This window comes from Vicia villosa, linkage group LG6 (assembly GCF_029867415.1).
Source record: "Vicia villosa cultivar HV-30 ecotype Madison, WI linkage group LG6, Vvil1.0, whole genome shotgun sequence".
Taxonomy (NCBI): Eukaryota; Viridiplantae; Streptophyta; class Magnoliopsida; order Fabales; family Fabaceae; genus Vicia; species Vicia villosa.
The window spans coordinates 162,770,362-162,842,450 of NC_081185.1; the positions used below are offsets into that span (position 1 = coordinate 162,770,362).

Genomic DNA, 72,089 nt, shown 5'->3' on the forward strand with positions numbered 1-72,089 from the left:
TAACATTAATTATTAAATATTTTCCCAATAATAATTAATTTTTTTCCAATATACAGTAAATATAATTAATTATTTAAGAGTGATAGTGATAGTGTTAATAATAACAGTAATAGTGATAATGTTATTTAACAGTAATAGTGATAGTGTTATTTAACAGTAAAATATGAATAGCAAAATTTAACACATTTTATTTAATAAAAAAATTCATTTAAACAAAATTAACACAAGTATGTAATATATACTTATGTATTGCAATTTTAAAACAAGAAATACAAGTGACCTAGTGGATATACAAGGTTGTGGTAAGTAGGAGGTACAAGGTTCAAACTTTGATGGAGACAAAAGTTTTAAATCTTTGCATCTTAATATTTCAAGGATCAAAATGAAAAAAACACGCTCCCGGGACCATATATCGGACATCTGTGATTGAATCATCATTTCATTTTCTACTTTGATCACTTTCAACTCACCGATTAATGGTGACATGGTGAAATATTAATTAAATCTATAATAACACACCGATTAATCTAGAGAATTAAAGAAAATAATTGTTTATTTCATAGAAACGTATGATCCTGATATACATACATCCAAAGAATAAATAAAATAAATAACAAATATCACACAGAAAAAAGAAGAAAAAAACTTAAACAAATAAAATCCGAATTTTAACTTATGTGCCAAGAAACCAATCAAAAGCGCAGATCAGTAGAAATCAACATCGCACTTGGTGGGTACAAACGTTGCAGCAGCGGTCTTGTTAGAATTCAAAGGGACTTTGAAATCACATTTCACCTTGGGCTTGTAATCACCAGATATCAAATCTCCAAGTCTGAATCTAATCCTGAAGTAGAGTTTCACATATATATCATAAACCTCAACACTCTTATCTTCGTTGAACTCAGAGACTTGATCATTGTCGAGCACCAACAGTTTCTGTCCTGAGAAAACAACGCTCATGGGATCACTGCTCTTCTTATATTGGCGAAACGAATTCTTGAATGTGATCACATCAACATTATTAGTAAGCCTTGAGCCTTCATAGAACGCGAGAGCCTCAACTTTATCGTAGTAGATGCTGAGTTTTTTGTTAGGGTTGCGTGCTGTGAAGTTGAGAGCCATATTGTAGTGTAGCGTGTTGTTTTTGTAGTCGAATTCAGTTAGATTGGCTTCCGTGACATAGAATTTGAAGGAGCGGGGCTGAACAACCAGATAGAAGATAAGGACTGCGAGACCAGCGAGAACGATCAGCGTGAGAAGAACCTTCCAGAAGAAACTGAAGAGACAGCAACAACAGCTCCTGCTTCGTTGGTGGTATGGATGGGGTTGTGCTGGTGGTGGAATGGCGGGGCCGTAGTATGCACCGTTCAATTGTGGCTGCTTGTTATCTGCCATGTTATGTGACGAGGAAATGAACTCAGAAATTGAGATTTTAATGTGATAGAGATTAATGGGAGAAGGAAAGTTGTAGTGAAATGCCAATAGAAAGAATGAATTGTGATGTTAAAGGAGGAAAGAGTAATGCCAATATATGTAGAAAAAAAGAGATTGGAGATTTTATGTGATAACGCGTTTATATAAATACGTGAGCGTGTTGAATATTTGCTATTATTATGATTCATTTTTCACTTAGTTAAGGAACCTATAACAATATGGTATCGCGTTGCAGATAGTTTTGACTGCTGCAGTTTTATTTGAAGTTACCTTTTCAGTTGGTCCGAAACATCCACGAAGAAACAAGAATATTCATGCGAAAGTTATCCAAGACTTTTTATTTTATTTTTTTAAATAAGACAATCTTATATGATTCTAGTTGGACATGATTCCTTAAAACAAAATACCCATCTTAAAAGTAGACACACTAAAACTAACATGGTATAAAATACCCATCTTTAAACTTTATTTTGACTAGAGGAAAAAGATGATTACAATAAAATGATTAAATATATATTTATCGTGTCTTACATACATGTCTAAATAACTTTCTTTTTATAATTAATATAATAATTAGTATTTTAAAAATTAGATTATTAAACTGGTGAGTGTATTGAATTATTGGTTTATTGGTCAAATCACTGGAGCACTGTTAGAACCACATGACTAAATCGAATTAAATAGACAACTCAGTTGTATAGATCGGTCGTTATAACAAAACTATATAAATATAAAACATGTCGAACCGAATGATTCAGTCTCTACAAAATATAACTAGCAACTTAAATTTTTTCAAAAATATCATATCATAAATAAAGTTCATAATTTAAATTCAAATTTTAAATTCAAATTTTAAACATAGGTATCACATAACAAAATAATACAAAATTACAAAATATAATTGTAAACAAAATTTAATCGCAACATAATCTAATTGAATAATTTATAATAAAATAATTTTATTGTCTACTAAATTTAATTTTAAGAAAAAATTATTTTAATGTTGGGATCTCCTTCAATATCAAAATCATCTGCAATAAAATCAACTGCATCTGCAACATCTTTATATTTATTTTTTATTTTATTTATTTTATTTTTATTTTAATTTTTTAATAATTTATTTTTTAATTTTTCAACAAGACAACTTTTGTGCTACACTTTTTATTTTGTTGTTTTTTATTTGAATTGTATATCTACTCTTATTTATTTTTTGTTTGGTGCAATGCTACTAGAGTGTTTTTTTTTTTATTGGTTATGTGAGGTTCAATCTCGAAGTTGATACCATTTGATTCGGAAATCGAGAAGACAACTAGAGTGGCATAGTTAGTTAAAGAGAAAACACATATTTCTTATGATAATGAAAGAAATCAAGAGAAACATGACATGGAAATTCCACTAAGACAAATGATGGGAGATTACTGTACAAGAATTGATGTTGGACAGGATTCCTTAGGATTTCAACCTACTAACCTTATTACTTTTGATATTAAGAATTATGTGCTTTTAGGTGTGAGAGATAACATGTATGACAGACAAGCTATCAAACCTGATGGAGTAATCGATGATTACATTAGATTAAGGTTGTTCGAATTTTCTCTAATATGCATAGCTAAAGATTGGTTGTGGTGTTTACCCAATGAGGCCATTCAGACATGGAATGAGCTATAAGACCAGTTTACGGAAAGAAAAAAAAAAGGTCCCAGATTTCAAACTTTAAACAAGGTGATGTTAAATCCTTATTTGGTACTTGAGAGAGATTTAAACTGTTACTCAGAAGATTTCTGAATCACAACATAAGCAACATGAAAAAGATATAACATTCAACTAGAAGTCTAAAAGCTCAATCAATAATGCTTCTAGATGCCTAAATTATATGTACCATCAAAATAAAGAAGTGAAGGTGAAGTGAAATGGTTGATAGAAAAAATGTGTCATAATGACTATCGCTCACAAAGTGAAAGAGGATTCAGACCAAAGGGTGCACTCAAACTATATGTAAATAATGCAGTGTTAGCTCAACTATAAGTAATTACTACATAACTATTTGGGTACACAATTGTTCCAGCTCGGGGTGGAAATAGGCAGGGCTGAGCTAGATTTTTCCAAACCTAAGTCTGACCTGTAGCCTGTCGTAGGCTAACTTTTAGGCATGAGTCTGGCCTTTTCGAAGGCCTATTTTTTTAGACATATGTAAATAAGCAATTAAAATAATGTTTAAATAGACTAACTAACACTACTACATTGATTATTTCGTGGCCAAACCGTGGCCTCAGCGTTACACCACGGTTATTTTGCATATAGCCTCTGTTTCGTGGCCGTGGCAGGAGACCTTTTTTTTGTAGTGTAACTAAAAGACTAAGAGACTAAAAATTTGTTTGCATTGACTTATTTTAACTTACCTATTAGCATAAGTTCTGTGAGACTATTTGTTTAAGAAAATTTATGGGGGGAAAATGTTCATCAGGTGTTTTCATCTTATTTTCATAAGTTTTTCAAGATAACAAAGTTTTATTTATGTATTTTAATTTCAAAGTACAAAACATAACATAATGATAATAAAAGAATATTCATATTTATTTAAATAGGCTGCGCTGATAGGCTTAAAAGGATTTTTAGCTTTTTTAACTAAATAGCCTTATAAAAATTCCTAGGTCTTTTCTATTTAAAAAATGTGTGGTCTGACCTGAGCCTATGTAGGCTAGCTTGTAGGCCCATGTTATCGACCTGTCATATTTTCACCCCTAGTTCCAGCCATGTTAGTCATGTTCATTCATTACGGTGTAAATTTGTGGAGAAGGACTTGCTCGTGGAAAATGTGTACCATAAAGATTTAGTGAAGACACTCAATTTGCAAATCTCCAGAGAAATAATCCTTACTCCAAAATTTCCAATTCTTGTTTGAAAGATCATCCTAACTTCAAGTGGAGCCACAATCAAAGTTTGAGTGCAAATAAAGGTGTTCAACAAGCTCCACAAGCACCGCCACAACGGAAGTCATCTTAGCTTGAAGAAGCCATGGCTTAATTTATGAAAATGGCTCAAATTAATTTCGAGAAAGGTAAAAAAATCAAGAAGCAATGACTAAGAATCAGTATATTATGTGTAAGAACATTAAAGTGTCCATAAAAAATCTAAAGATGTAGATCAGTCAGTTGTCTAGACAATTAGATACACAACCTGGTTCAAGTGGGGGTTTTGTGGAAATATAATACATAACTCGGAGAATGAGAGTTGTAAGGCCATCGAGTTGAGGAATATAGTGATACCTTCAACCACTAATGCTAGTGGTGATAAAAAAGAAGTGAGTTAAAGTGACAAGAAAAGTCAAGATGAGGAAGAAGTGGATGAAGAATGGGTAGTAATTGAAGAAGGAGTAGTTGAAAAAGAGAGAAAAATCATAGGAAGTAAAAATGAGAAATGGAGTGAGGACTCTGTGAGGGGGATATTCTTGATACCCTCATAGATAGGAATTCACCCTTGAGAAGAACTAAAAAAATCCTCAATGAACCTAATCCAGAGCTATCCAATTATGTTTAGCCACCCTACCATATCTTGAAAAAGAAATCAAATAAAGAAATGGAAGTAGGGGTAATTTAAGAGTATATGCAGATGCTTACAAAGATTCATGTCAACATTCCGTTCTTGAAGCTCTTGAGCATATGCCAATATACACAAAATATATGTTCTGAATGTAAAATGTTGTGTTGAGTGCTTCTGCCTAGAAATGTTTTGCAACATTTGTCTCATTGATTATGGTTCTAACTATTTCTTACAAAGTACATTTTTTTTTCCTTTCTACAACTCCATCAACTACATTCTGTTGACGAGTTCTAGAACAAGAGAAATCACGAGAAATTCCATTTTCATAAAAGAGCTTTTCAAAATCTTTATTTTTAAATTCCCCACCATGATCACTTCTGACTTTAACAATTTTGAAATCCTTTTCATTTTGCACTTGGGAGCATAATCTGTTTCATCCTTATGTTTTAAGAATTTTACCCTTGTCCATATGTTGTACACATCAATGATTACTAGTCCATACTTCTTGCCATTGACAGAGGCTGTTTTCATTGGACCAAACAAGTCAATGTGCAAGAGCTCCAGAGGCTTAGAGGGTGAAGCAACATTTTTAGCTCTGAAAGAAATTTTTAAAAACTTGCCTTTCTGACATGCTTCACAAAGAGCATTTGAAGAAAACTTCAGATTTGGAAGGCCTCTAACAAGGTTTAGCTTATTTAGCTTTGAGATTCTTCTCATGCTAACTTGGCCTCACCTTATGTGCCAAGTCCGTTCGTCTTCATTCACAAACATGTGGCATTTAACATTTTGAGTTTCTAAATTTGAAAGTTTAATTTTATAAATATTGTTTTTCCTCTTGCCTCTGAAAAGAACAGAGCCATCCCTTTTACTAACAACTTTGCAGGACTCTTGTTTAAAGATAATAGCACAACCATTGTCACTTAATTGAATTATGGACAAAAGGTTATGCATTAATCCTTCAACTAACAAAACATTAGAGATAAAGGGTAGAGAACTATTACTAATTATTCAGGAGCCAATTATTTTTCCTTTCTGACCTCCTTCAAAACCAATAGATTTGTCATGCTTAAGTTCTAGATCTTGGAACATATGTCTTCTTTTTGTCATATGTCGAGAGTTTAACTTAGCTTCTATAGATGTTTACAACATAGATTATTTTTATATTTATGTACCCATATATTTTTTGGACCTTTATGGATAGTTTTCCCATAGGTTTTATCAACTCAGGGTCTTTGTGCATAATTAGTATCATGTGTGTGACCATGAGTGTAGTGAGAGTATAAAGCTTTTGGATCAATCCCAATTTCTTCTTTAGGTTAAGGATCAAGCATTTCGTCCCTTGTTCTTATATAGCTCATGCCTTTTCTCCCATTTCTAATAAATCCTTAGATTATGGAATCCATTTTCCTTATATCTATGTTTGAAGCTGGAAATTTTTTAAAAGAAGTTTCATAGTTCCTGGAAGCACATTCATAGTTCATAGGAGCATTTATGAGAATTTCCTTTTCTAAAATATTACTCTTACTTTTGAGAGCAGGGTTTTCATTTTCAAAACAAATAATTTTCTCTTTCAAAATAATTTTTTTCTCTCATTAACTCATTATGAGCTCAAGAATGAGTTACAAGAACTTTTTTCAGAGTCTTGCATCTTCTTTAAAGTTTTTGATTCTTTTCAATAATCTTAGCTAAAGATATTTCAAGTTCAAAACGAGATAGACGAGAAAATACCCCCTTTTGTGTCTGATTATAATTCTGATTCAAAGCTACCTACTTCTACTTTTGCCACCAGTGCCATATTTGCTTGCTCTTCTTCATATTCATTTTCTAAAGAGTTTGAGTCTCCCCATGTTGACATTCGAACCTTCTTCTTATCTTTAAAGAACTTCTTATTTGGATTTTCTTTGGTGACTCTGGGACACTCATTCTTATAACATCCAGGCTCTCTGCATTCAAAGCAGATGCCTTCTTTTCAACTCTAGACTTCTTCTGCTCATAGGTTGACTTAGAACGTCCAGCTCTTATTATGTAGCCTCTTAGCTTTTATTTTCTTTGCTTCTAGAGTAGGTTAACTCTTCTAGACAGTAAATACATTTAATCTTCTTTAGATTTTTCTTCTTCTACTTGAAAGGCTCTAGTCTTTTTAGACTTACATTTGGAATTTTAAGGCCACAAACTTTCCTTTCTTATGAGGCTCATCCTCTTCTAGCTCAATTTCATGACTCCTTAGAGAGCTAACAAGCTCTTCTAAAATAATAGTATTTATATTATTTGACACCTTAAGTGCAATCACCATTGACCTCCATTTCTTTGGAAGGCTTATGATGATCTTTTTCATATGATCTGCAGTAGTGTAGCCTTTGTTCAAGACTTTCAAACCAGCAACAAGACTCTGAAACCTTGAGAACATATTCTCAATGGTTTCTTCTTCCATTATGAAGGATTCACACTTTTGAATCAAGGCAAGAGCCTTGGTTTCTTTTACTTGTTCCTTTCCTAAGAGAATTAAATATAGACTTTGCAGAGTCTATATTTGTTATCTTTTCATATTCAATGTATGAAATAGCGTTCAACAGAATAGTTCTTGACCTATGATGATTTTTGTTGTCCTTTTTCTATTGATCATTCATGGGACTTACTTCCATTTTAACACCATTTGGATTTAAAGGATGTGTGTAACCACCTGTAACCATATCCCACAAATCAGCATCAAAACCAAGGAAGAAACTTTCGATTCTATCCTTTCAATAATCAAACTTATCAACATAAAAAACTGAAGGTTTAGCAGAGTAGTGATCTTTATTATTGTTTGTAGCATGTGAAGGAACTCTTGCCATTTTGTTTTAATAAGTGGATCTTTATCTAACACGGTTAAGTGTTTGATATAACAATCAATACCATAACCAGAGCGTTGATGTCAATTGAAGGTTCAAAGAAACATAAGAAAGGGGAGTTTGAATTGAATTTCAAGATTAAAACTTTTTCGTTCACCCAAAACACAAACAACACAAATGTAACAATGATAAAGGAAATCGAGTAATTTTATCCTGGTTCACCGTTAACAAGGTTACTTCAAGTCCACCCGCCAAGGTGATTTCATCTTCTCAACAAGGACTTAATCCACAAATCAAAAACTTTGATTACAAACCACAATGACCACAACCAATATCTTCTCAAGGATTCTGACTATACCCTAGTCCCTCAGGAAAATCAACCAATAGGTTAAGATTTACAAGATTTTGTATTTACAATGTGCTTCTAAGAAAGATGATACACACAGTTTCAATGCAACAAATTTTTCTAACAAAGAATGAAAAAGTATTAAGCTTTACACGCAAATGTTTTCTTCTTTGTGTAGTTTCTTAGAATTTTGTTCTTGGTGCTTCTCACTTGATTTCTCTTACATCGTTGTTTTTCCCCACTTCAAAGACTCCTTTATATAGATGATAAATAGATCTGTTGTAGGGTGAAGTTGGAATTTCTTAATAATATAGCTTGCATGAAGACTTTTTTATAGCACAGTAGTAGAGTGGCGTTTGCAGTATAGTGCGAGGAGGGATGAGGTGTGTTGAAAAAGTTGGTACAATAGTACAGTCCTTTGTCATGTTTGCAAGGTAGGGAGAGGATATTTGATTTTGTATTATTTTAATATTTCCTTACTAACTCTTTTCAGAGTTAACTTCTTGAGTCAGATACTTCTAATAAGAGATGATGAAGCTTGATCAAAGTTTACAAATAGTCTTCAGATCTTGAGAACATGAAACATCAAAGTCTTGGATATATTAGAGTAGTTCTGGACAAGATTCTTCCATAAGAGTTGACTTGATAATTCAGATGCAATTTTTTGTTGTAAACACATTTTTGTTTTCTTCAAAAGTTCAGAGTGTGTTTGATGTTTGAGATCAGAGTTGCTTGTTCAGAATCTAAAACTTCAGTGGTCTAAAGTCCAAAGTTTGTCGATCAAAATATGTGCACTTAACAAACTATTGGAGTACAAAAATTATTTTCTATATATTATATACTTTGTTATCATCAAAACTCAAGGATTAATTGTAGAACCAAACTTTGTTCCACCAGTTAATTCTAATAAAATATATGTTTCCTCTTCCCTGTGCACTATGACATAATCTTTCCCCAAATCCCACATATCTCTTACAATTTGTTTTGCATCCTCTTGTAACAAGATCCAACTACTCTGTTCTAACTTATTATCTGGTAAAATTAAATTAGGATGCTGGTTTACCCAGCTTTGAGGCTGCTTATGCTGACTACAACTGTTTTTAGTAATCGTGTTACTCCCTTTCCTCCATCCTTTCTTATTTTCCTTCAGGATTTCTCCTTCGTCATCTTCTTTTGCTGTAAGCTTGAAATTTTTCTACCCCCTCTCCGCTTGTCATTTGTTTCTATTCTATAAGTGATTCTTCATTATTTTTTTGTTTTTTTTCCAACGTGATTCTTCATTAAAATGCTGAGAGTGTTGTTATATACATAAACCATTAGTTATTTTACCATTTAAAAAATAATAAGATTGATATTAAAAAGACCAAAAAAAGGTAATATATTGCAAATATAAAACTTTAAAAATTACATTCATAATAAATTACTTTTTCACGTTATTCAAAAATAAATTATGTTGTCATATCACTCAAATGTTACAAAGACATTTTGAAATTGATGATGTGAAGTGCAAAAATAGCAGTCTATTAAATTGAATATGTTAATGTAAAACTAGCTTACGTAGGTATCCATTAAACTAAATGTATCTTTAAATTTGATAATTTTATTTATTCTTAAAACACTTGAAAAGTCAAGGTATATTAAATCGAGAAAAATAAAAAAAGAAAGCATACAAAAGTCGATGACTTAGAAAGCTAGAAACTTAATATGAAAAGGGAAGCATAAAATAGTCAAGTCAATAGCTTAAGGAGGTTGAAACTTGGAAGTTTCCACGAACGTTCCTTCCCCGAGTACATTTAAATTTCACGCGTTTCATTTGTGCAAAATTTCTCCTTAATTTCTAGTACTACCTCCAATTTTGGTTATTATAAGGGGGAAAAATATGAACACTACTACGGTACTACCTAATTCACAATAAAGTCTTACTATATTTTGAGGAGAAAAAAGTTTTAATGGAGTAAAGGAGAGAAAAAGAGAGTAAACAAGAAAGAGAAACAAAGAAGATAAATTTAAAATATGTATAGTGTTTTGTTGAACCAATCTAAAGGTGTGGGAAAAATATTTTGACAGAAAAATAATTAAAAAAAAAAATAGATTATTATAATATTTAACGTCACATTAAATACCTGTCCAAAAAGTCACATTAAATACAATAATAGTAGTTAACTCTAATTTTTAACTAACTACTCTATTTCAAAAAAAAATATTATGTTTTACTTTATAAGAAGTTCTTTTAAGCTAAAGTTTGCTCAGGAGAAACTTTCTTCTCTTCTTTTTAAATTTATGAATTTAATCTCTTAATTTTTAAATTTTTAGAAACCTTTTTTGTTAGAAAATTAAATCAAATTAAATAGGCTAAAACCGTGAATGAATCATTTTTTTTTATAGTATTTCAAGCACTCTTAAAATGTTTTAGAATTTTTACACTGGAATATTTAGGATAATTCAATCTTTATCGAGTTTGTACAAGAGCGACGAAAAACTCGAATATAGCGAAGAGTGTCTGGAATTTTCGGTAAAGAAGATGTATATTTTGTGATGTTTTTCTAAATCTAGAATGCTTAATTTATAGGCCAAACTGGTTTTGTTTCATAAGGTTAGGACTCTTGATGAGACACACACTTTCAACAACACTTTTACTAAATGTTGCACTATTTCGCCCATATCAGCACTTTTCGAACGTTGCATTGTTTTTACAACAACAATTTTCAAAGATTGTACTATTTCGCATAGCCTATTTTTGTATTCAAAATACAAACAGCATATTGCAACACTTCACAAAGAGTTTTCTATTTTTCAAATTTTTCACTTTAAAATTTTCTTGTCGTTTTGGAACACACATACGGTCATTAATTAATATTAATTATAACAATCCCCCACTTGCTCTAATAAAGACAAAATCAATTCCAGAGAAAGGAAACAAATAATGTTAATACAGTTAAGTATCTTTCGATTTGAACCTAACCTTAGTAAAGATAACGTAAAGTCTAATCGAAATGTTAGGTAGCAACGCTTTGAACCGATATCCCTTGTGATTAGACCGACATTACCTTACACACATTCTTTAATGGTTATTCGCCTACATCTCTTGCCTAGCACTATTTATGGCCATGTGCGTTTCCTGTTTTACATGAGAGAAACTCCAACTCTCACTTTGAGACGACACCATCTCAAAATTCATATAGGTGAAGTTCAATTTGTATCTATTTCTTGAGATACATATCCTCGATATAAAACTTCATTAAGAGTTTAAAAACCTCAACCCTCATTATGTAATAGTCAACATTGTCACAGAATGTTGCACAAACATCCAAATCAACGACTTGTTGTTACCCATTGAATATTAGGTTAAGATTTGTTAACTTCATATTGGGTTACTATCATTATCGGAACCCTCATTCAAGGAGTTTCAATCTCATACCTCTCGAGATAGTCTTTACTAAATCTCTGACCAGTGGCTTAGTAAATGGACCAAGTAAATTATATCTCGATTGTATATATGTGAATGAAATGATTTCATCTTCAATCAATTTTTTCATGCAAGAATGTGTAAGTCCTAACTTGCCTAGACTTTCTGTTATACACATTTTTTGTATGGTCTAGCTAAATTGGATTGACTACCACAATGTCTCAACACCCTTGAAACATTGTCTTTAGCCAATGGAACTTCTAACAAAAGGTCCCTCAACCATTCAACTTCTTTGACCAGTGGAAGCGAGATCCACACACTCTGACCCCATCGTCAAGAGAGTGATACATGTTTGTTTCTTGCTCTTCCAAAAAATCTCATCCTAACTAGTGTAAATATCCAGTCAGTTGTAAATTTATAATCTCTAACTCTCAATATCCAACTCATATTGGTATATCCTTCTAATATGGTAGGAAACCTACCATGATGGAGGTCAATATTTTGGTTTTAAAAAGATGATCGAAAATCCATGTGATGACCTTCTAATGCTCATCATTTGAATTGCTAATAAATCTACTCATTTACTAACTGCAGATGCTTTGCTGGATCAAATACTTAAGACAACCAATTACAATTGTATATTTCAATTGAGTTACGACTCTTCCATCATTCTTTGAATTTTGACACTTGGATCAAATGGAGTATGATCACTTCCTTAAAGCGTAATGTGTTTGAATTTATCAAACATTTTCTAAATTTAATGTGTTTGACTAAGTGCATAACCCCCACTATTTTTCTTTACTTTGATCTCTAAAATTATGTCAACTAGTCCAAGATCTTTCTTCTTGAATGTGGAAGTTAGAAACCTCTTTGTTTCTAAATTTCCATTCACCTTGTTGCTAATGATCAATCATATAATCAATATGGAGACAAAGGAATATCACAACATTCTCACACAACTTTTTGCACAAACAATTGTCACAAGAATTAGATAAAGAAAGATTTTAGAGGGTCATGTATGATGATGCGAGAATGTTTTAGATGAAGTGACAGATGAAATTCTAAGCAATTTAAAGTTGTATAGTATGAATTGAAATGAGTACCTTAGTTATGTTCAGCTCTCTCAAATATTCAATTGAATTTCTATGCTCAAACCTCTTGATCATCTTCATCTTTGATGTGCATGACACTTTTGATCCTTTTCTTCTTTGATTATATTTGTCTTCATCAAAACTGAACTAGATATAAGACATATTCTTCACACTTTTAAATTTAAAGGTTTATGATTTTTTTTTAATGAGTGTTCTTGGTTCACTTATATAGTGTTTATAGCATGAGTTCATTATACTAAGAAGGTATTACACTGATAAAGTAGATTTGTGATTCATGGTAGTTCACTAACATAATCAACTCAAGATGTCGTCAAATCCACCACGGGTGATAGTGATATACATCTAGTCCTGGCATATATTTTGTGGAATTATCGAATAGAGGTAGAAAATCTTTCACTAGGGTTTTGAATCGGGTAGTTCTCAATTGGTGTTTGAATTCATATAGGATAAAGGTGTTTCCTTTGACGTAAAATATTTTTGTTTGTTTGCACAACACTACTGATACTCGTAACATACTAATTTTACTTAATGTCTCATTGGTCTTCTTTCTATATGCACTTGTTCAAATTGATGATTAGTATGATTATAAGTAGCATACATCACTAGGTTCCCTCTAAGGTAGGATTTGGAAAAGTTACTATGGTTAAAATTAAGGCAAAAATGGTATGTGTTATACAGGACTCGATTGGACCTGAAAAGACCCTACCACTTATATAGGTCGGGTAGCTTTAATAAGTAACAATGTTTGTTAGATCTTGGATTCCTTGAACTCCTTGAGTAGCTAACGCGGCAGAATTATCACCTGAATTGGTTTATTTGGTCTTTACCTCCCCGACTTCTTGGAACTCATTATGAATCATAAGTTGTTCAATATCACGATTTACTGAGTGATTAGATACATGATGTCATGTATCCTTAGAACTTACTGTTGATTGATGAAATAAATAGTAAATACCATTGGATTTGAACTACTAGGAAAAAGAACAAATGTTTGTGTTCCCAGTGATTGTGAAAATTCATCCAATCATTTTGGGCCTGACCACCTCGTAGATCATGGTTATGGCTAATTCATGCTTCTGAGATTTTTCTAGACCGCATGTGCATATACTAAGTATAGTCGTGACCTAGTGATTGGAAATTTTTAGTGGTATTGGATGTGGTGTCTCACTGAGCATGCCAAATTTGTTATCAAACTAGTATAGTTTAGCCAAGATAAAGTAAAGAGTTCTTAATAGTGATTTCTCTTTTCTTCAAACGACTCCACTAAGGGAAGAACTCTACCTTGTGATCATTAGCTCTTTAACTAATCTAAAGAGTGTTAAGTACAAATGTAGAAAAATGTGTGGATCTATATGCTTGCATATATGAAGCTGATGATCCTGTCGACAATCTTCCTAAGTGTTTTGATGATGACTATACTAATGATTTCTAAAGTCAGTGGTAATATTTCCAACTCTTTGATGATGATGATAAGCTTGAAGACACCTCATGCATCATCAATTAGGAGACTCAAGATTCAATTTGAAGTGCTTATATAATTGGTGTATCTGGAAAAGGAACTTGAAATCCTTGAGTTGTGAAAGAGAGGTGATCGGAAAAATAGCAAGTGTACTATTTTTACCGATGTAGTAATAATGGGTTTTACCCAAAGTATCGATCACGAGGATTGCGTAGGAAACACAAGTGATTAGACTCAGTCAATTAAACAAAAGTTCATATGGTGTGTTGCTTCGAAAGAGATTAAACTACTAAGAAATAACGGAAGTTAAAAACTGAATTTGAGAATATGATAAAATAATGCTAAGGTAGGGTGTGTGATTCTTTCTCTAATTTTCTCTGGATGTAGATTTCATTAACCGGATCATGTGGTTCAAGTATTCATTCTCAAGAATGATAATCCTAAGTCCTTAGTGACAATCGTATTTGATTTGAACTCCGATTACTTAAGTCCTTAGAGAAAACGGGTAAACCAAATCATTTATTTATCAAGAATTTCCGAATAACCAAATTATATCCCTAGTCCTAGGTGATGATGATGAGGTTCAATTGCATACAAACCCTAACAATTGTAGACCTACGAATTGTTAACCACAGAACAATCCTTATCGTCCGATAAAGAAAGCATTATGAACATTATACAATTGACAGGAACAAAATATAATTTCAATTAACGAAATACCAAATCCAGAGTTATTACAGATCGAATCAGGGACACCCCCTAGCATTGGGGGGTTTAGCCTCTCATAGTATTCAAAAAACACAAATGAAAAAGTTTAGACATTACAATCAATTGGGAGTACTAAGATCTTCAATGGTGTCCACCGTTGAATCTCTTCGCCTTCCAAATTCTCGCTTCCGTCTCTTTCTCCTCTGCAATTCTCTATTCCGATCTGTCAAAAAGTGTCTTCTCCTTTTGCCCTAGGTTGTACTTACCATTCCCTCCCCTTCAGGTTGCAACTGGAATACCAAAAATACCCTTACTGGTCCCCTTCAAGTGAGGAAAAACAAGAGAATAAAATCAGCACGCCTCAACAACACGGGCCGTGTTGCTGCACACGGGTGCCCGTGTTGTTCCTCTGCCTTGACTTCAAGAAAATCACTTTCCACGCACTTTTCCACACGGTCCGTGTGCCTGAACACGGGTGCCCGTGTGAAACCTCTGCCTTGCCCTCAGGAATTGCTTTTCCAGCCACTTTTCCACACGGCCGTGTGCCTGAACACGGGTGCCCGTGTTGTCCACAGCTTTGGCTCTTTCGGCTTCTTTTTTCGCTCGTGCGCGCCATAAGTTTCTATCTCTCCCATGCATCAACCTGGCCAACAACAAACTAACAACCAGCGCATAAAACGACACTTTTATAATACTCCAAACACATTAAAATGCAAAAAAAAACATAAAACCGAAAAACAAGAAACTTACTTTAAAAACACATGCCAATGCCACTTAGTATTACCAAGATTACGAATTTCGGTCGTAAAAAGATGCGGAAACTTACTAGAAATGGTGACCGATCAAGAGGAAATGTGAAAACTCGTCAGGTCATGCCTGTCTAAGTGACCAGGGTCTTGTAAAAATGAGAGAGTAACTCCTAAGATACTAAGGCAACTCACACCCACACTCAAAACTTATTTTAAACCTCATTTTTATATCTATTGCATAGCTAGGTAGTGAATAATTGGATACTTGCTGTTGAATGAATTATAGGGCAAGCAACAAAAAAAGATTCGGAAATATTGATCCGGGAATTATCGTCCACAGAGATGGAGAGATGCCATTCAACAATTTCTACGGTTTTGAACTTTGGATTGAATGAGAAAAAAGTAAACAAAGATATAGACAGGTAAGAATAAACACATTCTTAGAAGAGAAATAACTTATCAGGAATGTAAATATATTCACTCTTCACAAACATACACTTACCAACCCGTTATACTCAACCTACGATACTCATCTATGTCATCACGTATCTCTCACATAAGCGCCCATCTCTGGAGCACAAACGAGATCATCTCATAACTAAGGTTATCTCTAACGCGAAGTCGCGAGAACATCCGTATTCTCGCGTCGGCGATCTCTCGCGCGCCGCTCAAACACGAAAGCATTACGTATAGATACCCACAGTGAATGCTAGCTCTAAATCTATCTCTAGAGTTCAGAACCAACAGATTATCATCCTAGATAAGGATTCAAGAAGTTTATCTCTAAAACACCCCAAATCCCCAGCATAGAGCAAAAATCCAGGATAACATCAACACAGATTTGTAAAGCAAGTTAAACATAACATTATAATCGGTAAATATACATAAGATTCAAGTAAATATACAAACAAAACCCAACCAAAGAGAAATACACAAAGAAGAAGAGAAATGAACCGAAAATCTCCCGGTTTGTCAGCTCCGTTCGACGCTCAATCCACCCCCGATCATCCTTATGCAACCTCCGAAGTTGTTTTCTAAGCTAATTTTGATCTAAGAATGAAGTTGATGGTGTTGGGACTCAAAAATACCCAACCCATGACCTAAAAATGTGATTTTGGCCCCTTTTAACGAACTGCTGTCTTAGCAAGTCCGCTTAGCGGACCCCCTCCGCTCAGGGGACTCAAAATTGCATCCAGACGCTGATTTGCTCCGCTGGAGCTCCGCTCAGCGGACCCCCTCCGCTTAGCGGAGTCTGCTAAAAATCAGATTTTGTTTTCGCCATAACTCGAGAACCGTAACTCCGAATTGCGCCCGGTTCGAAGCGTTGGAAAGCTTATTCAATGCTCTATCCAATAATGAATGAATGGAAACCAAAATGATGATTTTGGTCATCCTTATTTTGAGTCTTTGGAAGTCCGCTTGACGATGGCTAAGCGGGCTTGCACCAAAACTGCGAAATCGAAGCCGTGCCTTTGACACTTTATTCCTCAAGGCTCCAATAATCATGAATACCTATAAAAACAAAGGAAAAACTATCAAATGGTATAAAAGTATATGAAAATACAACTATTCACAAAGTATACGTATTTATACACAAAACGGGGAATTATTCAAGCGGTACTAACAAAAGTATCGATAAGTGCCACTATTTACATACACAAAATAAGTACATTTTGGCACTTATCAAACTCTCCCCAACTTGAAACTTTGTTTGTCCTCAAACAATGTCAAATAAATCAAATAATCAAAAGTAATAAACCAAAGAATTGTGAATCAACAAGTTTTGAAAACCAAAAACTAATGTATGGCCCAATACAAAAACGTATAAACAAAGTAAATACTTACCACTATACTACAACGACAACATGTAAATGAAACGAATCCTAAGCACAAAAAGCATACAAAACAATCTAACACAATACATGCTCACTCATGAATCACACCTAGAAAAAATTTCATCAATGGATGAAGAACACACAAAGGTGAAGGACTTTTAACACTCATCCAACAATCTTGCAAACAAAAGATTAAATTATGCATTCATCCAAAAATCACATTGAAGATACAAAAGCAAGATCACAAGGGCTTTTCAAGGTTGTAATGTGGCTTGGTTAACAAACAAGGGATATATCCTAAGGCTAATCGAAACAAAAACTTGCCTAAACCTAAGGGAGTGATCAATCCACCAAAGATTCAAACAACACAATTCCGAGTAAACTTCTTCCATAATCACAAGTTTCTCAAACCAATCACAATACTTATTAGCACAATTATTCACTTCTCTTTTCTTTTTCTTTTTCAAAACTTTTTCTCTTTTTTTTCTTCTTTTCTTTTCTTTTCACATTTTTTTCTTTTCTTTTTTTTTTCTTTCTTTTCAACCTCATAGAAACAACAAAATAAGTAGCAACCATTTATCTCCCCAACTTGAATTCAACCACACCATCATATGAATACTCCCTACTTTCTAGGCAAGGTAAAAATTCATACCAAAAATCATGGTTGAGGGTTCAAGAAAACAAAGAATCAATCATCCATGCAAAAATGACAACTAAACACTCAAAGATAAGCATTTAGCAAAAACAACATGGACATTGACAAAAAGGCTCAAAAGGGTTAACAAATGATCACACACTCACAAGGTGAATTGACTATTTGGTTATGGTGGTTGTGCTCAAAATGAAACAAAATGCCTTGATCCTTTTCATGCTTTCATAAAATCAACATAAACAAAAGATTAAGCATAATAAAATCCAGTTAAAACAAAGATTGTGGCCTCCAGCATATATGAATAATGGAAAGCTTCCTCACATTTATGGTTTGGGAACTAAAGTGATTCAATCAATAAGCAAGTAATGCAAAAAGAATGAATGGCATGGTAATTGTACAAATGAAAAGTTTCCTAAACATGTTATGCTATAGAAAGCGATAAATGAGTACCTTGAATGATATAACTTCAAAAACAATATCCTACCATACATCCGCAAGTTGAAACACTCACGCTTTGGAAAATCACCTCAAAAATCTTCGAATTACCGAACCAAAATTTGAGTACAAACAACCAATAAAAGAATTAGAAAAATAAAACTAGTATCTATTATTAATTAGCCTTGGTGAAAGTGGGAAAATGAGTGAACCAAGTGGAATGGGAACCCCAGTGGTACAGAGCAGAAAAACAAAATTCTGCTATGCTCGCTTAGTGGAGCTGAGCTCGCTTAGCGGGCACATCAGAACTCAGAAAAATAAGAATTGCACCAGTTGTTTCAATCACTCGCCACTTCACCTAAATACCTCATAAACAGAAATATAAACAACATTTACAACCGTTGGGGTGCCTCCCAACAAGCGCTTGTTTTACGTCGTTAGCTCGACGCCTTTATTGGATCGGTGTTTGGAAAGTAGCTTCCTTCCGTCATGCCATGGTGATGTCTCACCGCACAAGCCTAAAGAAAGTGTCCTAACCAAAACACTCAACAAACGTTACGAGTACAAATATATACAACGATTATACGAACATAAAAACAAAAATATACAACTATATACACAATCAAACACATATGCACAAGTATGGAACAAATACAATTATTATCATACAAAAATAGAAAATTGGTGAATGTTGAATTCACAAGTTGAAAAGTGAAGATTTGTTATTAAAGAGCTCATCCGATATCAACATGTTTCACCAACATTCACCAATAAAAGTATACTTATATGTAACATATACAAGTAACTATATGGTGAACATAAACAAGTAAACATGTACAAGTAAGTATATACACTTGAAACTATACAATATATACGTTATATACAAAGCTCAAAACCACAAAAACTATTGCGATGCAATCCACAACCATCCCCGGCAACGGCGCCATTTTGTTGAATGAAGTATAGGGCAAGCAACAAAAAAAGATTCGGAAATATTGATCCGGGAATTATCGTCCACAGAGATGGAGAGATGCCATTCAACAATTTCTACGGTTTTGAACTTTGGATTGAATGAGAAAAAAGTAAACAAAGATATAGACAGGTAAGAATAAACACATTCTTAGAAGAGAAATAACTTATCAGGAATGTAAATATATTCACTCTTCACAAACATACACTTACCAACCCGTTATACTCAACCTACGATACTCATCTATGTCATCACGTATCTCTCACATAAGCGCCCATCTCTGGAGCACAAACGAGATCATCTCATAACTAAGGTTATCTCTAACGCGAAGTCGCGAAAACATCCGTATTCTCGCGTCGGCGATCTCTCGCGCGCCGCTCAAACACGAAAGCATTACGTATAGATACCCACAGTGAATGCTAGCTCTAAATCTATCTCTAGAGTTCAGAACCAACAGATTATCATCCTAGATAAGGATTCAAGAAGTTTATCTCTAAAACACCCCAAATCCCCAGCATAGAGCAAAAATCCAGGATAACATCAACACAGATTTGTAAAGCAAGTTAAACATAACATTATAATCGGTAAATATACATAAGATTCAAGTAAATATACAAACAAAACCCAACCAAAGAGAAATACACAAAGAAGAAGAGAAATGAACCGAAAATCTCCCGGTTTGTCAGCTCCGTTCGACGCTCAATCCACCCCCGATCATCCTTATGCAACCTCCGAAGTTGTTTTCTAAGCTAATTTTGATCTAAGAATGAAGTTGATGGTGTTGGGACTCAAAAATACCCAACCCATGACCTAAAAATGTGATTTTGGCCCCTTTTAACGAACTGCTGTCTTAGCAGGTCCGCTTAGCGGACCCCCTCCGCTCAGCGGACTCAAAATTGCATCCAGACGCTGATTTGCTCCGCTGGAGCTCCGCTCAGCGGACCCCCTCCGCTTAGCGGAGTCTGCTAAAAATCAGATTTTGTTTTCGCCATAACTCGAGAACCGTAACTCCGAATTGCGCCCGGTTCGAAGCGTTGGAAAGCTTATTCAATGCTCTATCCAATAATGAATGAATGGAAACCAAAATGATGATTTTGGTCATCCTTATTTTGAGTCTTTGGAAGTCCGCTTGACGATGGCTAAGCGGGCTTGCACCAAAACTGCGAAATCGAAGCCGTGCCTTTGACACTTTATTCCTCAAGGCTCCAATAAGCATGAATACCTATAAAAACAAAGGAAAAACTATCAAATGGTATAAAAGTATATGAAAATACAACTATTCACAAAGTATACGTATTTATACACAAAACGGAGAATTATTCAAGCGGTACTAACAAAAGTATCGATAAGTGCCACTATTTACATACACAAAATAAGTACATTTTGGCACTTATCACTTGCATGATTTAATTAGTGGTTACTATAGACAAGTTTAGTAGCAGCATATTATTATCAGTAAAACGCCTATGAATGCAAAATAAGATTTCACTTGCTTCGTTAAACGCTTATGTCTATATTATAAAGAAAAATGAAAAGAATGTTTATGAAAATAACAATAGAGGACCCAATATGACATGGGCACTTAAAGTTAAGACATAAGTTTTTATTACCCCAATGCTTTGTAGTCTCGAACGCTAAATGTTATCTTGATAGCGGTTGTTCAAAGCATATGACCATTGAAAAACCTTATTCTTCCTTCTTTCTCAAGAAAGGAGGTTTGTCTCTTGTAGAGAGAATAACAAGGGAAATATTTTGGGTTTTAGAGCCGTTGGTAAGTCCCCTAGTCCAACGATTGGGGAAGTTCTCTTGGTTAAAGGGATAAAGCGTAATTTACTTGGCATAAGTCAATTGTGTGACAAATGTAACAATGTAACTTTTGATTCTTCTGGTTGTAGGGTTATAAAATCTAAATCAAATGAAACTTTGTTTACGAGCACAAGAAGTGAAAATAAATACACAGTGAATTTAAATAAAATACCTTGAAATGATGTATATCTCCCGAGTGGCAACAATGAATCATGGCTATGACATAGGAGAATAACTCACATCCACATGTACCACTTAAACAAGTTGGTCCGCAAGGATCTTGTATACGATATGCAAAACTTATATTTTGAAAAGAACAAATTATACGATGCATACCAAAAAGGCAAGCAAGTATGAGCCTCTTTTAAAGAAAAAAATATTGTTTGTATAAGTCGACCCTTACAACTTCCTCACATGAATCTTTTTGGCCTATCTAGAACTGTAAGTCTTGGTGGAAATGTATGCGTCCCTGTAATTATGGACGTCTATTCTTGCTACATCTAGACATTATTCTTATCTCAGAAAATAGTTGTGCTTACTGCCTTTCGAAAACTAGTCAAAGTTATCCAAAACGAAAAAAGGAGTAAACATTGCATCCATTAGTGTGACCATGGTGGAGAATTTCAAAATGAGGAATTCAAAAAATTCTGTAACGAGAATGGTATTCAACACACCTTTTCCACCCCATGTACTCCCGAACAAAACAGGATAGTGGAGACGAAGATATATATCTAGATGAGATTAAAAGGACGATACTCAATGAGACCAATCTTCCTAAATATTAATGGGCCGATGCATAGCATTACTTGCTAGTCATGACTCTTGTCTTGATAAGACTAATTCTTGAGAGGACGCCATCTAAATTATATAAAGGAAGAAAGCCGACACTTATATATTTTTTAATGCAAATGCTTTATCCTTAATAATAGGAAAGATAATCTCGAAAAATTTGACGCAAAGGATGATGAAGTCATATTCATAGGATATTTCATTTAAAGTAAAAACTTTGGAGTATTTAACAAAAAAAATCCTAACAATGGATGAGTCACTTCATATTACTTTTGATGAATCTAACTCTAAATCATTAGAAGTATAAGTGATTATTTGTGCAAATATTTTGGAGAAGACAAATCTGGAGGAAAATAATCAAGAAACAGATCAATGTCATGAAGGTGAGAAAAACACAAGAAGGGGGATTGAATTGTGTTAACTTTTTCTTCCTTTACTCTTAAAAATCCCTTATCAGATTCTGAAAACAAGATTAAAATGTGAGTCAGAGTCTAAAGTATGTAGCGGAATAAAGATCCAGAGGTAAAGAAAAAAGACACAAGCAATTATCCTGGTTCCTTTCACAAAACAGAAGTAGTCCAGTCCCCTTGCGATTCTAAGAAATTTTTACTAGAACACAAGTAAGAGACTTCAGATACTCAAGCAACAAGCAAGAGGCTTCTAACAATCTATCTTACTGATTAAGGATTGTTTAAGCTTATACTTGATATACAATTAGAGGTGTAAACAAAATACAACACAAAAATACTTGAATACTTAACAATTTCTAAGAATATACAATTGATAAGAAGTTCTAAGTTTAAGCTTGTGCAATAGTTTTGACGGAGTAACAACTCTATATTTAACAAGGAGTTAAGAAATGCTATAATAATTTTTATATCCATTAATAAAATAATTTAATTTGTTCCTCTTATAAGTTGTTATTATAAAAGACTATTTTATTTTTTTAATATATCTTAAACCATAATTGTATAATGTTTCAAACCTCTCATAAATACAAGATTTTATATTTAAAGACTAATGTATTATAAAACTGTAAAACGAAAAAAAGACTATTCAAGATGTATGACTTTAGTTTGCAAACTAAGACGTTTGCAAAAGCAACCGCATCTAGAAAACGAACCACTCTGCAAGACTGCAACTAACTCCACCAGCATCTTAGTTAAGGCGATACCTACGTTATCTATCACTAATTAAAACCAACATGTATATTATTCTAATAATGTCCACAAAAAGTAATAATTATTTTCCACACAGTTGATTCTAATGTTTTTTGTGAATAAACTTATTTACAATTTTTCAAAAGCAACCTAAAGTTATTTCTTGCCGTGATTATTCTTCCATTGCCGTAATTATTTTCCCAACTATGAGTATAATCTAATAAAGACTATTAAACGCGCTTTTTGCCTTTTTCCCTGTTTTTCCGTCCACAAAATACACTTGTTCCTTTCACCTCTCTTCCTATCTACTCCATATGGATCATTTCTATTCATACCTCAAACCTCACCTTCCTTAAACTATTCTTCTCTCTATATAAATATTACACTTTCCTCACACTTTTTCATATCTCATTTTTTCCATTCTTTTATTTCCACAACATATTTTCTTCCTTTTTTAACCATCTAGCCGCCATGTACGAGAAACAACAACTCAACGGAGCCTACTACGGCCCTTCAATCCCCCCACAAAGAACCCTCCACCGCCCCTCCCGCGGCGGCGGTCTCGGCTGCTGCTGCGGCTGTCTCTTCAACCTCATCTTCAAACTAATCCTCACCGTCATAATCATCATCGGAATCGCCATCTTCCTCTTCTGGCTCATCGTTCGTCCCAACGTAGTCAAAGTCCACGTCACCCAAGCTTCCCTCACGCAATTCAACTACACAAACAACAACCTCAACTACGATCTCTCTCTCAACATGACAATCCGCAACCCCAACAAACGACTTGGTATCTACTACGATTACATCGAAGCTAGAGCCTTGTACCATGATGCTAGGGTTGACTCGGTTTTTCTTGATCCTTTTTATCAAGGACATAAAACAACTAACACGTTGAACCCTACGTTTAAGGGTTCGAAGGTGGTGGTTCTTAACAGTGATCAGAGTTCGGATTTGAGTAAAGAGAAGGATTCTAAGGTTTATGAGATTGATGTGAAGATTTATCTTAGGATTAGGTTTAAGCTGGGAGTGCTGAAGACGAGGAGGATTAAGCCTAAGGTTACTTGTGAGTTGCGTGTTCCTTTGAATTCTGACGGTGGTACAACGACGGTGGACGGTGGTTTTCAGACCACCAAGTGTGATTGGGATCGTTGATCGTTGATGGATATGTTGACCTGATTCGATGACTTTGTATGATATTCTTATTTGTTTGTTGTTTATTGGTTACATAGTTTTGGTCTTTTGACATAGTCATACATATTCTAGAGGGTTATTTCGGGGAATTTATTATACAGTGTATGGCATTTTATATTTTTATTATCATGTATATTGGTTAGATATTCTCCTATATTGCAACTAGCTTGCATTAGGTGGAGGGTATTTTAGGCCCATTGTTTATATCATAAATAAACTTGTTATTTTGTTACATAAATAAACTTGTTATTTTGTTACATAAATAAATAAATAAAATTTCTTATTGGTCAACTAATAGTTTCCTAAGTTAAAAAAAATAGTTTCCAAGTTTTTGAACTGCGATGTGAATATTGAAATTTTGACCATTATTAAACAATTTTAAAAAAATCATTATTTTGAAAGAGATTGTTTCGGGTCGACCAACATTTTCAATAGACGGTTCCAATTCTCTTAAAAAAATTGCCACATTGTTGTACAAGTCAACTTACATCTTATGACGATACACAGAGCACATCTCTCCTTCAATTATAATTCCTCATCTTCATTCAAAGGTCACTCATATTCTACATCAAATAATTCAAAGACATTTACACGACCTCTCCTATTTAAGTGTGGTGTTAAGTCACATTCTAGTACAATTTAAAACAAACACTTGCAAAGTTTCACCTCATTTTCTTACTAACACTACGCCAAAATTGATATTTTGTATCGCCTAATTTAATAGCACTTTTAAATAAAGTGCTATTAAAAAGGAAAAAACACATCTATAATAGCACTTTATAGTAAGACGCTATTACTCTTATTTTTGTCCATGTTAAAAATCTTACAAGTTTTCATTCATGTGTCTTCATGTAGCAACTCAAATTTTTGGAGAAGTTCGTTCATGTAATCATGTCATTTTATATGTGATTGTATTTGTTGCTTCATGTAACAACTAAATTAAGATTTCCTTTTTATTTTATTTTTCTATGGTCTTTCTTTGTGTTGTAGGGAACAAATGCCATTGAAGGATTAGTTATGAAGTTGCAGGGGACCAGTGGCGTTTGTTATGATACTATTGCTTTTGAAAAAATGAAGAGATTGAGATTGTTGCAACTTGATCATGTACAATTCATAGGAGATTATGGGTGTTTTCCAAGGAACATGAAATGGCCTTCTTGGCAAGGATTTCCTTTAAAATACATGCCAGAAAACTTTTATCAGAATAATCTAGTTGCTATGGACTTAAAACACAATAATCTTACACAAGTTTGGAAGAAGCCTCAGGTACATATATGATATATCACTAGATATTTTCCTTTTATACTCATGGTTAATGGAAAATTTGAAAAATAGAGACATGAGTTATGCATTAGTAGATTCATGTGATTCTGTTGTTTTCTTTCAGAAGCAAGAACAGGAAGCATGTAATTTCATCCCTAATGAGAATGGAAGTAGTTTAGATTGCGCTATTCGCATTAAGAAGATGCCGGCTTCCAACAATGTTTGTCCAGTGTTTGAGGAAGAATCATTTATGCATTTTGATTAACATTTTTTACAGTTGAATATATTATTTGAGTTAATGATGTTGAATTGCTGATCATTTTATATTCTTATTTTTTAGATTTTGAAAAACACAAATGATTTAAAAGAGGAGTTAAAGAAATGCATGAGAGGTAAAAGGGATTTATTTACGAGTGGAGATTTCTTGAATGACAAGGTATACACTTTTTTTCCTCGATAAGGTCGTTATAATTTTATACTTTTTGATTTTGTTCTCAAATAAATGGAGATGAAGTTAGATTAAGTTAAAATTCAATATATGGTTGATTTGTAAGTGTTTTTAAAATTCATTTTAGATAAAACTAGGAACAGGTGGCTTTAAAGAAAGATATTATAAAGAGAAAAGAAGTAGTAAGTTTTTCCCTGCAGCTACTTATTTTGTTTTGTTCTTTTTCTTAATTTCTATGAAGCAATGACGTCACATACATCGATAGTTGTGTCCTTCGCTTAAGTATATTGAATCGTGGTGGCAATTAAATTGTAGGTGCAGAAGTACACTGACGGATTATTGTGGGTTCTTGAGTACTATTTTTCAGGAGTTGCTTCATGGACATTGTACTCTTAGATGGAATGCATGCATCTTTAAATTTGGCTTTGTAAATGCTCTTTTTTTTTTAAGTACACCAAATACCCTCTATATATGTTATGATATTTGTAAACAAGGGGATTTGGTTTAAAATGTTATTTGGTATTGATGGATCATAATATGTATGCAATGAGTAACTTAAAGCATTATTTAGTATTGAATTGAATGTAGCTTTTAGATATTTGCACACCAATAGAATGACTTTATGCACGGCAAAAAAAAAAAAAAGAAGTGTACCATATATTAGCGCTTTCTTTGAAAGTGCTATCAAACATGAGTCATATATATTAGCGCTTTCTTTGAAAGTGCTATCAAACATGAGTCATATATTAGCCCTTTCTGTAAAAGTGCTATCAAACATAAGTCATATAGTAGCGTTTTGTTTGAAAGCGCTATCAAACATGTGTTCTTTAATAGCACTTAATTTGAGAGTGCTGTCAAAATTAAATCAGAACACACCAAAAATGCATACTTCAATAGCGCTTTAGAAAAAACACTATTAAAAACTGGTATTTTAATAGCGTTTTTAAAGTGCTATTAAAAAAAAATGTTTACAATAGCGGCGCGGTTAATAGCGCTTTTAAGCGCTATCAAAAATTAAAAAAGTGCTATTAAATACCTTATTTGGCGTAGTGTAACTTGAGCGTCAAAAAACTAACGTTTTTTACAAGTACCTTCTCCGTCACATAAGAACCATCTGAGTCGCATCAAAAGTGTCTTCACTGTGGTCTTCATCGACATAACAATTATTTTTTAATTATTTTTTATTCCAGTAAAATAGTGACGTTGTATATGAGAATCGTTTTTTGATCCTCTGGAATCTCCTCAATTTCATCACCACATCTGCTTTCAGTTGCCAACTTCGAGTAAACGTAACTACTTTATGTTATTTTGCCGAGGATTGATTCAAAATAAACTAGTGTTGTTCACTGATTACAAATCCAGATCATTCAAACCAATATGTCAATAGTTCTTGACGATCTTCCTCAAGAATATACCACCACTATAAAACGCGCATACAATAACGTCAAAGTCACCACGATTCTTCTCAAAACCACGGTGACACTTCTAAACTCATGCGCTAACATTTTTTTATTGTTTAATTAAAAAATTTCGGGGTATATTTATAGTTACTTCCATAACCGTGGTGATACAAACAAGTTTTTCTGGGTTCGAACTTCATCTCCCTCAAATAGTTTATTCCTTTTAAGTTAATAAGCGTCTTTTAATTTTTATTTATATTTCAATAAAAAATAATAGGGATATCTCAGCGGTTCTTTTGTAAAACTGTTGTTACACACTCTCCACTGATAAAAGAAACAACCTTAACACCAACGTCGTAGTCATCGTCAAAAAGAAGACAATAACACCTACAAAATGTTCTACTTTAAGGTACGTCAAATTTTTCGACATTGTTGTTGTTCAGTTTCGTTTCAATGTCGCATTTGAAGACAAATTCATCCAAAGGTGTTTATATGTTTTCTTCCACTATAAAATCTTGATCTGGAAATTTTTATGGTTGTGATGGTCAAATGGTTCTGTACCAATGCAAGAAGGGATAAAACAGAGAGATTCAAAAATGAAGATGAAGTCAGAGTTGGAAGCTTTGGGCTATTTGAAGGTTATGTGTGAAAATTCAAAAAAGAAGGACAAGAATTAAAAGAACAAACTAAAATCAGAGAGATTTTCTGGAAATCTGAAGACATTATGTTTTGTTATCTCCTTTATGTTTAATATTTACTTTGTTATGAAATGTAATAGTTGAAGATGTTATGTTTAGGGTTTAAGGTTTGAATTGCATTATTGATGTTGAAACTGCGGGTGCAGTGAACATGACCGGAATGCAACTAACAGACAATTTCTTACGAGTAAGTTCATTGTAAACTGTTGAATTTTCAATTACAATTATTGTTCAAGTTATTTATTAATATATTAGTTTATAATTTAAGTTGTTAGTTTAAGTTGATAGCTTAAGAGTGTGATAAAACCCTAAATTTAAGAAGAATGAATAAAATTTCATTATATAAACTTTCATTACAGAAGGCCTTAATAATCAAATCTAAATCCTCTGGCTGAGAGGAAGTTTGACCAATCATAGTCTGCCTCATCCTCATCCTCGTCATCAGAGTCGAAGAAAATTATATGCCTTCTCAACCTTGTTCTTCGTATCCTCACCCTGAGAGCTCTCTTGTGTCTCAAGTATTAGATTATTTCCTCGTCTTGATTCTGAGGATGGTTTTGCAGCACAACACCCTCTACATCAGCAACATCTTCATTCTCCGCATTGTTGGTAGCTTGAGCAGGAGAACTCATTTTAATTTCTTTGGACGAAGTTGTTTTTGTGTTTTGGTTCTTTCGCTTTTATATTATTCCTTTAGATTCTTCATCTTCTTGTCTTAGAAGTTTAAAACCCAAAAGAAGCACGCATGTCAAGATAGTTTGCTCATTAATGGTTCTTTAATTCCATACATTTTCTTTTCTCTTAGAAGTTGGAAAGATCAATTGCCTACCTCTAGCAGTTCAAATTTATTCTTCCATTCTTAGATATTCATTCTACGTATATTTTGACGTACTTAATGAAATTACGTACTTATTACAACTAATTTTGATATCAATTCAAAAATGGTGTATTGTTGATTCAGGTTTGATACAATTGACATTTATTCATAAATAGTATCACAACAGTTATTAGGCTTAACCATTGTTATAAGGTGCGCGCTTTCCAGTTTACTACAACGGTCACAGGAAAGTGATTGAAAGTACCGCATAAACAACAACACGCTACATAACAACACCCAGACATGTGTGATTATATACCTATTCCAACCGTAGTTAAATGCCTTTTTCGTAGTTATGTACACATGCTTTAGCAACGAATTATCAATGTCAGGCACTAGTTCGTCCATCTTTGGTCGCATCAAGATTTGTTAACCAGAACCCCTAGCTCCAAGAGACTCGTCTCCCTCCACAACATGCTTAGCTAACTACACTATATCCACAAGCTTTTTTCCATCATGTTCCAGTTCCTCCACCAATTTATTTCTTCCAACATTCATAAGTCCTAAGTCTTTGGAGAACCCTAAAAACTAGATACATTTGAAGACATTGAGGACCCTGACGAGCACATTAAGTACGTGGACACTATTCTAGACTACCTTCTAGATAGAAGCATTTTCAGAGAGAAACTAGTTTTAGTAAAGCAGCAAAGCATAAGCAAATTACTCTTCCGAGCTCAACAGTACATCATTAACAAGGATAAGCTACTAGCCAAAGAGAGCGAGACAAATAAAAGAATTTGTTGTGATAAGATCAAGAACAACAAATGATGCAAAGACAAGTACAAAGAGAGGAACATGGGACCCTAGTCCCGTTTATTCGATTACGCCCTTTGAACACATTCGAAGAAAAAATCTTACAAAAGTGTGCCCGCGTGGAGTTTAAATAATTCAAGGTCAAGTATCAGCAAGCCTTGAAGAAGTCTCAATAAATCAGCAAGACAAAGTATTTTCAGCTGCCCAGAAGTGTCGCGAGCATTAGACCAATGAATTAATGCACCTCAAGGATAATTGAGGAGTTGATCAAGAAGGGAAATCTTATGAGGTACAAAAAATAGATGGTTAGAGGAAGATCCATAAGGGACATAAATATTCCCATGAAAGCTACATGTAGGACTGAATCCTCATGCCAACAAAGGTCCCTTGCCAATAAGATATACTACTAAGGAAGATAATCTAAGAAGTCGAAGACACCGACAAAGGGAGGGAAATAGTGAAACAGAAGACCACGTGAAAGGTAAATAGCCTTTCATTGCCTCAATGATAGTAGGTTTCCCACTCCCAAAGAAATTGTACAAAGGAATCCTGAAAAGGATGATTGCAAAGATGTTATATGTCAATCAGAACAACAAATTAGTGTCAAGCAAGGTCTCTAAACGACTTATCCTAGGTTTTTGGAAAGAGAAAAACGTATGAGTAATACCCAACAAACTTTTCACATTAATCGTCATGGTTTTATGGCCAACTACAAAGTCTTTCAAATTCTCGTCGATAAAGGGAGTTGATGTGATGTCATGTACATGGATTTTCACCAAATTGGCTTTGAGAAAAGGAAGGTGAAGAGAGGGTTGTAGACTTCCAGTTCTAAGTCGTTTAATGTGAATTTATCTACAACTGTGTTCTAGGGATATTCATCTTAGCATCCTTGAGGGTAATACCTTCTACTATCCATCTCAAAATGAAATACCACAACGCCAAAGATGAAATGATGACAATATGCATAAACTTGTAGGGAGGCATGCACTACCACAAAGCTCTGCATAGCATCTTGGACGCGGCCTCTGTCCAAGAGTAATTGAAGGTGAATAAGACTGTATCTTTTGAAAAGTACCCCTAGATGTTAATGTTGTGGACGTCTAAGCCCATCAACAAGAGGTTAATTAAAGTGATTGAAAAAATAATTAGAATCTCTTAACGAATCTCATATATCACTTCAATCAAACCATCACCAACTTTAAGAGTTAAAATATTATTTCTCCTACTCCTACTTTTGACACAAGCATGAAAAAGGACAATGTTAGCATTTTTCTCCTTAAACCATTGAACTTCGCTCGCTGGAACAACGAATAATCTTTAATCTTTAACGAGGACCAAAGTTCGCAATGGTCCTAGTCCTAGCCCCAATCTCATCCTCATAAAGACTCCCTTTGATCGAGTTTTAAATCTAAATTACAAACATTTTCTCTCAAGAACACAAATTGAAGGTCGAGAGTACTAACACTTGCATATTCTAAACTTTGAGAACTCTTTTGTGAGATTTCAGATTCTCTTTAAGAACAAAAACTTTTCTATAGAATAGAAAAGAAGACCTTATAGAATGAACCATCTCCTTTATATTACAATGAATTGAAATAGTTATTGACTCTAAATGACTCAAGACCCTACATTTAAATTGAATATTTAAGAATGATTAGACAATAATAACAAATATCTCTAGTCAGAGCCCATGAGAAGCCACCCCATGATCCCACCAACCATCATAAACATAATAATTTTATCAACAAAAAAATTATTTTCAAGAGGGACAAAACTTCACAAGGCAAATTTCTTTAGACATTTTTAAAACTTCAAGAGGGACAAAAATATGATAATTGTCACAAATTATTTGCTAAAAAAAATTCGTAAACTTTAGCATTTTCCTTATTATATATAGTAGTAAAATCATGTCATCCAAATGCATGTACCTTCCCCACGTCTGTCTCCCCAAATTCATGTTTATAATCAAACACGTGTTTCCAATCCATTGTTTTAAGTCCAAGGTTGTGAGTAGATACCATAAACCAGAAGTATCAACATGTGCAAATGGTGAAAGAAAGAAAAAATAGATGAGACTTGTAGTACATAAGTGGTTATGCAACACATTAGGTAGGGAACCCTCGTCCCTTTGATGTCCGACCCCAATGAATGACCAACAATGCTATTTGCACTCTTACCACCCCCACACTTTTTTTTTTTTTAGTCATTGCCTATTTATTAATTTGGAAATGGTTATGTTGACTTTTATCTTCAAAATACAATACTAAAAAAAAATAAATTGTAAAATCTTTAAAAGAACAAAATATTTAGTATTACACAACTCCAACAATGAGAATTAAGTACGTTTAAACCATCTTTTTGATATTTTTAAATCCATAAAATGAAGTGTACATTATATCGCTAGGAAAAAATGAATTTAAATTATATTGTCATATCCAAATTATCACCTATAATATACAACAATTGAATCAATAAATTGTTAAACAATAGAAAACATGATATTAACTTGAGAAATAGGGAAAAACTTAGACAAATATGGATTGAGATTCCCTATAGTTAAAGCCTCTATATTCATGCATTTGAGCGTTGGTAGCCATCCGATTAAACTTGGGTGGTTTTGATTTAAAAGAGGCAATTTTAAAATTCATATATAAAATATTTAAATGCATTTTTTATCCCTTTATTTACTAGTTTTTAACTTTTATATTTCTATATTTTAAAATACAGTTTTTTTTCCCTCAACTTTATTTTCTTTGAAATTTTGTTAATCCCCCTCCCTCCACTTTTGTACATGTGCCATGATTAATAGGATAAAAAATTTATGTACTCAAAAACCAGCAATCTTTCAGATCCACCCTTATAAAATCCAAGTAAACGAACCAAGTGAAAGATGAAATATGATTAGAAACATGGTGTCACTTTAAGTACGAATATCTCTTCAAGTACTCTCTTCATTCTTTCTTGATGAAGCAACCAAACCAAACCAAAGTTACCATTGTAATGCTGGTAATAAGGGTGTTCGCGGTGCGGTTTTGACGTTAAAAGTCATCTGAACTGCAAGAGAAAAAAGTGTATGGTTTGGTTTAGTTCGGTTGACTTTTAAAATAAAACTGAATTGAATCAAACCAAACCAATGCGGTTTTGTTGGTTCAATTTTTTACAAAAAAATTATTGAGCCATACATACACATATAGATGACATCATAAATTTGTATTTGATCATTCATGCACTACCAATAATAACAAAAATCATCATATTTGAACAAAAACCTCCCATTTAATATGTAAAAATCAAATTAGAAATAAGTGGAATAATAAGCATAAAAAAATATCAAAAATATTAAAATGAAACAAAAAACAGAGGAGATGATAGATTAGTGAAGATGAAAAGGAATGAACAAAAGCGTTGAGAGATTAGAGAAGAGGTGCGATAAAAACGAAATTTGAAGAGAGTACCATAGCATAAAAATGAGAAGGTGAAAAAGAAAGAATATAAGAGAGTGGAGATTAAAGAAGAAGAAGAAGAGGCAAGATGTATCTGGTGAAGAAGACGTGATACTATTATGAAAGATTTGAGAAGGTTGAAACTGAAACCCTAAGTGTGAGGAAGCAAAACCGTTCGTAATCGTAAGACTAAGGCATAATAAGTTTAGGTTTGGGCTGGACGTGCATTAAGTGAAATTTGGGTTGTAATATAATGCAGTTTGATTCGATTTGTTAAAATAAAACCCAAACACAAATGAACCAAATGCATTTTTTGCGGTTTTCGGTTTGGTTTGGTTTGATTTACGATTTTCTATTGGGATTGTTCGGTTTTGAACACCCCTAGCTAGTAATTCCTAACTGCAACACGAGACAATACTAACCGAATTTAGTTGTTAGCTTATGCTTTGGTGCATAGTAGTCAGGATTCAATTATTAGAAAAATGTACATGAATTCAATAAAAAACCGAAAATAGTAATTTCAACGGGAATAAAATACAAGCCAAATTTTTATTTCATCGTCATTTTAATTCATTTTATTTTTTCTTTTAATCATACACCATTCATTTCAAAAAGTCAATAAAAAGTAAAGATTTTGGGCATAAAAGACAAAAAAAATTATCACATTTCTCATTCACGCTTCATTTTATCACACAATATATCAGAATTTGAAATTAGAATTGTGATATTATCATGCTAAATTCAAATTCATCCAAATTTACTCACACTTTTTGCATTTTTTCGTAATTCCTAAACCACCCTTTAACCTAATTCTAAAGCCTATAAATCAACACCATTTCATTCAAAAATCACATCAACAAACACAAAAAAAAAAAAAAAAAGTCAAAGCCTTGCACAAATTACTCTCTAAATTTCAAGTTTCTTCATCTTTACGAAACTTTGAAAACAACTTGAAATTCTATATTAGTTTGTGAATCTCTTCTTGTTAATGAAGAAATTTCAAATCTAATATTAAGAGTCCTATCCTTGCATCATACAAACCATCCCATTCAAATTCGATCGGAATAAAGTTGATCACGTTCTTGAGCAAATTCATCTAGGCAGCTTTTAATGTTTGTTATTTATTGAATTTTTGTGTATTGTTATGTTTTGCACTTCATTAAAATCATAATCATCACTGGATTGCATGGAAACTTCACTAATTTACATTTTTGAAAATAAAGTGTTTCAGTGTTCTTGAACCTCCATGAGCAAAAATGGTAAAATATGAATTTATGCTTGCTTCACATAAATAATATATTTAGTAGCTTCACAACATCACCCTTAGCACAAAATCATGGTTTATTTGTCACGAGAGTGGCTAGAATGACTGAATCGGGCAAATATATGTCACTGCATTTTTGTTGGTTTTCAATAATTTTTGTTATTTATTTGTTAATTCTAAGTAAGTCATGTTGTTCGTGAGATCAGGTGAATAAATTTTCTTCATTCGTTTTCTTAAATCCATGTATTTTTAGAAAATTATGGTGAAAATTGTGGAAGAATATAAGTTGGTTTAAGGAAGAAGATGAATGAATAATGCACTTCCAGATTTAATCACATTCCTTCGTTCAACTTTGACCTTTTTGACCGTATGTGCCGCTCAGATCCGTCACGTGGTGCCTGAATTATGCTCACTTTTTTGTTTGATTTGGCTAGCATGTGGGTCATCTGCTTGGGTCTAGGTGCATTTCTTAGTTTTGCATGTTTTTTCTTTTGTTTATTTTTTTTATTTTTTATTTTTTTATTTATTGTTTTTTCTTTTATTTTTAGAATAAAGGCCTTAAGCTCATTTAACTTTTTGTTCTTTTGACACTCTTGTATTGATAGTGCATCCCCATCTCTTTTTTATTTTCTTGCTTTATTTTTTTAGTTTATTTTTATTTATTGTTTTCCTTATAGAATATGGGCCTTAAGCCTTTAATTTTTTATTCTTTCACCTCTTGTATTGATAGTATGCCCTCATCCCTTTTATTATTTCTTTTATTTTTTTTATGGTTTTATTTTTTTTTTTGTATTTTAGTTAATGCATATTTGTTAATTCAAAGAGATAAATTGACCATTAAAATAAATACTTTAAAAATAATAAAATCAAATATGCTTCATCAACATCAAGTAATTTTTATAATATTTTGTCGCTCCTTCATCAAACACTTGATCAACATCAAATGTATTTTCTAAAATATTTTGCTATCAAATTAAAACTTTTTAAATCAATTCTAAATGAATGCAAATCAAACACTTGGTCAACACCAAATTCTTTTCCTACGTTATCAAATCAAAAGAGAGTCTAAAATCTTTTCATAATAAATAGGAAGAAAAAGGATTGATTGGGCGTAGGCATCTTCCTTCCATGAGTACTTGAATACTAGTTGTAGAGCTTACTGTTAGAATACACCTCTTCCAAACCAAAACATAATAATTAATCGAGTTTAGTTCGTTCTTTCGCAAATGAAAAATGATTGATTGGGCGTAGGCCTCTTCCTTCCCGAGTACTTGGATACTAGTTGTAGAGCTTATTGTTCGAATACCCATCTTCTATTAAGGAATCGTGACTCTATTGGCTTCACATATTTTACAATAAAATTGGATGAAAAAGGACTAATAGGGAGTAGGAATCTTTCTTCCTCAAATATTTGGATACTAGTTGTAGAGCTTACTGTTCGAATTCTTTCCATCCACCTATAATTAATCCAACCAATCAAACTATCATTTTCTGGCTTAGCGCGATGTCAAACCTTTTTATAAACGAATGATTCTCTATCCATTCCGATGAAAAACTCGAACTAACGCTTCATTTCTCCCACGTACGAGTAGCAAGCAACGATGTATGCCCAAATGTGATGAAAACATAATCTGCAAGAATTTGAGTTATGTTGTCCATTCTAAAATGAAGCACAAAGAGCGTTCCCTACTCCCATGTCTAGGTGGCAAGTGATGTTTTTTGCTCGAATGTGATATGAGAATCTTTTGCTAAAATCAACCAGCAAATTAACATTTGCTACACAGAACTACGTAGCCTTGAGTTTCCCATCATACTAGGAATTAAGTAGGAGCAAATTCAACGTCTCGTCAGACACCCTAATAAAAAACCTAAAGATTTCCCCTTTCTTTATCTTGTAAATAACTTGTAATAAGTAGAAGAAAACAAATAACATACCCTAACACTCTTTTGCAAAATTAACTAAATGGTTCATGTTGAGTACAACAGATGTGAGGGGTGCTAATATCTTTCCCTTGCATAACCGACTCCCGAACCCAAATTTGATTGTGACGACCATATTTTTGTATTATAGGGTTTTATCAATACTTTCCCTTCCTTTTGGAATAAACAATCTTCGGTGGCGACTCTGTTGTATTTTGAGCGTTCGTTACGCTCTGCTTTTTTGTGCCGCGATAACGTGTATGGTAAGGTATTCAAAAATCTGTGGCATAAATGAAACAAGATGGGAAGGCATGGTATGGGCCGAATTTCAAACAAAAAACATGCAGTTTATTCAAAGGCCCACGATAAAGCCGAGGGGTCTTAGAGGATTTTATTCAATCTTTCTCTTTTGTCTCCTTGCATAAAGTGACAATATCCAAATCAAGAAAAAAGAAGTTTTTAAACACCAACTCTTTGCATAGAATGGAGAAGATGATGGAGAATACTTTAGCTCAACTGGCAAAGAGGCTTATTGCAATAGCTACCCCTAAAGTGAAGCAGTCCATCTCCACGACATCTAAGGATTCTGTTAGGTTCTCAATGGGATCTTTGTTATGCTACGAATCTTTGTCTGACTCTGATGTCAATTGTGGTAACATGAGGTTTTGTGAGTAATTGAAAAGGGATATCATTAAAAAGGTATGGTTGGCGGTGTCTTCTTTGGGGGTATTAGAAGTGGAGAAAGATTTAGTATATCAAGAGGCGATTTGAGTTATGGAATTATGAGATTTCAAAGGAATGGAGAGAAATGAGGTGAATTCAACATATCATCAATGAATATATGTTTCAATATTAAAGGGGGGATTCTATTAAAAGAGAGAGAGAACTCAAATTTTATTCCAAAAAGGTAAGTTTAATTTTTAATTTATTCAAGAATCAAATATTAAGACAATGGGTAAGTTTAATTTTTAATTTTTAAGTGATAGCTTGGTTGAAAGATGGAGTATAGTAGGTCAGGAAATAAGAGACATTGATATTTCGAATCACTGCTCGATTTGGTTGAAAGCTAACAACTTTAATTAGGGCCCTAAACCGTTTAGAACTCTAAATGGTTGGTTCAATCATCTGGATTTCTTGTCAATCACTTTGAAGGAATGATAGTCCTTAGAGGTGGGAGGGTACTAAAGCTTACATTCTCAAAGAAAAATTTAGAATAATAAAAGACAAGTTGAGATGGTGGAATAGGGAAGTGTTCGGGTGGGTCGATTTGAAGATAAATAGTGCAGTTAAGTACCTAAACCAAGCGAATTTGATTCTTGAAAATCTTAATTGGAAGAATTTTGAGGAGGTTATAAGTAAGAAGATAATTTCTTCAAATGCGTTTTGGTGTAACTTGCAGTTCAACAATGTCTATTGAGGCAAAAGTCGATGCAAGCTTGGATTAAAGAATGCGACCTTAATACAAGATTCTTCCATACTATGATTAAATCTAGACTGAAAAGAAACATGGTCTTAGGTATTAATCAGCCAAAGGGCATAATTGAAAGCGTTGAAGGGGTCAAAGAGGAGGTGAGTAATTTTTTGCGAAATCAAATTTGTAGAGGTTTCTTGGAGTATACCAACTCTAGAAGGTGTCTCTTTCTAAGAGTTATTAGAAGCAGAGAGGGAATTATTGGAATAAGACTTCACTATGGAGAATTTAAATGATACGGTGCGGGAATATGATGGGGGAAAATGTATAAGTACGGACGGTTTCAACTTTAACTTCATAAAAAAACTATAGAGTGTGTTAAAAAAGGACGTTCTCAAGTTTTTGGTTGAATTCCATAGGAAATCTAAACTTCCTAAGGCTATCTCGGCTTCTTTTTTCGCCTTAGTCCCTATGTTAGATAATCCTTAAGACTTAGGTGATTATAGACCAATTTTCTTAGTGAGTAAGATTCTTGTGAAAGTCTTAGTTGCTAGATTAAAAAAGGTTTGGGAAAGGTCATTTCTTCTTTCCAAACAGTTTTTTTTCTTGACAGACAAATTTTGGACGGAGTTTTGGTGGCGAACGAGATCATAGACTTGGCAATAAGGAAGAGGAAGGAATGCCTCTTGTTCAAGATTTATTTTGAGAAGGCGTACGACAATATAAACTGGAACTTTCTTTATTTTATGATGAGAAAGTTAGATTTTGGTGAGCTTTGGATAAAATGGATGACTGGTTGTGTTAGCTCAAGTAATTTCTCTATGCTAGTAAATGCGACCCCGACCAAGGATTTCAAGGTGGGATAAGTATTGAGACAAGGGGATCCACTTTCCCCTTTTCTCTTCTCAATAGTAGCTGAAGGATTGGTCAATATGATGGGAGTTGCAGTAGAGAGTAGTCTCTTTGATGGCTTCAAAATTTAAAACTTGGTGGAGTATAACATTCTTCCATTTGCAAATGATACTATTTTTTATCAGATTGGGGTCTTTGTGTAACTTGGGGGGCATCAAATGTATACTTAGAGGTTTCACATTGGTGTCGGGTTTAAGCATCAATTTCTTCAAGAGCAAGTTGTACGGTATCAATATCAATGAGCATTTCATGCAATTAACATTATCTTTTCAATTTTGCATTTTTTCCTTTTTAAAATTGCATTCATGTTATCGTATGGTATCGTTTACTTGTTTTGATGTTTTTGCCAATTTTAGTGTATATGTTATAGTTTTTCGTGTATTTTTAAGTTGCGTATCATTCAATATTCGCATGTTTGTACTTATTCGCATTTGAGATGTATTAGTAATCGCTTAAGATATTTTAGTGATGTACCATTAAGACCATTCATTACTCAATAAAATTAGAGTGTTTGATCCATTATAGTGTTCCTTTTTAGCCTAGCAAATTGCTCTTCTTTTTTTGTTTCATCAGGTGTGGCTTGAATCGCAAATTAGAGCTCTTAGATCAATATGTTGACTAACTTAATTCGAATTAAGTGTTAAATGTGATTCAAATAAGGAACCTTGTGAAAATTAAGATTTACCTCTAGATGAATTGATTTGAATCACCAAATGAACGTGATTCGAATCACAACCTCATGTGACTCAAATCATGTGATAACCCCGACTCTAATCAAATGTCTCCATAAAGCGGCTTTGGTTGTCTTGTGATTGAATTGCATTAGAAGCAATCAAGTCCTTAGCGATATCATGTAATATTTCACTTGGTTTAATTTATTGAGATGCTTCCAAGCTCTCTTAGTGTTGTGTTTTGCTTCCACGCTTCTGAAAAGCTATGATTTCGTTTATAGGACCTAAAATGTTTTTGAATTTGTCTTTTAGGATATATACTTATTCAACCCCCTTCTAGACCTCTCTATGTCCATATTCTCACCCAACACATTTAAATTCCTAGGCATCTCAGTTGGATCCAACCATAGGCGTATTGCAACGTGGAGGCCTATTTTGGATTCTCTCAAGCGAAAACTTTCATCTTGGAAAAGAATATGCTTGTCATATGGATGAAGGATCTCTCTTATCAGTTCAGTGTTGGTAAATTTACCTATCTATTTTTTGTCTTTTTTCAAAGCTCCAAAACAGGTTCTAACATTCAAAGAAGGTTTTTATGTAAAGGAAGTACAAAATTAAGAGGAATTTGTTTATCCAATTGGAAAAATATGTTCAAACCAAAAAAGGAGGGAGGTCTTGGTATAAATGATATCTAAGCTTTCAATTTTTCTTTTTTCAGTAAATGGAGATGACAAATTTTGACAAAAAAAAATAGATTTTTTCTTTACCTACCTCCCTATGGGGGGTCACCCCCAGCGAAAAACCCAAACTACCCCTGCTTCGGAAATGAACTTCCGAAGCTCTTTTTTTTTAAAAAAATTTCCTTAATTCGGAAGTTCATCTCCGAAAACACCTCATGGGGGGTGCGTTCGGAGATGAACATCCGAAAACACCTCATGGGGGGTGAATTCGGAAGCTCATTTCCGAATTATGCTGTTTTTTTTTTTTATGTTTTTTCTTAAACAGTCTCGCATTTTAATTAAACGCAAACGCCAAATAAAATATGCGACATATAATTTGGTTGCCATTTTTTTTCAATCACATCCGAATCATTTTCCATCTTTACTCTTTTTCTATACTCACACATTTTATTTCTGTTCTCTTTGAGTTCGGCCCTGATCTTCATCGAGAGCCTTACTGTCGAAGTTACGAATTGGGAAGGAAAATTCAAGTTCGTGCTAATCATTTTCAGTTACGGTCAATTGGGAAGATAAAAGTGGTGTAGATCCTTATCAGCCACTCGCAACTGAATATGATTAGCACAAACTTGAATTTCCCTGTCTGATTCGTGCTGGTTGGTTGCCATTTTTTTTCAATCACATCCGAATCATTCTCCATCTTTACTCTTTTTCTATACTCACACATTTTATTTCTGTTCTCTTTGAGTTCGGCTCTGATCTTCATCGAGAGCCTTACTGCCGAAGTTACGAATTGGGAAGGAAAATTCAAGTTCGTGCTAATCATTTTCAGTTACGGTCAATTGGGAAGATAAAAGTGGTGTAGATCCTTATCAGCCACTCGCAACTGAATATGATTAGCACAAACTTGAATTTCCCTGTTTGATTCGTGCTGGTTGGTTGCCTGACATGTTCCTGTAAACAATTGAAATCGATTAATATGCGAGACAAAATAAAAAACAAAAAAATTTGAACTTCTGATACATTTCGGAAGTTCATTTCCGAAAACTGGGATGGAGGTGTTTTCGGAAATGAACTTCCGAAACACCCCTTCGCAGAACTTCTCTGCAGCCTCCAATGGCAGACCCCTAAACCAAACATCAAACTTATTTCTACACATTCTAAACATCCTAAATATCAGTATAAACCTAACCTAATACAATTTTTGCTATTTGTAAACACCCTAATATACATTTTAATCATAGATCTAAAAATCAAAATGCTTACCAATTGAATGGATTGGAGGACTTTTGAATGTAATAGAGCAAGTAGATGGAGGCTTTGAGGTAGCTTGGAACTGGTTTGCACAAAAATCTCTTGGGGTGAGTTTGGAAGAAGTTTAGGGTAAATGATTTGGGGGAGGGGGCTGTTTTGCTTAATCTGAAAAACGCAGAATATTTCGGAAATGAACTTCCGAAATGGTGTTTTCGGAAGTGTATTTCCGAAATAAGTCAAATTTTAAAAAAAAAAAAGACGCTTTCGGAGATGCATCTCCGAAAACACCTTTTCCTTGCATTTCGGAAGTTCATTTCCGAAGTCAGGGGTATTATGGGTTTTTCACCAGAGGTGAGCTAGAAGGTTGGGAGGTGGCCAAAGAATTTTCCGAAAAATATGTTGTTTGGAGAGGTATTTTACTTCATAGATATGATGTTGTGGATCAGAACAAAAATGGGGGGAGTAATTTCTCGATCTAACGAATTCAACTCTCTTTAGCGAAGGAATCTCATTAATTTAGGGAGTGTTGAGGCAACAGGAGCTAATTGTTTTCGTAATGGTACTGCGTGCCACATTGGGGCAGGAAATTTTATTTTGTTTTGGAAACATCGGTGGATCAAGAATACAAAATTGAAGGACATTTTTTCGCTTGTTTATAACTTGTCTGTGCTGAAATTTGGTTAAGTACACGATATGTTCTCTCACTCGAATTGTTGCTGGAATATTTTGTGCATGCTAGAGATTATGCACGCGACTTCCAGGATGCAGTTCAAAGCTCTGCAACGCATTATGAGCAAAGTCCGGCTGGATCAAAAATAAATATGTGTATAACTTTTGATACTATCAAAGATATTTTATGGATTTATCTATATTCCATTAAATTGTTCAACACTTTTTCAACTATTTGTGACATGTTTTGATAAGTTTTTTTAATGTTAAATCTTCATATAATTATTACTTCCCATAAAATTCAAGTTAAACCTAACTACAATCCAAATTCCAAACATATACGCCTGTCTTTCCTGCTACAATAACAACACATTTGACAGCATTATTTTCAATCTTTTGAAGCAGTTAAAAAGTAGTATTTTGAACAACTTGTGACTTCTTATGTATAATATTAATCACAAGACGAGATAAGTCAACATGCATGTGACAAATACCAACAAAGTAGTAATTTGGAATTATTTCACCTCCACTATGTCGGTACCATATATAACAAAACAACACTTCTCTGCCATACATTACTACATGTAACGTTTAGCAACTAGAAGAGGACAACAACAACTAAGATGTGAAACCAAAATATTAATTCTGGCTGAAACATGAGTTTCATATATCATGTGACAAGTTCAATTAGAGGCTAAAAACATGATTCGCAAATAACGCTATACAGAAGATACATACAACGAATAATAAGGAGTTCACCGCTTTACTTTACCTTCCTCACACGTGAAAGAGAACTTTCCGATTTTTTGAAAGAACATGTTCTTTTAGCTTTGATATTCAGAAAAGAAGAACGCAATAATAAACTAAAGAATATGTTCATGTCATGTGCAGCAGGTCTTTTTTAGGGAATCACTCTATATCAGAAACTGATCATAAATAATATATCATTCTTTTTTCTGACTGGGATCATAACACATTTAGGCTGTTTATTTTCTTTCCATATTTTTTTATGGTGGTGATATCTTTTGTTGCGTTACTACTTTACTTTTATTTGAAGATTTGTTAATATTTAGAAAGTTAAGATTCGATGGATATTTTTAAAAACTTATACTATTTTTTTTTAACCTACAACATCTTCTTGTTCATTTTTTTAACAAGTTTGCAAATGGAAATTCATATTTAATATAGTTTAAATTATACATAAAAGGCATGCAAAGGGACAACAAGCTACGACAATCACTCTTTTTTAGATGACAAAATTAATCTTTTTAAACTTTTGTACTCTCTCTAAGAGATTAGCTGCTTCTGGTGATAGAAAATCAAAAGTGACAAAAGACAAATGATAAGCATGTTGATTGTCGGAACGTGCTTTGTCATGCTTGGCTACTTTACTTGAAGCGGCTTTGAGAATTGTCTATCCCACAGCAAAACTTCCGGTTCTCAGTCCCATCAATGGAGAAACTCAGTCAAGTCTACACATGCATGTTTTTCTCCTACCCATTCATATACTAGAACATCTGTTAGCCTAAGTGTCGATCTCTTCTCCTGGGGGTCAATCAAAAAATTCACAAGTATCTGTTTCTTCACAAATATCTCGGCACACCTAAATATATCAAATAAGAGATCCCTAACAAAGTCATGTCGGTATTTGAATCCTAAAAGCTCCTTACAATGAAAGGCGTGTTCTCCAAAAATATTCAAGCATTCCTTGCGGCAAACGGGACAAATCTCGTCAACAGAAAATAAGGTGATTGCAAATCGCTATTTAATTTATGAAAACAATTACTCATTCTTTCATAATGTAACTAACATTTATAAAAATGTTTAGGGGTCATTCTAACATGTGCCCTTAGGGCACATGTTAAGAGCTAAATGTAGAAATTTTTTCTAAAAAATTGTGCATTATTTTCATAAAAAGTTCATAATTAATGTGTTTATTACATTTTCCAATACTAATTTACTATATTTAGATTTCTTAACAAGTGCCCTTGGGGCACATGTTAGCTTTATCCAATGTTTAGTATGGGCAAGTCCACCCAACAAATACTTTTAGTGGATTACTCTTAGCATTTTTAGTGGTGTTCATCCACCACAGTAAAAAATAATAATCAATAATGTCTTTAAAATTTAGAACTTAAACTCCGAATGTACCCAAAGTGCAATCAATTATGTGTTATTTTCGTTTCTTCTAGTACAGAAATTAACTTACGAATTTTCCTGATAAATATAATTTGTTTGATTTTTTCTGTTTTGTCACACAAGTTTGAGTTCTTTGATTATGATATGATTTTTCATGTTTAATTAAAGATAAAATGCCTCACAACTAAAAAATTTGAGACATGGTAGAGTGGCTCATCATGCTTCCGTTCTAAGAGAAAAAGATAGACTATTGTGTTCAGTCGTTGGCATCACTTCATTTGATGCATAAGCATCGTCCTGAGTTCACGTGTCTCTAGCATCGTCTTCTCATAGATGGGATTTCATATAAGCATCGTCCCGAGTTCACATCGTTTTATAATGATAAAAGTTACAAAATTATCTAAACATTGAAGAGTGAGAAAGGGGGAGAAAATTTGAACTATCTTGACCCCATTTTATGTTAGGGAGAGAGTAACAGTGTTTCTAATTCTCTAAGACCATAAGAAAGGAAAACATCACACATAATCACATTTATCCAAAACTTTTAAAAATTAGGTATATGAGTCACTTCTCTTATAAATACAACATTTCATTCATTCATATGCGTGTGGGAGAGATAAAGTGTGAGATCTCGTCTCTTATAACATGATCCGACTTGGCTCATCCTCAAAGCTTTTCCAAGTTGTGAGATGACTTATTGGGGAAGCTTGAGAAATTCAAGAGCAACAGCGGTTCAATTTCAAGACCATAAGAGAAGGAAACATCACATCTCCACAAAAACCTTAAAGTTTATTTATGAGTCACTTTTCTTATAAATTATTTCACTTATTTATAAACAATATGTACTCACACTTCAACCCAATATTTTAAAATATTTATATGTATTCTTTAATAACAATGGAAGTATCTAAAAAATTATTTTCATTATTTCTAAAAATATTTTATTTATATTTAAAATTTCATCTTCTTTCCATCATAATTATTCACATTAAAAGTTGTTAAAAATATGGTTCAGTCTAATTCAACTCTACAAAATCGTCTTGTAAGATGAATTAAAATAAATCACATTTGTTATCATTGTATTAAGAGCCTCATGTATATATGATCTAGATGACCATATGCTATCAAGTTTCTGCTTTTATAACATCCACCATTTATTTCCACACTTCAAATGTCTAATCTTTGGCATGAAAGGAATGTATTAAGAGTCTCATATAAAAGAATATATGGTCTAAACATATATTTATAAGAGGGAACATTCTTTACATTACAAATTGGTTTTGTAGAAATGAGTTACGCTAAACCACATTTCTTTAACAAAATTCTCAAATATTCATATTTTCTGGTTCACATCTAATTTTAAAAAGCAATTGTTTTAGATAGTGAGAAGTTTAGTTTAAGAATTTTTTTTTATTAACAATTCATGAAAATTTTATTTAAAAAAGTTTGGTTGATAATATTGAGAATTGTTTGTTAAAATTATTTATTTAAATTTAATTATCTTTTTATATAAAAAAACTTTCATTTCTTTAAAAAGAAAAAATCATAATGTTTTTTAGTACTCCCTCCGTCTCACAATAGGTGTTTTCTTTGAGATTTTCACACTTTTAAAAAAGATGATTAATTATATTAATTTCAATAATAAAATGAGTCTCATTTACTAAAATAACCTTATTAATAATAGATAGTGGAGTATTTAAATTAATTAAAATACAATAAATAAGGGTTAGCTAGTGGAAAAAAAAAAATAAATATTATATTGATATTCTAAATGGACAAATAATTTGAGACAAATAAAAATTAAAAAAAGACACTTATTGTAAGACGGAGGAAGGAGCATATTTTATTTTATGGATTTTTTATAATTTTTTTTTATCAACTATTAAACAAAGACACACTTAATAATTCATTAATCATTGTACCCTCGACTTTAAACATCAAAAAGAATGTAACATGTTCCTGCTTTATATATTTGATTTGAAAAGCTGATGACTAAGCGTGCATTTATATACTTATGCAAAATAAAATTACTTTAGTAGTAACTTTATGCAAAAGTAAATAAAAAGAAAAGCCAAAGAATAATCTTATTCTTACTCCATTGACACAATAATAAACAATAAAATAAATCATAAATAATAAACTCGCCGCCACGCCGCATAGTAACAACCATGCACACCGATAACCACCGTCATTTCATTTTCAACGCCGTTAAAATAGCCAGCACATGCAAATTGCAACACTATCATTTTCAATTCCAACCTGTCATTAATCAATCAATGATTAAAAATTAAGCACTTTTTTGACAACTCTGAGGTCCAAATCCAAACCTATCATTTTCCAAATCAAACTCAACATTAAAATTCTGCTGCTGATAATTCCCCAAAATAATCGCCGGACCACCGTTTCTCTCCGGCGCAGCAACACCATCACTCATAACAGTCAAACACGCCACGTCACCTTCACCCGCCAAAGAAAAATAATTCTCAATCGGTAACTTCATTTTCGCACCCCCTTTAAACTGAAACACAAACTCCGGGAATTTCACCGTTTTCACGTCGGTGAAGTTAAAACATAAACTCAACCCCGATTCAGCTTCAACCTCTTTCGCTCTACTATAATTCGAAAGCTGCTTCTCAAACTCCTTCGAAACCAAATCGAAAACTTCCTTTTCCATATAAGTAAAAGTTGATCCAGAATCAACGATGGTTCCACCGTTACCATCTATCCCCGGTTCCGAAACTGTTAACGGAATCTTAACATGTTTCCCACCAATAACAACAGTTTTAAGATTCACGTAATAGTATTCAAGAAACGCCGTGTTGTTCGTTGATGGGTTTTTCCGAAACGGAGTGTAGCTTAAGTTACTGGTTTTTCTATCTCCGGTGGAAGAAACCTGCAAAACAAGGTTACTATTCTCCGGGGAGTCGTCGAATTGATGAGAAAGTAAGCAGTAAGAGAATCTCTTAAGTCCCATTTGCGACGGAAGAGAGTCTTGTCCTCGACCGAATCCGGCGATACCGGAGGGTTGTCGAGTGGATAAAATGGAACAACCTACGAGAAAATTTTCTACTGTTTTTTTTCCGGTGAAATCTAGATTATCTAATAGTAAGAAACCAGCGGTTGAGCCTAAACCGTATTGGATAATGTAAGCTGGACAGGTGATGTTGCTACAGTTTTGAGACTGTGGGTTGCAACCTCGGCAACGAGATTGGGTGTCTGGTCCGAAAATGTAACCGCATTTGGAGTTTGTGCAACCGAGGATTTTTGCGGTGGATGAGTTTCTTGGAATGAAGGATGGGATTTTTGTTGGGTTGATGTTTGGGAAGTTGCAGTTGGAACAGAGGTAGTGGGAGGAACATGGGAACCATACGAGGCTGCTACCTGTGTCTAGGATGAAGGATAATGTTTGCGGCGGTGTTCCGAAGTTGAGGTTTATTGAGTAACCGCCGTAGCTTTTGGGGTAGATTTGTGTGTTGGTTGGGGAGGAGGATGTTTTTTTGTGATTTGGGTTTTGGGTTTTGAGGTGGTGGGCTCTTGTTAGGGAAGATGAAGCGGCGGTTTTGAGGGAGTTGATTAGATCTGAGGATTGGGATTTGGTGAATAGTGGGGAGAGTGGGAGAGAAATGGTGTTTGAGGAAGAGAATGTGAGGAGAGAGAGAAGAGAGAGGGAAAAGAGAATGTAAGGGTGAGACATTGGAAATGGTGTTGTGATTTTGTTTGTGTTTTGTGGAGAAGTGAAAGATGGAATGAATGAATTTGTGGGATTTTTCTGTTTCGGTGGCTTGTTTATAAATGCTTTGTTAGTTTTGGATAGCATTAGCAAGAAGCCAAGCAACCACAACGGGCAAATAAAGGAGTTATTTTAGATTAAAAAATATGTTAGAGGAAAAACTAATTTCTTGAATTAGATTAATGGATTAAGTTTAAGTCAATGATCTCATCATTAAGTTATGGAAGAGAATTGAATCCAATTATGTAAGCACTTTTGGGAAAATATGAAACTTATACGGTAATCAATAGTATAATCTATGTGTTTTTGGATAATTAATTAAATTTTAAAAAATTAATTCATTTTAATAAATATAAAAAAATAGTTTTAGATCTGAATTGACAAAAGAAAAATAACTATACAATTTTTGAGTTTTGACTACCAAATATTGATTTATTTTTTTTGTTGAGTATTTGGATTTGGGTTACTTTCTCTATTTTTCTACATTTGACACTCCAATAGTAACGGGAGAGTTTGAGGTTTCACGTTGTTGTTGCTAATGGACTTGATTATTAAGTGCTAACACGCTGTCAATGTGAAAATATACATCTCTCCTCTCTTGGTGTTACTATAAGAAGTGATGTTATTTCAATCCCTTAGAATGGTGTCAACAGAACATTTTTTTTTTTATTATAGTATATAACTACAAAACACTCATAATGAAATAGAAATAATGAGAGAAAATAGTATGAAAAAAAATTATGATCGGTGATGAGGAGAAATAAAGAAAAAAAATTATGATTGATTGAAATATTGTCTTAAAATCTTAACTTTAGAAAAAAATATCTTAGAGAATGCAAAGTCGTTGAATACGATATACTTGCGAGGAACTATGGCAGTGGAGCTGGTGCGACAATGTAGAGTAAGGGTGGCAGTAATTGGTAGGGCGATTTAGAGTGAGATTGACAATGGAGCCGATGCGCTGGGAGGTTGGCGGCAAAGCCGACGCAACACTAGGTCCAAGTTCGACGGGGCTTTGGTTTGGTTTTTTTGGTTTGTGTGTATTAGGTTTCATTGTTTCAGTTTGTAAATTCGTCCGCTTATGAGTTATGTATTGGATTCCAACAGTTTTACATATGTATCTCTATTATTCTTATTTATACAGTTCTCTAAACTTTAGAGTTGAAAACAAAGAAAATGGATTGGATTTAGAATCCTAAAAGTAATCTTAGATAGACAAATGATATTTTTTAAGAGTGTGTTCTTGGAAACACTTTGTTTTTGTGTGATTCATATATAGAAGGAGTTGAAGAGATTGAGAAACACTTGAGTACAAAAAATGATTTATTCCTATGAACTTGTGTGACTATTTTCTAATAATTAATTTGTAATCTATTGTAACACCTTTTGATAGTATAGTGAATCAGAGACTTGGTCTCTCCTCCAAAATGGATCGTTTGAACGAATTGAATAAACAATTTATTGTGTTTATTGTCTTTTATCTTCTTCTGATAAATTAAGTTATTGTCTTATTTTAGAGAGAATTATTTTTACGGAAGACCATTTATTTTAATTTTATAAAGGAATAAATTATAAAAAAAATCTTTGTACAATACCACTTACTTTTAAAAAGAGTTTGATTTATTTCATAGTTAGATCTCAATTAACAATAGTTGCAATGATGTTAATTTTGAGGGTCTTTATTTGAATTCACATTTAATTTCTCTACACTTAAAATGCATAAGTTTAATTATTTAAAATTGTATATGGGTTGAAGGTAAATTTTCATAAAAGTCTTTTAGTCGGAATTAATATTCAAAAAATTGGTTAGCAAAGGCAACAAGAGTCTTAAATTGTAAGGTCGGTGCCTTACTATTCAAATAATTGGGGTTGTCTATTGGTGGTGATCATCATTGAGAGAAGGTCATGGAAACCTTTCGTAAATGTTGTTAGGAATAAAGTGTTGAAGTGATAGACATCTCTTTATTGTTGGCAGAATTATCATCTTGAAGTGAGTCTTGTATGTCTTACTGATTTACTTCTTCTCTTTTTTAGAGGCTATGTCAAGTATAATCTCTAAACTTGAATCTCACTTTTAAAAAATATTATGAGGTGGGGGAGGGGAAACAAGAAAAATAATTTGGTGAAATGGGATAGGATTTGTAGAGAATAGGAGGACAGGAGATTGGGGATAAAGAATTTAAAGGCATTTAAATTAGAATTACTAGGAAAATAGAAATCGAGAATTCATATGAAAAAAACAGCTTGTGGATAAAGGCTTTAGCTAGTAAATGAGGTGAATCAAAAGGTAGAAAAAAGTAGGATGGAAGCCATGGTTCGGATTGGTGGAAACACGTTAACAAAATTAAGAGAGGAGTTTGTGTTGGAGTAAACCCTAATATCCGATCAATCTTGACTGTATATGATTTTTTATCACGACATAAGGACGTTATTCAAAAGGTATGTGACATAATAAAGTTCTTAGAATAATTGGTCTGTTTAATGATACGTTAAGTGTGACTTAATCGTGAAATCTCATTAAACATAAGGACGTTATTCTTAAAGTATTTGTAGTCAAGTTTTACTGTCACATAGGACAATAGTGATACATAGAGACTATTAGGTGAGTAGACTAATGATTGTATCACACGGGTCATGGATATGAGATATCAAGTATTCACATAAGTATAAATATTATGAGTAATATTTATACTGGATTAACCCATCATGAGAATACTACATAGTTTGTTATGTAAGTTTCATAAGTTATTCTCATAGTGATAGTGGTGTATACCATCCTTCGACCTGAAACCACTATGGATCCTAGATGAGGAGTCGGGTAATTTATTGTCAATCAAACATTGTCTATAACAAAATAACCATAAAGATGGTTAATGGGTGCTCTACAAATCATGTTGAGGGACATGACTGACTTATATAGGATTTTCCCCCTCCTACATGTATGGAGAATATCTATAGACATCTTGATCGAGTGTGATTGTAAAATGCATGGTCATGCTCAAATAAGTCAATATGAGATATTGGGCTTATTTGCTGTTATCAAGTATACTCGAGGATCAACGAATATAATATTGGACTAGGGTGACACATTAAATGTCTTGTGTTTAATATAGATATAAGGGCAAAAGGGTTATTATACACATGATCATTTTCATAAAGAAAGATTATGTCAAATCACATGACATTCTCGTCACTTGGATAGCAATGACGTGTTGTTAGATACCGCTCACTATTTATAATATTTAATCAGTGATTAAATATCATTGTCAATGCTAGGAGAATCTACAAGATCACACGCATAGAGTACTGATAGTGGAATGAATTATTAAATTAAATAAGATTTAATTTACTTATGTGTTAATAGTATTTGAATTAACTTGATATATTAGTTTGATTAAATATAATTTTATTAAATAGTTGAAAATTGACAGTTAATAAAATTAAATATGATTTTATTTAATTATTATTTAATTTTATTTAATTTAAATAGTTTAATTAAATATAAATAATATTTATTTAATTAAAATAATTTAATTAAATAATATTAGCTTATTTTGAAAAGGACAAAAAATTAGAGTATCAGAGCTTTAGTAGCTCTCTATAAATAAAGAAGTTTTTTCCATTGCAATCGCGTTGACTTCGTAAAGACGATGGTATTTTTCACGTTCGTGATCAAAGTTAAAGCACGGCGGGGTTTCCATTGATCAACATACCGGTTGAAATTTATGAAGAATGTATGCAAGCGAAGAAACATAAAGGAAAATTCAGCAAGGATGCAGGTTGTATTATAAAGTGTCACCTTGAGGCGGTGTATTCAGATGTGTGTGGACCGATGCAAGTTGATTCTATTGGTGGCAATATCATAGTAGAAAACTATGGACATACCTAGGATGAGGTACTTTAAGTGTTTAAGAAATTCAAGTCCATGGTTGAAAAGCAATGCGGTCACAAACTCAAAGTTCTAAAAACAGATTGTGGAGGTGAATATGTCTCAAATGACTTTAAGAGATTTTACAATCAAGAGGGTATAATACGCAAGGTAGTACTGCCTTACACACTGCAACAAAACGGTGTTATTGAAAGGAAGAATCAATTGATCGTGAACATGGTGAGAAGTATTGTGAAAGGGAAGAATTTGCCGAAAGAGTTATGGGGAGAAACGGTGTCCACAACTCCATTTTTTTGAATAGGTGTCCAACAAAGAAGCTTGAGAAGATCACACTAGAGGAATAATGGTTTGGATTCAAGCCAAATCAGAGTCACTTGAAGGTATTTGGTTCAGTTGCGTATAGACATGAAGCTAGATGACAAGGAGAGCAGATGGTCCTTGTTGTAACGCCCGTAATTTAGTTAATTATTTAATTAAATTATTTTTTATTAATTTTCGTGAAATTGTGAAATGTCGATTAAGTTGTGTTGTTGTTAGTTGAATTAATTGGTCGATTAAGTTGTAGGACTAGTATTAGAATAATACTAGATTAATTATATAGGCTTTAGAAGTGGTAAAAGTGGGGGTATAGAAATGAATCCCAATGAGAGAAATAGAAAATTATATTAGTTAATTAGAATAAAGTAGGATTAAAAGTGGCAGTAGGAGATTAGATTTTTATCAGAAAAATTGGAACGTGAGAGTGCAGGGAAGAGGAGAAACAAAGGGGGCAAAATCTAGAATTCGATCGGAGAGGCTTAGAGCATCCTTCAATCCAAGGTAAGGTGGGATTCTTACTCTATAATATGGTATATGATGAATAGTATGTGGGATTGGATTTGTAAAATTGCTTCTGTTTGTGTTTGATTGTTGTTTCAGATTTGTACCGAACCTCTGTGTTCCTATCTGTTTATCATTGTGTTGTGAAATTGTTGTTTTTTGGAAATTGTTTTACTGTCATAAATTTTAATATATCTTAGTTGCTCTATTGTTGGGAGTTAGTCTGAGAAGTAGTAATTGAAGGAAGAAGGTGATTCAAAGAAGTTATGGGAACAAAAGAAAAAGAAAAAAAAATTGTGTGGGAGGCGCCTGCCTCCACACACCCTAGATCAAGGAGACGCAAGCCTCAATGGGGAGGGGCGGTCACTCCCATGTGTGTACCAAGAAGGGAGCGCCTGATCCCTGGAGAAAGAAGTATGGGGGCGGTCACCCCTTGTAGTAGTGGGGGTCACCATTTAGTGATCCTGTAACTTGTAGTAGTATAAATCCTAAGTGCACTATAATGATAATTAGTAACTATGCTGATTAGTAATGATAAACATGGTGGTCAATTATTGAAAACAAAAATTGGTTAATGATTATATTTAGCAACAGTAGCAAATAGTAACAGAAGAGTAACCATAACAGAAGATCAGTGAAACTAACAGTAGCAGCTTTACATGATTAATTTTAAATAGCAGTATAGTTATTATGTTTAATTAATTTAACAGAGACAAATAATGACACGTTAGTACGAAGTAGAAATAATAGAACTTTTAATTGATAATTATTTGGCTGGTATAGTCGAATTGTCCGAATATTTACGGAACGTTTGTAGCATAAGTTGGTTGATTCGGTGTGTTGCCTACTTGCTGAAAAATGCAAAATTTCAAGTGGTATTGGATTTTGTTGTGTTGCCTCTATTAATTGGCAAATTCAAGTTGTAGGCTTACGGTCAATGTTGATGTTGTTGTTATGTTATGGTTTTACCTTGTTGTTGTGTTGTTGTTGTCGCATTCATTATTATCGCGTACATAGCATATCAAGTTGGGAGCTAATGCTCTGTAAGTTGGTTTGGATTGGCAAATATTAAGTTGAAGACTTATGCCTTGTTGACGCTTCTATTAATTGGCGGATTCTAAGTTGGGAATTTTGCTCCATTGGTACCACATGCATATGCATTGTACAAGTCGCATTTCGTGTCGCATATTTGAATTGTTGTTATTATAATATAAGGATGTTTGTGTTGTTGAATTGTGACGAAGGATATTGTTTGAAAGTTGTTGAAGTGGTGATTTTATATTATCTAATTCTAGTCTATTGTTTATCATACACTCAATTATAAGGTTCGATATCGCACCCCTTATGTTTGAATGTTACCCCTATGTTGGAAATGTGCAGGTAATCCAGAGTGCATGCTTCTTACCTTCATTAGTTCGAGTCAGGTGTTGGTCGCTCTGATACGTAACACTCGGGGGATGAACGCGTGTTTTCTTTATTTATTGATTTTATTTCCGTTGCTGAATTTTAAGTTGAGTTTTGTTAATTACTTTGTTGCTTTAAAGTCGTTTATGTTGGATAAAGATGTTACGCTTTTGAGTTGAAGTTTATGAATCCGCGGCGTGGTAATTTAAAAGTTGGTTTATTTGAGGACATACAGTTATTGTTATTTGTGCATCCAAGTTTTAATATGTTATGTATGTGTATTACATGCGATTATATGTTGGCGTTTTAAGTTAGAAAAAAATGTGACATCCTATTTGTGTTGTGACTCTGATTTTAATACTATATGCCGGGTATAAATGGGGTGTTACACTTGTCGGATATCACTCTATCGGTGGTTACAAGTTGTATGAGGTAGCAAACAGAAAAACAGTGATCAGCAGGGATGTCGTTTTCAACAAAATAAAAGAAATGCAACAGAGTGCAACAGGTTGCCATAATATGTTAATCAGTTGCACCAATCAAAAAAATTCCTGCAGTGCTGGAAGGTACAGAACCATCCTTCGTTGAAATCGGAATGGAAGATAACATGAGGAGATCAACAAGACAAAGAGCTTTTCCTGCAAGACTCCGAGATTGTGAGTTGTTCTAAGATAACAAAATCAATGACGATGGTGATTTCGTCTATTTTGTACTTAAGGCTGAATTTGAATCCATTAAAGTGGAGGAGGCTTTGAGTGATCCAAAATGGATTTTGTCTATGAAGGAGGAGTTGAAATCAATTGATAAGAATAAGACTTGGGAGCTTGTTGATCCACCAGAAGAAAAGAAGCCAATTGGTGTAAGATAGGTGTACAAAGTAAAGCCAAATCCTAAGGGTAAAATAATCAAGCACAGGGCTTGATTAGTTGCAAAGAAATTTTTGCAAAGAGAAGACATAGACTTTGAAGAGGTATTTGCATTGATGGCTATAAATGAAACCATTAGGCTAGTTATTGGTATTGCAAATAACAACAATTGGTACATCTATCAAATCAATGTCAAATTTGGATTTTTAAACGGAAAGTTGGAAGAAGAGGTTTATGTAGAATTGCTTTAGTTTTGTTGTGAAAAACCAAGAGTCAAAGTTTTATAGATTGAAGAAAGCGTTGTACGGTTAGAAACAAATTCCAAGAGCTTGGAACAAGAGGATAGATGATTTCTTAAAGGAGATTGCCTTTAAGAAGTGTGTATCTAACGTAGTGAGTAATTAAGGAAGGCTAGAAATGGAAGGGTGGTAATTCTTTATAGCTATATAGACGATTTGTTGATTACGGGTAGTGATGAAGAGTGCATTTCTAATTTTAACGGTGGGCTTATGACGGAGTTTGAGATGACCAACCTTGGCGTCATGACATACTTCCTTAGCATAGAGTTTTACAAATTCAAGAAGCGACTAATCATGCACCAAAGAAGTTATGCACTTGACATTTTTAAGAAAAATTAAAATGGAGCATTGTAATACTCCATTTACTCCGAATAAATTAAGGTTGCAGTTGTCGAAGAATGAGGATGAGCAAGATGTTAATCCAACTCAATATTAGAGACTGATTGGATCCTTGTGTTACTTGTGCAATCTGCGGCCAAATTTGACGTTTAGTTTCAGTATTGTGAGTAGATTCATGAGAAGATCGAATGTGTCTCACTTGAAAGCAATCAAGAGGATTTTGCAATACATCAAAGGTTTTATTGGCTGCGGAATTCTATTTTCCGCAATTGAAAATAGAAGAAAATGCAATTTACTCGAATATACTGATTACAACTGGTGCGGAGATAAAGATGATAGAAAATCCACAGCTAAAAACATCTATATATTCAGAGAAATACCAATCTCATGGTGTTCGAAGAAGGAACCGGTAGTGGCACTTTCTTCTCGTGAGGTCGAGTATATTGCAGCTTCGTTGTGTACTTGTCAAGCCGTGTGAATGAAGAATATGTTGAAAGAGTTGGGCAGTAAAGAGGGCGATGGTGTAACACTCAAGGTTGATAACGTTACGCTATAAACCTTGCCAAGAATCTCATTGCACATGAGAGAAGCAAATATTAAGGTGTGGTTTCACTTCTTGAGAGAGCTTGTTAGTGAAGGAAGATTGAGGTTGGAGTATTGTAGAAGTGAAGACCAAGTGGTTGATTTGCTGACCAAAGGAGTCTCGGTTGAAGTGTTCAAAAGATTGAAAAAGCTAATGGGTGTGAAAGACTTAGAGGACTTGAATTAAGGTGGTGTGTTAAGAAAATAATACGATTCAAGTCTGTGCAACAGGTTGTAGTTCTATGTCAACAGGTTACGACTTGTTACGTAGTGTTTAGTTTTCAAACAGAACCGCAATGTACCGGTTGACATATTATATCAACAGGTTACAGTTGTTATTTTCCCCTAATTCTGGGACAGTAGCTAAATGCAACAGGTTGCAATTTTATGCCAACCGATTACATCTATAACTTTTCAGTTTTTTCTATTCGATAAATGTATCTCATTTTATATATTGTATATATATACCCTTTTGGTATCTTATGAATGAAAAAATGTTCATACTTTCGCCCTCAATTACTCTTTCTCATTCTATCTCACTCTCTCCCTTTCCGCGATCAATATTTTCACCAACCTTAGAATTCCAAGTTCTAACATGTTTCACTAAATAAACCCCTTTAATCCCTAATTTATCTACATAGCAAATTTTTCTCTAAAAATATGAGAATGTGTTTCATGTAATTTTTCTACAATTGACCCGTCTAATTATTCATTTCTAAGAAAAAGTTTCACATTTTGAAGAGTTAGCACTAGGGGTGGCAAAACGGGTCGGGGCCCGCCGGGCCGCCCGCGCACCCGCCAAAAATTGGCGGGTTGGGTTGGGATTTTAGGCTCGCCGCTCGCCAAAGCCCGCCCCGCCAAAACCCGCCGCCCGCCATACCCGCCCCGCCAAAGCCCGCCGCTCGCCAAAACCCGCTTCTCCTCCAAAACTCACTCTTCTTTTAGTTAATTCTAGTAATTGCAATTCTTGATGGTTTATTTTATACATTTATTTATAAATATATGTAATATTTTTTAGAGTAAATTTGTTAAAAAATTACTTTTATAAAAAATTGTTTTAAAAAATAAGTGAAAAGTTTAATTAAAAGGTAAAAAAAAGCATATTAATCTATTAAAAAAATATAAATAAAAATAGGCGGGTAAGCCCGCCGCCCGCCAACCCGCCATCTTGGCGGGGCGGGGATGATTTTGATGCCCATTTTACTTGGCGGGCATGCCCGCCCCGCTCGTTTTTTAGCGGGCATAAGGCGGGGCGGGCGGCGGGCGGGGCGGGCGGCCCGTTTTGCCACCCCTAGTTAGCACAGTCCCTTTTTAGGGTCTGTTGGGGAGTTGTTTTTTTAGAGTTTTGAAGGAGAATACTTCAAATGGTTGTGCTTATATCATATAATTTATTTGATATTTTTAAAAAGTTTAAAAAATATCTGATTTTATATGTTATTGTAATATATTTTATTTTAAATTTTTTAAATATGTCAAACACATTTGAAGATATAAACGCAGTCCTATAAAATCTTTTCCTTTGAAAATCTGCAAAAATCAACTACCACATACTCTTACTCTTAGAGTCACATTCAACCCATATGTTTTCCAGCTTCTACTTTGAGCTTCTTCCAAAGCAAGAATAATAGGCAATACTTCTACATGCGTGATCATCTTATTACTCAGGTTATCTAAGACCAATCTCCAACTGATATAATTTTACCAAATTATATTGAACATGTAAATATTTCAAATGATATCAATCATTTAGTGGTGTTATGTTTTGCAAGTAGAATATTTATCAGCTGAGAAACAAAATTATTGAGCAAAGTAAAGATCTTTTAATTATGAACATATCATGTTTCTAAACCTAAACATATCATGTTTCTAAATCTCTGACATACATTGTTGCAGCGTTTTTATAGGTGGCCTTAAAAGATTTTCCATGAACATAACTTCACATTCTTCTTTTTTTAATATGTTCATCATATAACTCCAATAAAAAAAATCATCCATCTCATTAGCCATTGCAATTTAACCTTAAAAAAAACAAGAACAAACAATAGAACAAACCCAATAAATTCACTAATATGACCCAATATCTGCCATCAAAGAACACCAACAGAGAGTCATACCAATAAAATCAACGTACCAGATTCTTTAGGAGGGAAAGCACCACAACACACTCATATATCAATTAGCTATGTGATATTGCTACACAGAGCAGTCTCAAGTTTCTTAGAGGCCTCTGTAGATTAAGCGTAATTTAACCATGGAAAAACACACAGAGACCCTATTCAATCACAGTTTAATTGTTATAAATATTTTATGAGGTCTTATCTAGTCATAAATTAATTGTGACAAATTTTAGTCCTTGTGCAGTAGTCTGCTTTGCACACCCTCAAAGACGGTTTTGCTGATACATGGTGTTACCATTGTGTTGACAATATGATATTATGAAGAAGATGAAGCAAAACAACAAAAGGGACACTAAAACTTCATTAAAATACCAAAAGTTAAGAAAATAAAAGTTAGAAAGATAAATATATAATGAAACATAAAATAACAAGACATCTAGCTTAGAAATATAAAATATCCAATAGCATAAGTCCAATAAACTATTATCTAAAATTAATATTCAGTGAAAGAGTTATACAAGAAGAATTTCTTATATCTCATCATGATTTGGCATAAAGAACAAGAGGTGTGAAGAGGACTCAGGGGTAAGCAGAAGAATGAATATGCATACAGTATCAAGAGGGCTCAGAGGTGAGGGTCATAAGGCAGAAAAAATGTAACAAATGATAAAAGTAGGAACTGCCAATGCATCACAACATGAGACTAAAATGAACCAGCAGGCATCATGTTGATTGTAAGAGCAGCTAATAGTATGATTCCAACAATATGCTTCTATCCTGAAACTAGATCAAACCGAAACAGTGGATTGTGAAGGAAAGCACAAAATTGAGGGATGAAACTCCCAAGAGGAGTACAAACCTTGTTATCAGTATGAAGGAAAACAGAAAATCTAAATCCTATCAGAGTAACTTAGCTTCGTCGACAGTTTCATTACAAATTTTAGAAGAAATAGAAACATATATAACAATACTATGATCTAATTACTTAAATGTTCACAGATAAAAGGCACAATATGTGCTTATAATATCATATTAAAGTTGCTATGAGAAATCTCTCAAGTGATGTTTCACTGATAACAAACACTATGAAGATCTTAAGTATTCTGAGCATTTACATATCAACATGTGTGCTTCAATGAAGCAAAATAATACAGAAACTCAGAATGTTCTCTACCATTTATAGTACCAAGAAGCTCGAAGAATCAGTGGAAAACAACATAAGAATCCATGCATCATAACTCTCAAAGTCAATAGTGAGCATTCTCATATCCAAGCTTCTCAAGTTAAGAAGGATTTACCCATCATAGTCCCTCTACATGTTCATGGACCAAAGTTAGATGAGCATTTGCACAACCCCAATTGATATTTTGGAAATAAAAACAAAAATTTATAACAAAAACTAAAGAGTTACCTTAGAAATTGGCAGGACTATCATCCAATTGTTTCTCATTTTCTATTTCAACCTCTAAAATCTCCTGAAACCAAAACATAAAAGGGGAACAAGTTTTGTAATGGTGAAGTTTTGATTGAAAAATCAGATATAAATAGTAGCATATAATATAATAAAGATTATATAGAAACCGACAACAAATTGCGCCCATGTTCCTTTTTAGATGGTAAAACAAAACTACTTCTCTTAATAACTACATTCATTATCTTATAGATACAACGTTGCTATGCACGAGCCTTTAGATTCTATGTAAAAGATTCCCCTGGTGCTAAAAAAACCAAGAGTTTCAAAAGCAAAAGAACACAAAGAGACTTACCGGAATTCTCTGTTTAAGATAATTGGCGAGTCTGGCTAGGACAGTTGAACGCTTGTGCCAAAACCTACCCTTGAGACTAATAGTCACGTAAGGTCCATCTAACTCCACCAATTCAACTACACCTGAAACATAAGTTCAAGATATTCAATGTAATGTAATACCATATTAATAATTATTATAATTATCACACAATCAAATTATTCATCAACAGACCTGTCATGCCAACAGAAGTGTCAAAGATCTGACCAAGCTCAGCTCGAGCATCGACCAAAGCCTGTTTCACGTTGTCTTCTGTGAGGTCTAGTGGCTGTGGAACCGAAAGAGATGCTGATAGAGGCTTCACCTTCCTTCGCTGTTTACCACTTATGAGAAATGGAGGGTTGAGTATTTGGATATGGATTGTTCTTAATGAAGCCTTTTGCATAAGGTAACTGGTGGTGGAGCATGGAGTGGATAAGGATAGTTTCGGTGAACTGTGAAAGCTGCTACAACACAGTGACAGGGCCTTCTGGGAAAGGGACATACTCTGAGCCTAATTTTACCTTTCAAAGGAAAGTTGCTTGTATTTCTAAAGAGTTTCAGAGAGGACCCAACACAGGCAAAGAGTGTGTGTTGAGTATAGGATATGGATAATGAACATCCTCAAGCACTCCCCTAAACAAAAGTACAAATGTCTGACTCAGCTTGTAAATAAATTCATTAAAAATAATTAGTTTTTTTGAGAAATTGGTTTTTTCCCTCAAAAACTATAACAAATGGGCTCAATAGTTTAAGAGTGGTTAAAATTAATCTCATAGCAAGTTCAAATAATTTATAATTAATAGGATGTTCCTTGAGATCATTGGGAAACCAAAGAGCCTAATTTCAATGGATTCCATCCAGCAAAAACTTGTTTCATTGATGGATTAGAAATTAAACATTTGAGAATGTGTTAGAAACAACAACTGAGTCAATGTTTCATGTGAAACTTACCTCTCACACTTATGTTAGATGCAAGGGTGAATCTCAAACCATGAATGAGTGAAATATTGTATTTATGAAAGAAATATAACTCGTATATAAATGAACTGAATTGAGATCGAACTGCTCAAATTGCTAATTCATTAAACCAAATCAATTTGAGATAATCTTATCTGCAAATTTGAGATCGAACTGCTCAAATTGCTAATTCATTAAATTAATTACAAATCATCCTATCAATCAATTTTAGGTCGAGGTGAGTAAGTGTGTCACCGAACCAAATCACATTACTCATACTTACATCATAACTGAAAGCAGTAGCAGCATTTTTAATGCACCTAAAATTAGTTTTGTACTACTATTTCTTTAGGTGAAATACCTCATTGCTTAATTAAACCACAGAGCAGCAACAGTTAAAGTTTCATTATAAATGAAAGTATTATTCATACACATACATGATATACAAATAATACATTAATTCATAAATCACTCCAAAATCAAGGTACGCAAGCATGCTTCTGTAACCACACACTTTTGGACCTCATAATTTTTATTATTGTGTGATTACACGAGCCTAAGCCCATCGACCTCATAATTTAAAATGGCTAGAATTACATAAAACAAAATCCTTTTACATCCCAAATGATACAGATGAGTAGTTGATACTCATAGCAATTTACTATTAGCCATTCTACACAGCAGAAAAGTACTCTTTGCTAAGCTTGGGGTCTGGTTTCATGGACTTCTCACCAGGCTTCCACCCAGCAGGGCAAACTTCATCTGGGTTCTCCTGCACATACTGCAAAGCCTGCGAGTCCATTAAATAAACCGGGTCAAACATATTATTTAGGGATAGAAGGGTAAAATGGAGAAAAAAACAAATATACTAAAAAGTGGTTAATCCTGATGTGGTGCATATTAGATATGCAATTACCTGGAGAGTTCTCTTTGTCTCATCAACACTTCTTCCAATTCCGAGATTGTTGATGGTAGAATGTTGAATAACCCCTTCCTTGTCAATAATGAACAATCCTCTCAATGCTATCCCCTAAATCATTGGAAATATTTTTTTCAATCACGGTAACAGATCCAAAAATAGTGGAATAAAAGGCAACAGCTCACAGCACCTTATTCCTATATCACGTTCCAGATAAATATTGAAACTAAACCACAAAAGAAAGACGTTGAATAGGAAGAAAATTAATAGCCACAGTTTAGGTCATAGTGTCAAAACTTACCTGATCAGGAATGAGAACACCATAAGATTTTGATATGGATTTGGTGACATCAGAAATCAAAGGATAGTTCAAGTCGCCAAGACCACCTGACTTTCTATCTGTTTGAACCCATGCAAGGTGCGAGAACTACAATAAAAACAATAGTGCTACTAATCAAGAAGCAGACTTTTGAAGTGCCTTTGGATTGGACATAAAAAGATAATTAAGAACATGCAGACATAGTACATCATAACAGAATGCATGCATGTCCTAGTGAGAAAATTGTGCCATAGTCTGCCAAGGCACAGCCTCTGAATCTTATGAATCACACTACGTCTGTAGTCCGAAAATCAAGGAAAACACATTTGCAATTAAAAGAGTTTGAATGAATTTTAGAACAGATATTTTGACTTTAATCCTAGTCTAACATACACATGTAGCCAGTTGCAGAGGAAAATTAAAAAGGAGTCCATATGCAGATTTGCCAATTATTAAACTAAGCAACAAATCATGAACTATGGACAGGCAGAAAATATGTGGGTCAAGTCATCGAACACCCTTCATTTTCTTTGGTAACAATTATATGCACAGGCAAACAGAAGAAATTCATATCATGAAGAAAAAAGAGAGAACAAGCAACACCTTTGTCCACTAAATAGAGTGGGCAACATGAATCAAACAATTTCATATAAAGAAATGTATGGGGAAAAATCGATATAGGAGCTAACAGCAGCAGAAATCATTGTTAAAAATAAAGTCCAAACTAACCACACTGTCAACTGAAACACCCAATATCTCGGTATTAAGTTCTGCAAACTCTGCATGGCGGTCACTGAAAGCAGTGATTTCTGTAAAGAAGTAACAGACATTAGAATAAAAAAGAGAAGATTTGGCATCTATTATATAGTTTACGACAAAATCAACTAACCAGTGGGACAAACAAATGTGAAATCCAATGGGTAGAAAAAGAGGATAACATATTTCTTCCCAATATATTCAGATAGTTTGACCTGAAAAGACATTGCTTTAGTCAAAGATAAATAAATTACAAATGAAAACACTTCACAAGAAACAGTCCATCTACCTTGATAAACTCCTGATCGAAAACAGCTTCAGCTTCAAAATCCGGCGCTGAGTTCCCAACTAATGGTAATTCACTCTTTATACAAAAACAAAAAATAATTAATTCACAAATCAAACGTAACCACAAGTGTCGGTGTCAGACACAGACACTAATGATACACTTTTTTTTCTAGAGGGGTCGGTGCTACATAGGTCATGAATGCCTAATTGTGCATCTGGTTTTAAACCATTCAAATTCTAATAACAAAGTTTACAATGGATACAACAAAATTGTATTTCACTGCAACAGTAACTATCATATCTATTAACTAACAAGCTTAACAATGCGGCAAACAGAAATTTAACCATAACCACACACATGAATCTTCTGAAACCATAAATCATAATAACCAAAAATTCAAACAAACAATAACAAAAATAAAACAACTTCGAACTAGTAACCGTGAAGATTGAAGTAAAGAGAGGTTGTTGAAGAACATACAGAAGCCCTAACGGCGAAACTGCGGCGGGAGGAGGATGTGCGGTTGATGGAAAGAGGGAGGGAGGTGCGTAGTTTGGGGAGTGAATTGGAGGCATTGGGGATGGAGAGAGAAGAGAGACGCGGAGAAGAGAATTTGGGAGAGAAGAGTGTGTTAGGGTTTGGAGATAGGAGAGAAGCAGAAGGAGCTGAGCAAGCCATGAATGAGAGGCGGAGTGTGAGGTGGAAGGAAATGGAAGATAGAGATAGGGGGATAGAAATAAAGTGTATATGTACACTTCACCTCAAATATGAGATATGCTACTTTTGTCTATATTATAAATAAATAAATGTTTATATTAATTAAAAAAATTGTGTAGTTTCAATAAATAAAAAATATGTATCTAGTCCAGTTTACCTCCCCCATTAGGAGGGATGTTCAAATAAACCGGTTAATAGATTTATCCATATCCATATCCGGTTATTAAAAACTGGTTAATTACCAATATGGTTTTAACCAGATCCATATTTTGGATATATTATTAATATGGTTTTAACCAAATCCATATTTTGGATATCCATATCCAACATAAAAATTTAATTGGTCTATTATTTTTAAATCACGAAAAAATATAAATTTTTAAAATATTTTGCAGAAAGAAAAAAAAACATAAAAATGAAAAATCGAGTTTTTCGAAACTTCGAAAAAATCGAATTTTCTGAAAATACCAAAAAAACAAGTTTTTCGGAAATACGAAAAATCGAGTTTTTTTAAAAAATTGAAAAATCGAGTTTTTTTTAAATACGAAAAAATCGAGTTTTTCAGAAATACTAAAAAATCGAGTTGTTTGGAAATACGAATAAATTCAGTTTTTTGGAAATACGAAAAAATTGAGTTTTTCTAAAATAAATGATAAATCCAGTTTTTTTCGAAAAAATGAAAAATTGAGTTTTTCAGAAATATGAAAGAACGAGTTTTTTCTGAAAAAATGAAAAATCGAGTTTTTTTTGAAAAAACGAAATAATCGAGTTTTTTTGAAAAATAAAAAAAACCTAGTTTTTTCGGAAACACAAAAAAATTGAGTTTTTTTTCGGAAACACGAAAAAATTGAGTTTTTTTTCGTAAAAACAAAAAATCGAGTATTTTGAAAAAATCGAGTTTTTTTGAAAAATCGTGTCTTTAAAAAAATATGAAAAGTCGATTTTCTAAAAAAAAATATTTTAATAACTTAATTTAAAATTAAATTTTAAAAATGAAATTTTTAAATTTAAAACCGGTTATAAAATTTGGTCATGGATATAACCGGTTTATAACCGGTTTTGAAAAATAAATCCGGTAATGAAAATTGGTTTTAAAATCCGGTTATACCAAATGGATAATATATGAATATGAATTGGTTATGGACAAAAACCGTCCATGAGCATCCCTACCCATTAACACCTATTTTGAGAATTTTTTTATTGATCCCCTACCTTCTTGGTCACCCGTGGCGAATTTCCATAATGCCCCTATACTTCGGAAATGTATTTTCAAAGTTGGAAAAAAGAGTGATTTCAAAAGTACGTTTCCGAAATCAACTTTTTTTTAAGAAAAAATAATATTTCGGAAATACATTTCTGAAAACACCACTTCGGAGATGCACTTCCGAAAAAATGCGTTGTTGTTTAAACAAAACAGCTCCCCCCATTTTCATTTTTACCCTAAAACTCAAAATTTTCACAAAATCCTTCCATTTATCCATCCTACTACACGAATTTGCTTTCCAAAGTTGCTCTACAACCTTTAAAGACCACTCAAACTTCAAGTTTCAAAGCTTCCAATTTGAAAATTTTAAATCCTTCAACTATAGGATTGAAATGCATTTTAGGGTTGTTCGAAATTAGTAAAATGTTATAGGGTTTAGTTATTATACTTCAATGTGTGTGTTTAGTTAGTAAAAATATAATTTTGAAGCATTTAGGGAGGAAATGGGTTGCTGCAAAAATGGTGTTCGCAGGGGGTTTCGGAAGTGCATTTCCGAAAACACCTCCCTGACCATTTTCGGAAATGCACTTCCGAAATATACCCAGAGTTGTTTTTTTTTTATTTTCTTGAGTGTTTCGCATTCTAATGGCTTTCAATTTTCTCAGGAAAATGGAAGGCAACCCAGCACGTATCAGACAGGGGAGAGAGACACAGACAGTGTCGGCTAGACGCGAGCGGGTGGCGTAGCTGGCATCGACGCAGGGACGGGGTAGAGTGCGAGTACCCGTGCAGATGGACGAGGATGGTTCCTCTTCTAGATCGAGGAGTCGGCTGGTTCGGGTGTCTTCTTCCCGTCAGGAGGAGGTACGGGAGGAGTAGGTGAGATACCAGGAGGCGGGGGAGGAGACGCCTGATGTTGACCTTCCGCACGGGGAGGAGGAGAAGGAGGGCTACCCGGGGGGGTCCTAGGGACACTTTCGTGCTAATTTCCTACCACGAGCACGTCGCTCGACATGTCTGGGAGGGAGAGATATTTTTTATAACCTTTTTTATTTAGCTTTTTATTTCACAATTTCTTCACGGTCTAATTAACAATATTTTTTATTTGTTTTTGTTGTAACAGGAAAGGCCGAATCTAAAAATGGTGAACCATGCGCGGAAGATTTTTGTTCTCTTTAAACTAGAGGCGCAGTGGTTTAATGATGTGGTGCGGGCTTCCGGTCTATGTGGGTTGTGCATGACCAGGTATACCACCATCAGCCACGGCATGCATGGGGCTTTCGTGGAGCGGTGGCATCGGGAGACGTCTTCTTTCCACTTACCTGTTGGGCAGTTGACGATCACCTTGCACGATGTGCATTGTCTTCTCCACTTGCCGATTAGGGGGATGTTGTTGAATCATTCCCGGATCTAGAGGGTCGAGGCGATCGAGTGGATGGGGATCTATCTGGGTATGGACCCATACATGGCCTAGTTTGAGTGCAAGACGACAAATGGGGCCCATATCCGGTTCTCCAGCTTGAAAGAGCTGTATGAGAACCACCTAGTGGCGGCGGCCGAGTACGAGGAGACGGGTAACGACCTATTTACGGAGTATCATCGTGCATGTGCTCTCTGATACTGGTTCATGTTCCTGGTAGGCACTGCACTCTTTGTGGACAAGAGTGTAACCTACGTCGACGTGACCTACCTATGCTACTTCATGGACCTCACTATCATTCACCAATGGAACTAGGGTCAGCTATTCTGGTATACCTATACTAGAAGCTTAATGAAGCCTCCAACTGGAGGACCAGGCAGTTGACCGGATCTGCCACACTCCTGACGGTACGTTTCATTTTAATTGTTTCACATTTATTTATGGTTCGTATTTATTTTTAATACATTATCGTGTTTGTGTTTCAGGGCTGGATCATCTCCTACTTCCCCCGCATCTATGGCTTCGCCATTGATCCTGCGTACGATGACGCCATGCCCAGGGTCGCACGCTATGTTCTCCAAAGGGGGAACAATACAGTGGAACCATATCGCGGGTACCTCGACCGCACAACTCACGATGACATTCGTTGGAGGCCATTCAGTGACTACACTGTTGTTGTCCCCTTTGCTCGCATCGCGTTATACTCTGGATGGTTGGCATGCGGGGCCAACACCATGGTGACGTATCTCCTTGAGTGGTGCATGCGGCAGTTTGGACGTGTGCAGCTGATACCGAGGTCACCCTTTGAGGCTGCTCCCGACACAATTACCCGAGTGGAGCTCACTGCCGTATTTGAGGATTGGGCACATCATTTGGTCCCGGAGGAGTACAGACGCTGCGTAGAGGGGTACGTGACATGGTTCTATCGGGTGTCACATCCTCTGATGACACCCGACGCTCCCGACGCTCCTAGGCCAGCATACGAAGAGATCCTGGAGAACCAGCAGGCCAAGGATGACCATGCCATTGATCTCCTGCCCATATGCCAGCGGATAGATATGCTTGGGCGGGACGCGTTGGAGCGAGGTATCATTGATCAGGGCGGTCCAGAAGCAGTTGCCGTGTGTTAGGAGTAAATTAATGGTAAATTCATGTGTTAATATAAGTGATTTCTTCTCTAAACTAATGCAAATTGTGATAGATCCATAGGTTTTTAGTGAGAATTGAACTGAAAAGGTTAAGTTCATGTGTAAAGCAAATCGAATCACTTGTGGGTATTATTGATGCAGGTTTAGAGCTGAACTGGAGCTTTAGGAAAACATGAAGAGGAAAGGAAGCTGGAAGTCTCAAAGGCAAAGCAAAAAGATGAAGTTTGACAAGGGCGCGCCGCGGGAGTTCTAGCCAGCGCCGCGCCAAAGTCTCTGTTTCTGATCGCGCCGCGCACCTCCGTTACCGCGCCGCGGCCTCGGCGTTAAAATCCCAAAACTTATAAATAAAAGCCCTAGCTTCCAAGTGAAAAACAAATCTTTTGTGAGCGAAATTAGGAGAGCATTCTGAGTTTGCAGTCAAGAACAACAATTGAAGGCCAATTCTTTACCAATCGAAGACATTCCATTGATGAAGATGAATCCCTCCATTAATTCTTGTGTGTTCTTCATGTCTATGGAGAGCTAAATTCCTCTTGTTGAGTTTAAGGTAGTAGTTAACCTATGAATATGCAATGCCATTAATTATTTCCTATGAACAATTGTTTGAATTTATTATCAATAAGAAACCTTGTTTTTACTTTACACCATTGTTGAATCTTTGATCGAAAGAAAGGATTTTAACTTTTGCCCTAGGTTACTATATTGATTCAATCTCAATTTGCAGAGATGGAATTGTGATTGAGTTTTCATAATTATCGTTCCTTATTACTATTATCGATATTGATATTTGGAGAGATCGAATCTCATACCGGTAAAAGTTTATCTAATTTGATTTGCAGACATGGAATCATATTTGAGGATAAGTGAAGATAGTAATTCAAATGATTGTTCAATTGTGAATTAATTGATAAGTTGTATAGGAATAGGTTGATGAACCCTAAAGCTTAATATATCTCCTTAATCGTTAACAAACGTTCATTATTTGCATTTAAATTATTGTTTAAATTTGATAGTATCATAATCATAAAATAAATTCAATTACTTTTTCTAACTCAAAATAATTAACTATAGAACGGCAGTGATATTAACCAATCCCTGTGGATACGATATATTACCGAAAATATTTACTCACAAATACTTTCAACAAATTGGCGCCGTTGCCGGGGATTGGTGTCAATATTGCTCGCATTGCAATAGTTTTTTTTTTGAGTTTTTTTTTTGGTTGTTGCACGTGTTTGCTAGTTTTTGCAGATTTAGTGTATGCACAACAAAGTTTTCAGCGATCAACTTCTTTTTGATCCCGAGATCGAGAGGACCGCTAGGAGAGGAACATACACTACTATTTTTAGTTATTTACTTAATTTTAGATTTTTTTAGTTATTTACTTAAGTTTAGAATTTTTGTTTAGTCCTTAATTTTAGATTTTTTTTTTAGTACTTACTTTTAGATTTTTTTGTTTAGTTTCTTAATTTTAGAATTTTTGTTTAGCTACTTAATTTTAGATTTTTAGTTAGTTACTCTATTTTAAATATTTTTTTTGTTTGTTTAGCTCCTTTATTTTAGATTTTTAGTTAATTACTTTATTTTAGATTTTGTTATTGCAATAGTCTTTTTAGTTTTGATTTTTTTATTATTTTTTTTATCTTGTTATTTCACTTGTGTGCTAGTTTTGTAGATTTTTATTTTTCGGAATGTGGGACCCAAATCTAAATGTTGCGATTCATGCTCAAAACGAGACCCTAACTCGACAAATGGAGTATCTCCTTCAAAGTGTGTCACAGTTCACACCTCAAGTTAATGAGTTTCATGATATCGGATGGTGCACACCGGAAGATGCGATGGAGTATCATATGGCTAACCATGAATACCAACAACAAGGGTTTTCACACTATAATCAAGGTTATCAAAGAGGACCCACTGAGTTAGAGGAAACCATGAATCAATTCATGCAATTCTCTTTAGCCATTCAACAAAACCGGGAAACGCAAGATGTTCAACTTACCAAATTCTTCACCGAGCAAAACGTAAGTCAAGTCTCAACTTTTCAAAACCCTATGACTTGTGTAGAAACCTGCAATGCTACTTCTATAAGGAGTGTAAAAGTGATTGATGAGGAAGTGGAAAACAAAGTCGATGACAAGGAAGAGGTTGTTGAAAAGGATAATATAGAGTATGTAAACGTCAAGAAAGATATAGAAGTTGAGTATGAGCCCTCAATGAAGCTACCTTATCCAAGACCTCCTAAAAAGGTAGATGATGTGTTAGTCGAAGGAACAAAAAAAGAGGATATAATCAAAGGAGTCGTGAATGAGTTAGAAACTTCAAAAGTTGAAACTTTTTCAAAAGAGAATATGGTGGACTTAGAGTTGAAGAAGAGTAGTAATGCAAAGGAGCATAAACTCTCATTGGAATTACTTCCTCTACAAGTTCCTAATAAAGAAGAGAATGTGAGTCATTACTTTCGGCCAATGGAAATGTTTAGCCGTTTACAAATCACCATCCCATTTTTAGACGGTTTAGAGTTAAAGCCAAAATTTGTCAAATTCATCAAGGATAGGTTCTCACCGACGAAGAAATTAACGGATAAGGAGGTTATCTCTCTTGAGGAGAGGAAAAAACAAATGAAGGAAGAGAGATTGCGAGTTGAAGTGATAAGAATTAAGGATGAAGAAACCAAACATGCAAACTTTAAATACTTTTGGGGTTTCACATTGGTAAGAAAAGTACCAAGGAAAAGAGACAATGGTTGATGATTCAACCATGAACCGTCAAGCTATGTGACGTTAAACGAGGCACTTCGTGGGAGGTAACCCACACTTCTAATGTTTTATTTTGTTTTATTTATTTTTATTTCAGGAAATAATAAAGGGACCTTTCTGGTGAAAGCTAGGAAGAAGCAATTTATATGGCAATACCCTTTGTGAGTCAACCCTCTCGGGCATGTTCTGAAACATTGAGGTCAATGTTTAGTTCAAGTTTGGGGGTGGATTTACTCTTTTTGCATTTTTCAATTTTATGCTTTTATGTTTGTTATTTATCCCCAGTTTAGAATGAGTAGTTCCACAGCATAATGAAAATCTCAAGCAAAGTACCAACAATGGAGCAACATGCGTGAAAGTGGTAATGAGTGAATTTTTAAAATTGAGTTTCACTTTCTTTTTCAATAAGTGACAAGTCAGGTATGAATTTTCAAACTCAAACTCCTAGTATGTGCATGAAACATAGGTTGTTAGTAAATACTGACAGAAGTTCTTTATGGTACACTATTTTACTGGATCGGTTTAGCCTTAACCATTGTGAGGAAAACCTTCCATTGTTTACTATATGCAGGAGACCATCAATTGTTTTGACTTGTTTGTATCATGCTAAACCGTTTGTTGCATCGTTTGTGGAAATCTGTGAAAGTGATTTAGGCACTTGTTTGAATCTGAGAGTTCTTTTAACCAATTCCAACGTAAAACTTATTTTCTTCTGTGAAAGTGTGATCCTTTGCTAACCATTCTTTGAGCCTGAGGTCAAGATAAGCATCATAATATGCACCAAGGAAAATACCTGGTGAGTTTTGATCTCAATAAAAAAGTTTTGTTTCAAACCATCAACCATAAAATTTGGTGATGTGTTTTCTCTTTGACCTTTCTTAGAAAGTAGGGGAGCATTCACACAATCTAAGTACAGGTTGATCTCCAAGTTGGGGAGAATCACAATCCGAAGAAAAGTAAGTACAAGTGGTAAGCGGTGAAGGACAAAAGAAATTTGTAGCTCGAAAAATATATATATATATATATATATATATATAAAAAAAGAAGAACAACGTTTGAATATAACGGTTGTTGGAAAAAAAAGAGAGAAAAAGAAAAACCGAGCTACGAATGAGAAAAGATGATCGGGTGAGAAAGCAAAAGTTATAGAGAAGGAGGAATGAGTTATGATTCGGATGCTTCCCTAGATTAGGAACAACCCTTGATTATCTTCTTTTCTTTGAATCTAAACCACATTACAACCTTAGAAAGACCTTCTGATTCTCAGATTCCACAAGACTTGATGCTAACAATTTGGTGAACGTATGATATGGATCTTTGTTGATTTAATTGATTGGATGAGTGTTTAATCCCTCTTTTATTCATCATACTTTTTGATGAGAGTGATTAGTGCTGATTCAATTACAATTGTATAGTGTTTTGAACTTTTGGAGGTAATTTGCTTTCAAAATTTGTTTCATGTGTATGTTCTGAGTTTGCAGGAAGAGGAGGAGTATTTTGACTTGGTTACTAAATTGAACCACTTGAGAAACATTTTTGAAAAACTT

At 34.0% G+C, this 72,089-nt stretch overlaps 6 protein-coding genes across 6 annotated transcripts; 2 read left to right on the forward strand and 4 right to left on the reverse strand.

Moving 5' to 3' along the window:
- Positions 1–535: 535 nt before the first annotated feature.
- Positions 536–1,520, reverse strand: LOC131613059 (NDR1/HIN1-like protein 10). Its single transcript, XM_058884775.1, has one exon. The coding sequence runs from the start codon at positions 1,393–1,395 to the stop codon at positions 706–708; it is 690 nt and encodes a 229-aa protein (XP_058740758.1). The 5' UTR covers positions 1,396–1,520; the 3' UTR covers positions 536–705.
- Positions 1,521–23,514: 21,994 nt separating this feature from the next.
- Positions 23,515–24,618, forward strand: LOC131613060 (NDR1/HIN1-like protein 10). The gene has a single exon (XM_058884777.1). The coding sequence runs from the start codon at positions 23,704–23,706 to the stop codon at positions 24,382–24,384; it is 681 nt and encodes a 226-aa protein (XP_058740760.1). The 5' UTR covers positions 23,515–23,703; the 3' UTR covers positions 24,385–24,618.
- A 216-nt stretch (positions 24,619–24,834) lies between these two features.
- Positions 24,835–26,530, forward strand: LOC131615207 (5'-3' exoribonuclease 2-like). The gene is made up of 4 exons (XM_058886687.1): positions 24,835–25,689; positions 26,027–26,122; positions 26,262–26,345; positions 26,450–26,530. Exons 1-4 carry the CDS (start codon positions 25,441–25,443, stop codon positions 26,528–26,530), a joined length of 510 nt encoding a protein of 169 aa, XP_058742670.1. The 5' UTR covers positions 24,835–25,440.
- Positions 26,531–46,281: 19,751 nt separating this feature from the next.
- LOC131610926 (probable aspartyl protease At4g16563) lies at positions 46,282–48,029 on the reverse strand. Its single transcript, XM_058883014.1, has one exon. The coding sequence runs from the start codon at positions 47,914–47,916 to the stop codon at positions 46,510–46,512; it is 1,407 nt and encodes a 468-aa protein (XP_058738997.1). The 5' UTR covers positions 47,917–48,029; the 3' UTR covers positions 46,282–46,509.
- Positions 48,030–59,227: 11,198 nt separating this feature from the next.
- Positions 59,228–60,683, reverse strand: LOC131610928 (uncharacterized). Its single transcript, XM_058883016.1, has 4 exons — positions 60,247–60,683; positions 60,034–60,155; positions 59,679–59,742; positions 59,228–59,579 (listed from the first exon to the last, which is right to left on the reverse strand). The coding sequence occupies exons 1-3, from the start codon at positions 60,554–60,556 to the stop codon at positions 59,680–59,682; spliced, it is 495 nt and encodes a 164-aa protein (XP_058738999.1). The 5' UTR covers positions 60,557–60,683; the 3' UTR covers positions 59,228–59,579; position 59,679.
- A 729-nt stretch (positions 60,684–61,412) lies between these two features.
- Positions 61,413–64,042, reverse strand: LOC131610927 (2-Cys peroxiredoxin BAS1, chloroplastic). Its single transcript, XM_058883015.1, has 7 exons — positions 63,775–64,042; positions 63,295–63,369; positions 63,139–63,220; positions 62,979–63,058; positions 62,232–62,357; positions 61,928–62,041; positions 61,413–61,801 (listed from the first exon to the last, which is right to left on the reverse strand). The coding sequence occupies exons 1-7, from the start codon at positions 63,970–63,972 to the stop codon at positions 61,685–61,687; spliced, it is 792 nt and encodes a 263-aa protein (XP_058738998.1). The 5' UTR covers positions 63,973–64,042; the 3' UTR covers positions 61,413–61,684.
- Positions 64,043–72,089: the final 8,047 nt, after the last annotated feature.

What these genes read in the sequence shown, in the direction of transcription:
- LOC131615207 (XM_058886687.1), top strand. Translation starts at nt 25,441, where the DNA reads ATGAAGTTGCAGGGGACCAGTGGCGTTTGTTATGATACTATTGCTTTT. An exon ending in AAGTTTGGAAGAAGCCTCAG is followed by an intron (nt 25,690 to 26,026) that starts GTACATATATGA and finishes CTTATTTTTTAG; the next exon opens with ATTTTGAAAAACACAAATGA. An exon ending in GAGATTTCTTGAATGACAAG is followed by an intron (nt 26,123 to 26,261) that starts GTATACACTTTT and finishes AATTCATTTTAG; the next exon opens with ATAAAACTAGGAACAGGTGG.
- LOC131610926 (XM_058883014.1), bottom strand. Translation starts at nt 47,916, where the DNA reads ATGTCTCACCCTTACATTCTCTTTTCCCTCTCTCTTCTCTCTCTCCTC.
- LOC131610927 (XM_058883015.1), bottom strand. Translation starts at nt 63,972, where the DNA reads ATGGCTTGCTCAGCTCCTTCTGCTTCTCTCCTATCTCCAAACCCTAAC. An exon ending in TCGATCAGGAGTTTATCAAG is followed by an intron (nt 63,221 to 63,294) that starts GTAGATGGACTG and finishes ATGTCTTTTCAG; the next exon opens with GTCAAACTATCTGAATATAT. An exon ending in AGACAAAGAGAACTCTCCAG is followed by an intron (nt 61,802 to 61,927) that starts GTAATTGCATAT and finishes ATGGACTCGCAG; the next exon opens with GCTTTGCAGTATGTGCAGGA.
- LOC131610928 (XM_058883016.1), bottom strand. Translation starts at nt 60,556, where the DNA reads ATGTCCCTTTCCCAGAAGGCCCTGTCACTGTGTTGTAGCAGCTTTCAC. An exon ending in CACTTCTGTTGGCATGACAG is followed by an intron (nt 60,156 to 60,246) that starts GTCTGTTGATGA and finishes CTTATGTTTCAG; the next exon opens with GTGTAGTTGAATTGGTGGAG. An exon ending in ATCTTAAACAGAGAATTCCG is followed by an intron (nt 59,743 to 60,033) that starts GTAAGTCTCTTT and finishes TTTTGGTTTCAG; the next exon opens with GAGATTTTAGAGGTTGAAAT.
- LOC131613059 (XM_058884775.1), bottom strand. Translation starts at nt 1,395, where the DNA reads ATGGCAGATAACAAGCAGCCACAATTGAACGGTGCATACTACGGCCCC.
- LOC131613060 (XM_058884777.1), top strand. Translation starts at nt 23,704, where the DNA reads ATGTACGAGAAACAACAACTCAACGGAGCCTACTACGGCCCTTCAATC.